Source organism: Carica papaya, chromosome 8, assembly GCF_054855325.1.
Source record: "Carica papaya isolate Zhongbai chromosome 8, ASM5485532v1, whole genome shotgun sequence".
NCBI classification, from domain to species: domain Eukaryota; kingdom Viridiplantae; phylum Streptophyta; class Magnoliopsida; order Brassicales; family Caricaceae; genus Carica; species Carica papaya.
In genome coordinates this window covers 3318241-3390329 of record NC_142316.1, presented here as the reverse complement: position 1 = coordinate 3390329, position 72089 = coordinate 3318241, and the positions used below count along the sequence as shown (strand labels likewise).

The 72089-nt window shown below is 36.3% G+C and overlaps 3 protein-coding genes across 3 annotated transcripts; 1 reads left to right on the top strand and 2 right to left on the bottom strand.

The window, feature by feature from the left end:
• Positions 1 to 41039: 41039 nt before the first annotated feature.
• LOC110822653 (O-fucosyltransferase 20-like) lies at positions 41040 to 45043 on the top strand. Its single transcript, XM_022052822.2, has 6 exons — positions 41040 to 42033; positions 42386 to 42554; positions 43254 to 43343; positions 43462 to 43745; positions 43840 to 44098; positions 44327 to 45043. Exons 1-6 carry the CDS (start codon positions 41321 to 41323, stop codon positions 44558 to 44560), a joined length of 1749 nt encoding a protein of 582 aa, XP_021908514.1. The 5' UTR covers positions 41040 to 41320; the 3' UTR covers positions 44561 to 45043.
• A 371-nt stretch (positions 45044 to 45414) lies between these two features.
• On the bottom strand, positions 45415 to 50713 carry LOC110822645 (lipoxygenase 2, chloroplastic-like). The gene is made up of 9 exons (XM_022052808.2): positions 50307 to 50713; positions 48885 to 49156; positions 48544 to 48781; positions 47574 to 47894; positions 47364 to 47449; positions 47182 to 47292; positions 46782 to 47083; positions 46413 to 46679; positions 45415 to 46321 (listed from the first exon to the last, which is right to left on the bottom strand). The coding sequence occupies exons 1-9, from the start codon at positions 50665 to 50667 to the stop codon at positions 45562 to 45564; spliced, it is 2718 nt and encodes a 905-aa protein (XP_021908500.1). The 5' UTR covers positions 50668 to 50713; the 3' UTR covers positions 45415 to 45561.
• Positions 50714 to 51853: 1140 nt separating this feature from the next.
• LOC110822659 (linoleate 13S-lipoxygenase 2-1, chloroplastic-like) lies at positions 51854 to 56115 on the bottom strand. The gene is made up of 9 exons (XM_022052833.2): positions 55677 to 56115; positions 54928 to 55196; positions 54607 to 54841; positions 54157 to 54480; positions 53965 to 54050; positions 53740 to 53850; positions 53309 to 53610; positions 52852 to 53118; positions 51854 to 52701 (listed from the first exon to the last, which is right to left on the bottom strand). The coding sequence occupies exons 1-9, from the start codon at positions 56074 to 56076 to the stop codon at positions 51942 to 51944; spliced, it is 2754 nt and encodes a 917-aa protein (XP_021908525.1). The 5' UTR covers positions 56077 to 56115; the 3' UTR covers positions 51854 to 51941.
• Positions 56116 to 72089: the final 15974 nt, after the last annotated feature.

Below are 72089 nucleotides of genomic sequence, written 5' to 3'. Positions count from 1 at the left end.
CCCCCAACTAATTCAAAATCCTCCATTCATAAAATTAATCATCAACCACTACTAACAAAAATCGACAGCTATGAGGAGTTTGCTACACCAACTTTCACCAAAGAAATTTTTTTTTATTTTTAATCATTCACATTATATATGTATATATATATATGTGTGTGTGTGTGTGTGTGTGTCTTGCACATCCATATATTATACCTAATAATTAATCATGATATATATATATATATGTATAAGAAACTAAACCACCATTAATTATTATATAATAATTCCTAATTTGTTAAGGTGATACATACATATATATGTACGTATATACCAATTCCATCTAGAATTGTTATTAATTTCTCATTTTAATTATTAAAGGTGGTATGTACTAATTCCATCTAGAATTATTTATAACTTAATAATTAATGTATATATATATATATATATTATAATATAATCATTAATCCTGCAATAACCTTTCTTATTAGTTTCCAGCAAAAGATATCAAATTAATATATATATATATGTATATATATACATAGTTGTAATGTTTTGTTCGTTAATTAACGCAACAATATTCTGTAATCTATTTATCAAAACTGACGTGCATAGTAGTCACATACTGGTTGATTATATAATAATCATTGGATTCTAAGAGGCAGGGATTTTGAATATATATATATATATATATATACACACATATTGTTTTTAGTTTTAACTATCTTCATCATTGATTTCAACACTTACACATCCCCGTGATGCACAACTCTCAACTGCCTTAATTTTGTAATATCATCAATAAAAATATATTCTTATATATATATATATATATATATGCTCCTTGTATTTATGTTCATATATATATATATATAAAAGAGAAATGAAGGTATATAATATATATATATATATATTTGTATATAAGCTAAATATATATAGTACATGATTAATTAATTATATTGATAATTCAAGCATAGATTAACTTAATTGACTTCCATGTAGATTTATAAACCGCAGGAGCACCACATCAAAAAGTACGGTCAATTCAGAAAAAAGAGCATGAGACGTCCTAGATTATTTGTAATATATATATATATATATAATTATAGTTGCATATATAAAAGCTTCAAGCTCATGACACATAGATGACAGAAGATTTATGCAAGATATTTTAAAATTTTCATATTTAATTTCTCTTCTATAGTCGATCCATATTATAATTATGAAATTGAGAATAATGGTTTGATTTTCATTGAATAAAGATGAGATATTTATACACACACACACACGCGTACAAGATAAAAAATTAACGGTCAATCATATATTCTAATTCTGTCAATCACCAAACTTTTGAAATTTGATGTTAATCATATAATTTGTATAATTTATTATCAATCATCTAATTTGTAGGATTTGTTGTCAATCAAATACACAATTAACTAATTCCTCTAATATACCCCCCTCAAGATGGAGTTCTTGTAGAAAGTCCAATCTTGGTCGTTAAGAGTTGAAAGCAATTGCACGGTAGAGACTTGGTCAAGAGATCTACTAATTAATTTTTTGAGGACACATGGGTGGCATGTAAAGCTCCACTTTGGATTTAATCCCGAATAAAATGATAATCAATCGCAACATGCTTCATCAGTGAATAGAGGATGGGATTGGAACATATATGAGTTGCATCAATATTGTCATAATAGATAACCAGAGCAACAGTAATATAAATGTAAAGCTTAGTTAGAAGAGAACAAATATAATATAACTCAGTAGTTGTAGCAGCAAAAAATGATATTTAGCTTTAGTGGAGGATTAGTAATCGTGCATTATTTCTTGGAGGACCAAGGTACAGAATTTTGACCGAGATAAACAATATAAGTACAGGTAGAGGTGTAGTCATCCTTATTACTAGTACAGTTAGCATATGAAAAGGCATGAAGAGATAAAGATATGCGATGGTGTAACGTAATACTATGATCAACTATACTTGAAAAATAACAAAACAAGTACTTGACAACATTTCAATAATTAGTGATAGATTGATGTATGAACTGAAACAACTTATTTGTAATAATCCGGTCTGAGAGAAACAAACCCAACCTGTAACACCCCAAAATAAGATTTTTATGTAATTTAAAATTAATAAATATAATTTTTTAATTTTTCTAATTTAATTTAGAGTAAAAATGAAGTAAAAATTGAAGGAATATGAAATTGAAAACAATTTTGGGGAAAATGGTGGAAATTTAGGTTCTTAGGTATTTTTGAAAGAAAAATTAGAAACCAGGAGGTCAAACTACAATTTAAGAAAGTTTGACCACGTCAGATGCCCGGTTAGTAGGCCGATGAATCAGGACGCGCTGTGTGGCAGCGGACGCTGACGCGATGGCACACGAGCGATCCGCGTGCCCATGATCGAACAGCCAAGATCCGTTCCCGCGCAGACGGACAGCCCAGATGCGTTCCCTCCCCAAACGCGATCGGATTGTCAGATTTGAACGCGATCGGACGGTCCAGATTTGATTGCAATGGGCGGTCCAGATTGGATTGCGATGAACGGTCCAGATGCACTCCTTATTTAATCGCAATCTAACGGTCCAGATCAAACGCGATGGACGGTTCAGATCAAAAGCGAACGGATATAAATAACCTACATCCACACCAAACCCTAACCCTAGCCGCCAGACTCCCTTGCCTGAGAAGAAGACCCGGCCGTTGGAGAAGAAGACCCGGCCGCCAGAAAGGAGACCGTTGCCACCTGTCGTCGCACCAGAACCCTTTTTGACCGCCAAATAAGGTAAAAATTTATCCATTTTTACGGAATTCAATTTTAAACACACTCATGGTCAAATCAGAGCAAAAGGACTGACCAATTGACTTAAAAATGCAGACGAAGCCCGGCTGTGCCGCCTCAGGGAATTTCACAAAATGGCTCCGATGATGCCCTTTTCGATTCTCGTTCTTTATAATTTTTCCATCGTTGTGATCACCATGTCCTTCTCTATAGGTTGGCCGGAGCAAAATACCCAACCGCAGAGGTAAATCGGAGGAGCCGCCGCATCGGAGCGCCCCACCGACGGTGAGTTTCGATTTTTTAAACTTTTTCGGCCAACTGAGTCTCCTTAACGTATTTTCTCATAGGGATTGATGTAAAATCGGTCAAAAATGGTCAAAAACAGCCGATTCGAGAGGGACTACCGCCGCCAGCGGCGGCACCGTCGCTAGAGCACGGTTGAGTCGTCGTTCTGAAATTTCCAAAACTGGCCAAGTGGGCCCTGTGACTGATTTTGGATTTGTTTGGGACATTTGTAGGTGCTATTAGTGCATTTTAATTCTCGAAAAATATTCAGGGAATCTAGGAAGTGCCCGTAGACGCAGTCAAACAGTGTAGCTTTCAGGCATCGAATTGAGTAAGGATCCCTCACTCTATTCCCTATTATAGAAATGAAGTCTAAATAAATAATAATATGATATTTTGTGTGAATTTAGAAAATATGCATGATTAATTACAGATTACTAATAGAACCATAACTGAAAATTCTCTACTATTGTTTTGTTGATTGTTCTACAGTTTAAATACATGATAGTACCTTATTAATTGATTTTATAGCTTTGAATGCATGTATAGTTTATTCTATATATTTACTGCTATATCGTAATAAAATAAAGATTAAACGGTAAAAATTGTGTGATGAAATAAATAGATAAAATGGCAGCCTTACTGGAGATCTTGGGAGATTGTGGACGGACCGGGTACATAGAGAACCCTACCGTGAACGTTGTCTCATACCGGACGGGGTATGAAGACTTGATAATTTGCGCTCATATCGGACAGAATATGGAGACAGTCCGTTTTACCCTCATACTGGACGGGGTATTGAGGTTTGGTAAATTGGTGCTTATACCGAACGGGGTATGAGGACAATCCGTAATTGAGAATGTTAAATCAAAGGGTTCACGTGTAGCGAGAACGTCTCTATGAACCCCCATGGATACCAGCAGGTTGGTAAAAAGAGCGATAGTTATTGTGGGTTTGTTGATGATGGACATAGATTTATAATATGTGCTATGATTGCTTATTATACATGGAATCATAATCTGTATAATATTATTATCTGTATAGATTATTTTTATGAATCTCATTACGGTAAGTGAACGGTAAATGGTTTTATTTTTAATAAATGTATTGGTTTAAATTAAATACTCCATTAGTTGTTTTAATTTTATACCAACATTTACTTCTGTGTCGGTGATATAGTGTAATATTCTTATTGGGCTAGTGTAGCTCATCCCTTATTTACCATTTCAAATTAAGAAGACTAGGTTTCAAAGCCCGATCCACAAGAAGATTGCGAATATATGTTAGTTTTCCTTTATTTTCCATTCATTTCCTTATTTTTTGTATTTCTTTCAAAAGAGTGACTTTCGTAACACTGTTTGATACTTTAAGTTTGTGTAAGGAATGTAAACTTTGAACTCTTATTACGTTTCTGCACTTAACTTATAATTTATTTTTTTTGATATTTTACGGGGTCTCTACACAACCCATCTACTTTTTAGAAGTAGGAAACGTTAAAATAATGTCATTTCGATATGAAGGAAGGAAAAATAGAAGCAAGTGAAAAGACATTGTTTTGAGAGTATCAAAACGACGTCGTTTTGGTGACAGAAAAAAAAATAGGGCTTCAAGAGATGTGTACACCTCTGGCCGCTGAAAAAGACGTGGAGGAGGTTGGAACCTACACGTCGAAGAAGAAAAAAGAAGAGGCATGCAGGGCTCTTCGTCCTTCCGTCTATTAAAGAAAAAAAATGATAAATCAGAAAAAAGAGAGAAGGGGATCACGAAAGAGAGAAAACAACTCAGGAGAGAGAGAGAGAGAGAGAGAAAAAAAAAAGAGAGATAAGGCTAGTCTGGTGCATGCGATAATGAGATCTGTGTGGCCGATGATCACGTGAATCTAAAAGGACGAAAGGACCTGACACGCGACCAAGAAAGAAGGAGACCCACGACATCTTGTAACCGAAGAAGAAGGAGATCCACAATGGTTGGTCACGCGATCCCGATTGCTCCTAGTTCCTTTCAGCATGATTTCACCATCTACGTACTGGATCTGCGTGCACGGCTCGTTCTGTGATGGGTTTCGGCCGAAGCATGGCAGTGCGTGGGTGGTTTTGGTGGTGCGTGTTGGTTCTGTCGGCCACATGTGTGGCGACTATGACACTTCAACGGCGACACATAGTGAACCAAGGACACGCATATGGTGGCATATGACAGTTTTGGTGATTGGGATTGCGCTATGGTAAACCTCGATCCTTTTTTTTGTATTTTAATTATTTTTACAAGTGTCTGTCATTAACCCACGTGTTTTCTGTTTGAAAATGAGAGGATTATTTGAACAATACTGATTTAAAAGAGAGTGTAAACCCAAACCAATAAGGATTCTGATACTTTCTAATTCGACTGTAGGTAAGGTGTAACACCCACTAATTTTATAATTTTTATTTTTGTTATTATTAATTTTTTTATTTATTTTATTTAGTTTATTTTATAATTTAATAAAAAAAATAATAATAATAATGATAAAATTGGGTAAAAATATTATTTAGATTTAATTGAAATTGATTTTGGGAAAAAAGGGTGAAAATTAGGATTTTGGGGGTATTTTTGAAAAGAAAATCAGAAACCAGGGATCAAAACGCAATTTAGAAAAATTGTGCCCCGTCAGCGCCACGTCAGCAGCCATGTCAGCGACCCAGTCAACAGCCTTGGCCAACCAGGACCTGCCGCGTGGCAAGGCCACGCCGACCCGGGAACGGGCCACGTGGGCAATCTGCGTGCGCGCGATCGGACGGCCCAGATGCGTCCCCGTGCGCACAGACGGCCCAGATCAAGCGTGCGCACAGACGGCCCAGATGCACGTGCACGTACGGCCTAGATTCAATCAAGTACGGACGACCCAGATTTAATCGCGATGGACAGCCCAGATTTAATCCAAATTAAATCGCGATCGAACGGCCCAGATTAAATCAAGATGGACGGCTGTGATTAAAAGGCAAATGGTATAAATAAACCCCCCACACCTGACCACAAAAACCCTAGCCGCCAGCCCTCGCCGGAGAAGACAAACCAGACTCCGGAGGAGCCGGCCGCCACCACCTGCCGCCGCACCGGGGAGTTTTTCGACCGCCGATCGAGGTAAATTTCATACTCCCGGCTCGTTTTTTAATGCTGAGTTCCCCTGTGGCCAAATCGGAGCCAAAATCCCGGCCAAACAGCCGAAATCCAGCGGCGCCGCCGTGCCCCTCCTTGGTTTTTGCCTCCGATGAGGCCATTCCCGGCCTCCGTTTGATACAATTTTAATATCACCGTGATCACCATTCTTTTCTCTACAGGTTGATCGGAGTCAAATCACCAAAACACGAACCTCGCCGGAGAGCCACCGCACCCGAGAGCACCGCCACCGGTAAGCTTCGTAATTTTTTGACCCTCCGAGGGCCCTAGGGTTGTTTTATCGCAGGGACCGATGCAAGTGTGGCCGAATTCAGCCGGAAACGGCCGAAAATGGCCAACCCGAGGTGAATCGCCACCGCTTGCGGCGGCGCCGTTGCCGGAGCATGGCGGAGTCACCGTGCTGGAATTGCGATATTGGTCGAAAGGGGCCCTGGGTCTAATTTGGAATTTTTTGGGACACGTGTAGGTACCAGTAGTGCGTTTCAGTTCTCTGGGAAAAATTCAGGGAAAATTAGGGACAGTCTGTAGGCGCACTGTAGAGCTGTATTCGGACCCCGAAACAAGTAAGGACCCCTCACCCTATTTCCTATCACGGTATTAAAGTTCAATAAATGATAATACGGTATTTCATGAATTAATAGATGTGTGAAATTGTTTAAGGTTGCTAATGGAGCCCGAGTCTGGTGTGTTTGTCGGTCAGCTGTTGTTTGTCCTATTTTACAGTTTTAAATGCGGTATGAGGTCTGATGTTTTCATTTCATAGTTTCGTGTGCATATTTCACTGTTTTATTGATTATGGATTGAATGACTGAGAACCCAATGTTGTGTGTTGTCTTGTTTGGCATAAATTACTGGTTTGCCTGTTTGTGTGTGATTTGATGATACTGACCGAGGAAAAAGAGAATAAAAGGTTACGCAAATTGATAATTAGATAATGTAGTCAGCCTGACTAGATATCCTAGGAGAAGGTGGACGGACCGGGTCCGTAGAGAACCCTACCGGGATTGTGAGATAGTGTGATGTCTTTACTGGGCTGGTGTAGCTCATTCCTTATTTAATCATTTCATATCAGGAAGACATTGTTCCCGAGCCCGTTCCGCAGGAAGATGGCGAAGGGGACGCCTGAAGACTCCGTAGTTATATTTATAGCTTTTATTTTCGAGTTTCTCTTTTAGTTAGTTTGTTCTTTTATACTTTGAGCACGTTTTTGGTTTTAGTGTAAGGGATGTTAATCAAAATTTTTATTACGCTTCCGCATTTGACCTTTTTAATACACATATTTCATTCTAAAATTCCGGGGTCGTTACATAAGGGATTGGGTTAGTCTCATTCAGAAGTCCCCATATTTTTATAAAACTTGTTTTCTGTTAAAATGAATTGTTTACAGACTTTATAAACTGTTTAAGTTTTTTACCACGAGTTCTGAGAACTCATCATATTCGCATGTGTGTAATTGCATATGATTGAAAACCTATATGATGTTGTATACGACCTATAGTTATGTATTCATATTGTTATTTATATGTATATGCAGATCTTATGCATGCTAGTTATCGAGTTATAGGTGTGTAACGCGTATATATACATATGTATGATTATAGGTTGTGCAACATGTTTGTGTGAGTGAACAACTTCTATGTATATGCTCATAGAATACATATATATCTTGTATAAATATACAAATATATTCATGTTATATGTATTACGTGTTTATATATACTTAATTGAGTCGATAATTGTGCATATAAAGTATATATGTTGTACTTATTGTGTAGATTTGTTGATGCATAATATATATATGATATATAAGTAGGTGCATATCTGAGTAGGTCATCTAGTGGGAACTTAATTAGTAAAAGAATAACATAAGAATCTTTAAAAGAAAAAAAAAATCTGTTTAATTAGTATCACCGATGGATGGGTGTGTGTGTAGACTTTTAGCGTGTGACTGTGATGAATCCTACCCGTGGATACAACCTTAGCCAAAAGTGGCGAAACGATAATAACTGTGAACTGTATACTATATACTACAAACTGTAAACTGTGAACTGAACTATAACGTATTCACATGATAAAGGGGATCCTTACTGCCCTCGTTGATACCGACATAAATGGCATCGCGCGATGAAACTATTTTTAACAAGACATAAATTGATAATAAAGAATAGAAAGTCATGAGTGAAGTTTATGACACTGAAATACTGAACTAATATCTACTTAACTGTTTACTACTTAAATTATGATACTAAATATTGAATGACTATTTATGAAATTGTTTATACCCTGAGTTATAAAACTGAAACAAGAAATTCTGAATGTTTATTGAATAACCTGATTTAGAAGATTTGGTGATTGAGTGTGTGCATGTCTTTCTTGTGGATACTTCCCCTATTCCTTACTAATTCCATGAAGCTCACCCTAATTTATACCCCCCAATGTAGATTAGTCCAGGTCAAGAGCAAGTCTAAAGTCAAAAAAAGACTTTGAAAAACCTTTAGTAACAGTAAGAGTACTTTTTGTAATATTAATTTAATTATATTATAGTGATATATTGTCAAGAATTTTGTAAGTCTCATGACTTGTAATTTCGTATAGGAGATAATTGAATCATAAGTTTTTACTTATTGCTGCGTAAATTTATCAGGTTATGGGTGTGGAATAGCTAATTTTTCAATAGAGAAATCGATTCGTTACATTATTAATAATATATGTAATATCAAGGCGAGTGAGGCATAAGTATTGGAGACTTTCAACAACTGCTTTGTATTTAAAAGAATAAATCAAAGTAGTACCAAAAAAAAAACTATAAGTGTTAGCTTGTTAGTAAGTGGAGTGGTGACAAATTTGGTCCTTGTCATATTTGTGCGAGCGAAAAGATCGGTGATATGCTTCCGCTGAGAGATAAGTAAACCAATAAAAGTAGTGGTAGTTTTAAAACCAAGAAAGTAAGTTAAATCACCAAAATCTTTGATAAAAATCTTTTGTCAATAAGATCAATAAATTGTTGAGTTGCAGTAGCACTACTTCCAATAATGATTATGTCATCGATATACACAAGGAGATAGAGTAAAGTACAGTTGGTGATGAGGACAAAGAGTGATGTGTTTGTTTGAGAGTTTGTAAACCCATAAGCTACAAGAAATTATCTTAACTCATTGTACTAGCCTGTAGTGTTTGTTAGAGACCATATATAGCCTTGTTAACTTATAAACATGTATAGAATTATCACGATCATGGAAAATCATGTGGTTGTGCCATGAAAATATCATTAAAGAGATGAACTTATAGAAAAATATTGTTAACATCAAGTTGACGATGAGACCACCCACGTAAGGCTGAGGATTAGTAAATAGTGATAGGTTGACAACGAGACTGAATTTGTCACGTTAATCAACACCAAGATGTTGATGGAGCTTTTTAGCAACTAGTCGAACTTTATACCTGTCGATCGAGTCATTAAGTAAATATTTAATCCTAAAAATTCATTTACAATTGACAAGATTTTGTATTTAATAAGGTGGGATAAGTTCTCATGTTTTATTCTACACAAGAGCATGATACTCCTCATATATAACTTAACTTAGGATCTTTAAAGGCTTGGGTCACTGTGTGCAACTCAAGTTGATGGTTTGAGGTGATAGAAGAGGTAGGATTAAGTTTTTGGATGGGTTTATGAATTTTATTTTTAACAAGTGATCATGGTATGGGTGTTGTTAGATGGTTTTGGAGAAAGGGGTCAGGAGAGAAAAGTAAGTAATTAAATGGTAGATTATGTGGGTTATTATTGGTGTCAGTGAAATGTTTCAGTTATCAAATAGTGGGGCTCGATGTACTGAAATTTGATTGAGAAAAAGTGGGGGTTTAGGTATGGGATATAGAGTTTTAAAGGTTGCATTGTATATGAAAAATGTGGAATAATCGACCGAAGATTGATCATAAGATGGATTCAAACCAGGGCGTGAGGCTGTGGAAGGTGTATTGTGTGGTGGTTGTATTTATTTTGAATGTTTTATAAACCTTGTCATTCATGGTTGCCTCATGATCGTATTCTCGTCATGAGAGATACATGCAAAGAATGTTTTTGTAAGCATTATTTATTGACTTTTGATAAAAGAAAATAAAATGTGAAGAATTAGAATTGCTATTTGCTATACTTACTTTTTTCTTATTAAATTCACTTTTAAAAATTAAATAAATTAAAAATATTTTATATTTTATATTTTTAAATAATTAAATTTTAACCCAAAAAAATACTTATTTAATGATTAATTAAAAAGAATAAATATTTTGAAAGCTAAAAATATAATTTATCTTTATTTGTATTATGTAATGTCAAACCATTTCATAATCTTTAAATTGGTTAAAATAAATGTTCATGATGTAATTTATTAATTATTATATAAAAGTCAATCTTTATAATATAATTCTAAAAATAATTTATTTTTTGGAATTATATATATAAATATATATATTCTTGATTTATAGTCATTAATTTAAAACATGATCAATGACTTCTTTTTTTTTAGCATCAAGCGTGATTAATGACTGAAAATTACAAAGAATATTGCTATAATTTTGACTTTATATTTAATTAGTATATTAAATACTAATTGAGTCAAGAACTCATTATTGTAGGTTGATCGATAAAACGACAGCGCATTTGCCAATTAAAGAGATCGGAAGTGCGTGCTTACCAAACGCGGATTTGTAGGGTGACCAAAGACACGCAACTCAATTTTGGCATTTGATTTTTATTTTCATTTAAAGTTAAATTAATCTTTTTATTTTTGAAAATTTTTTAATTCAATATATTTATTTAACTTATTATTAATGTCGTTAATATTGGCACATGTCAAATCTAATGACACGGTATATTTTTTTGTTGGTCGCTATACAATTTAACGTTATAGTAGACATCATATACTATTTAATATATAATTTTAAAATTTTAGAAATGATTAGATTCATATTGATTTATAAATAAAACTTTAATCCGAACTTTGGATTGGTTAGAATTGATTTAAGATTAAAGAAAACTCAAATCTTAAATATTTAAAACTCCAAACCTAAAGCCTTCTTTTTTTTTTTTTCTCATGTTTCCCTCATTATTTATGTCGCGTAATATCTCATTTAAAGACAGGATGTGCCTTTTGTAACACCCACCTAGAACTTTTATTTTATTTTTTTATTATTAATAAATATAATTTTTTGATTATTATATTATATTATATTTTAATGAAAAAATTGAGTAAATTGATAAAAATTAAATTGAAAATAATTTTGAGAAAATTGGGTGAAAATTTGGATTCTGGAGTATTTTTGAAAGAAGAATTAAAAATCGGAGGTCAAAATACAATTTAAAAAAATTGCACTACGTCAGACGCTTGGTCAGCAGCCCCGACCAACCAAGACACACTAAGCATCAGAAGCGTTGACGCGGGAGGCCACATGGGGGGAGCCACGTGGGCGATTCGCATGCGCATGATCGAACGGCTGCGGTCCATTCCCGCGCGCACGGACGGCCCAGAGTGAATTGCACATGGACGATCCAGATTGGATCGCGATGAACGGTCCAGATTCACTCCTTATTTAATCGCGATTAGACAGTCCAGATAAAAAACGATGGACGGTCCAGATCAAAAGCAGATGGGTATAAATAACCTCATCCGCACCTAAACCCTAACCCTAGCCGCCAGAACCTCTTGTCGGAGAAGACAACTCAGCCGCCGGGAAGCCAATCGCCACCACCCGCCGCCGCACCGGAACCTTTTCTGACTGCCAAAAAAGGTAAAAAAAAAATTTTACACGAAATTCAATTTTAAACCTACTCATGGCCAAATCGGAGTGAAAGAACTAGTCAATGGGCCGAAAAACACAGTTGAAGTCCGGTGGCATTGCCACGGGAAATTTCACAAACCGCCTCCGATGAGACCCTTTCCGATTCCCGTTTCATGTAATTTTTCTACCATTGTTATCACCGTTTTCCTCTCTACAGGTTGACCGAAGCGAAACACCCAACTGCAACGTGAGCCGGAAGAGCCACTGCACTAGAGAGTCCCGTCGCCTTTGAGTTTCGATTTTTCGTATTTTTTCGGCCCATCGAGGCTCTTTAGCATGTGTGCTCACAGGAATCAATGTAAAATTGACCGAATTCGATCGAATTTGGCTGAAAACGACCGACCTGAGCAGATCGCAGCCACTGGCGGCGGCGCTTTCGCCGGTGCACGGCAGAGCTACTGTGCTGGATTTCTGAAATTGGCCGAGTAGGCCCTGGGACTGATTTTTAGGTTTATTTGGGACATTTGTAGGTACCATAAACGCATTTCAGTTCCAGGAGAAAAATTCAGGGAACCTAGGGACCGCCGTAGGCGCAGTAAACTATTTAGCTTTTCGGTTTCAAATCAAGTAAGGATCCCTCACCCTATTTTCTATTATGGAATTGAAGTTTAAATAAATAATAATACGGTATTTTATACAAATTAAATAGATGTGCATAATTAATTACGGATTGCTAATGGAGCCCGAACCGGACATTGTTCTCTGTTAATTTATTTTACAGTCTAAAAGCATGATGATATCTGGTTTATCTATTTTATGGTTTAAATGCATGTATTATCGCCTTACTTGACTACTGTTTGATTTTGAAATTTGAGACATGATTGCATTACCGGATGCATATTTATTTGTTCATGTGATTATGTTTGATTTGGTAATGGAGACTAAGGGAAAACAGGAAAGAGGTGTGATCAAATAAACAGGTAGAATGACAGCCGTACTAGATATCCTGAGAGATGGTGGACGGACCAGATTCATAGGGAACCCTACCATGAACGTTGTCTCATACCGGACGGGATATGGGATTTGGTAATTTGGCACTCATACCGGACGGGGTATAGGGACGGTCCTGCAATTAAGATTGTAAAGGAAAATGGTTCACGTGTAGCGGGGACACCCCTATGAATCCTCATGGATACTAGTAGGCTGGTGAAACGAGAAACAGTTATGATTTAGTTTATTGTTAGTGAATATGAATTTATGATATGTTCTATGTTGCTGATTGTGCATGAAATTATGATCTGTATGATATTATTGTCTCTATAGGTTGTTTTCATGAATTCCACAATGGTAAGTGAACGGTAAATAATTTTATGATTAATAAACGAATTTGCTAAATTTAGTGCTCTATTAGTTGTTTTGATTTTCTACAAATCTTTGTTTCTCTGGTGGTGATATAGTGTGATATCCTTACTGGGATAGTGTAGCACATCCTTTATCTAAACATTTCAGATTAAGAGGACCTGGTTCTAGAGCCGCGTTCCTCGGACCCATTCCTTACACAATAATACTTAGGAAAACACTAAAACGATGAACTATCACTCAACCATTCCTTGTAAAATGCAGGTACAGAGAGATGAGAAAAGAAAGACCCCCACTAAACCGAGCAGCCTAGGATGGTTAGCTTAGGAAAGATGTTGACCGGATATTTGAGATGCTGGAAAGACTCATTGTTGCCCAGCAGGGCCGAGAGGAGATGAAGGACCTACCTGACCCTCATCTGCTACCACAGGTTGAGTCACCATTGCAGCGAGAGGATCCCGAGCCACCCCGGTATGACCCTACTCCTCTACAGTACCACCCGGCACCACCGCAGTATGATTCGGTGCCCTAGCCACAATACCACCTAGTACCACCACAGGGCCCCCCAGTCTATCCTCAGCCTGGCCAAGTCCCTCTTCCACGGGATCCAGTTCTTCCCACGATTGACCCAGGCTACATAGAGAGGTACAAGAGACTAAATTCATCTACTTTTATAGAGGGATCCTCTTTTGAAGATGCCGAGTACTGGTTGGCAAAGATAGAGAAGGCCTTCAAGACCCTAGGGGTGACTCCTGAGCAGAAGGTCACCCTTGCTACCTACATGCTAGTGGGAGAAGCAGATCGCTGGTGGGAACTCAAACAGACCACCCTGCCTGTTCCAGTTACTTAGGAACAGTTCCTAGCAGCCTTTCATGCAGAGTACCTCCCAGAGCATCTTCGACATCTGAAGGAGATGGAGTTTGTCCAGTTGGTCTAAGGGAACATGACTGTGTCAGAATATACTCGTAAGTTCTTAGAGTTGGGTCAATACTCCCCTGAGATGTTGTTGGATGAAGGCAGGAAGGCTAGGAGGTTCGAGTGGGGCCTCCGCCCAAAGATTAGACAGCATTTGTTTGTGCTGGAGCTCAGGACTTATTCGACCGTTCTGGCCAAGGTACAGCTGGTGGAGAGGAGCTTCCGCACCCTCTCTCAGGCAGCAAGGAACCTCAGACCCTCAACTCCACCCCGCAAACTAGCACCTACTGCGCCTGTTCAATAAAACAAGAGGCCCAGGCCGGTGATCCAGGCTCCCCATCAGGCTCCAGTGGCAGGACGTGGTAAGATCTGTCAACATTGCAGCAGGGATCATGTGGACCGACCCTGTTACTGCCTCAACAACACCTGTCGCATATGTGGTAGTACCCAACATTATATGAGAAAGTGCTCAAGGAACCAGAATCAGGACAGACCTCCTATCTAGAGCAGGTCTTACAATCTCACCTAGCAGGATACTGAAGCCAATCCAGACGTGATACAGGGTATGTACACTATATGTAACTATCTTGCTCATATTTTGATTGAATTGTGCATCGCATTCATTTGTATCACCTATTTTTGCATCAAAATTTAATGTATTACCTGATAAACTTGATTCTATGTTATTTGTATCTACTGCTGGGAGTATGACACTATTGAGAGAAGTTGTTTATAGGGCTTGTGTCGTAGAGATAGTAGATAGGAAATTGAGTGTGGACCTAATAGAATTAGACATATGAGATTTTGATGTAATTTTAGGAATGAATGGGCTAGCGGCATATCATACCACTGTAGATTATTTTAGTAAGAAGGTTGTATTCAATCCTCCTAATGATGAGCTATTTACAAATTAATAAAATCATTTAGTGTTTATTCCTTGATGGTAAATTTTCTTATTCGTCAAGTACTTTAACCCTACTGTTTTCTCTAACTAGGCAAACAAAAAAAAATTATATTATAGAGATTCCGGTAGTCTGAGACTTTCTATATGTGTTTACGGATGAACTACCCAAACTGCCAGCGGACAGGGAAGTCAAATTCATCATAGACTAAAGCCAGACACCCAGCCTATTTCAGTTGCTACTTACTGTATGAGCCGCGTTGAGATGGAGGAACTGAGGAAACAGATCACCGAATTGTAGGACAATAGCTTTATCAGACATAATGTGTCCCCTTGGGGTGCCGGAGTCACTTTTACCAGAAAAAGAGATAGAACGTTGATGTTATGTATTTATTACATAGGGATGAATAGAGTCACAATCAAGAACAAGTATCCCCTTCCCACGATTGATGACCTCTTCGATCAATTACAGGGTCTGCAGGTCTTCTCCAAAATAGACTTGCATTTAGATTACTATCAAGTGAAAATAAGGACAGAAGACATCCCCACAATAGTCTTTCAAACTAGGTACGGCCACTATGAGTTCCTGATCATGCCATTTGGGCTAACCAACACCCCAGCCATCTTCATAGATCTGATGAACAGGGTCTTCAGACAATTCTTGGATTAATTTTTTATCGTGTTCATCAATGACATCCCGATTTATTCAAAAAATAGAGAGTAACATGCTCACCATCTAGCTCAGGTTTTGCAGGTTCTCACAGGAAAAACGTTGTATACAAAGTTGAGTAAGTGTGAATTTTGGCTTGAGCAGACCACTTTCTTAGGACACATTATATCAAAGGATGGAGTATCAATGAACCCTGAAAAGGTTGAAGCGGTACTCGACTGGGAGAAATTGACATCAGTTAAGGAGATCCGTAGCTTTCTGGGAATGACAGGCTATTACCTCAAGTTTGTGGAATAGTTTTCTAGTCTAGCTGCTCCCCTGACCCGACTCACAAAAAAGAATGTCAAGTTTGAGTGGAATGAGAACTGTGAAAGAAGTTTTTTAGAATTAAAGAAGCAGCTGACTACTGCACCTGTGCTGGCCTTACCGAGTGGATCGGGGGGATATATATTTTACAGTAATGCCTCCTATCTAGGCTTGGGTTGTGTTTTAATGCAGCATAGAAAGGTCATACCCTATGGGTCCAGACAGTTGAAGAGTCACGAGAAAAACTATCACACCCATGATTTAGAGCTTGCCGCAATCATACACACCTTGAAGACTTGGTACCATTATTTATATGGAGATATCTTTCAGATCTATACCCATCACAAGAGTTTGAAACACATATTCACTCAAAAGAATCTCAACATGCGTTAGAAAATGTAGATATAACTTCTTAAGGACTATAATTGTGACATCTTGTATTATTCGGGTAATGGTAACGTGGTAGCTGATGCATTCAGCAGAAAAAGTGCAGGTACATTAGCCCATTTGATGGTTTCAGAATGTAGAAAGATTAGAGCCACACAACAGGTTCGACTTCAGGACTTGAGGAGAGTCACATATTTGGGTCATCTGACCGTTCAGCTTGAGTTAATTCAGAGAATAAGGGAAGCTCAGTCCGCCGATTCCATCCTAGTAGCCTTCAAGAAAGATGCAGAACAGGGAGTTAGCTCAAAATTCCGAGTATCTACCGATAGGTTGTTCAGATTACAGGACAAAATGTGTTTTCCAAGTGACAGTGAGTTAAAAAAAGACATAATGATAGAGGCTCATAACTCAAAGTTTATCATGCATCCCGGAAGCACTAAAATGTACCAAAGTATGCGATCCTGATTTTGGTGGAACAGAATGAAAAGAGATATAGCTGACTTTGTTTCTAAGTGTTTGCTATGTCAGCAAGTCAAGGTAGAGCATCAGCGTCTAGGCGGGCTACTTCAGCCATTACTGATCCCAGAATGGAAGTGGAAACGTATCACCATGGACTTCGTGACATGATTACCAAAGGCACACTCAGGACATGATGCCATCTGGATAATCATTGATCGGCGTACCAAGTCTTCCCACTTCTTACCCATCAGGATGACCGATCCCTTAGATAAGTTAGCAAGAATGTATATCCTAGAAATAGTCAGATTGCATAGAGTGCCAGCGACAATGGTGTCCGACAAGGACCCTAGGTTCACTCCTCAATTTTGGAGTAGCTTTTAGCAAGGCATGAGAACGAAGTTGTCCCTCAGTACTGCATTCTACCCTCAGACCAATAGACAGTCAGAAAGGACAATCCGTACACTTGAGGATATGCTCCGAGCATATGTCCTTAACTCCGGGGGCCATTGGGATGAACATCTATTCCTGATAGAGTTCGCCTACAACAACAGCTACTAAGCGAGTATTGACATGGCTCTGTATGAGGCGTTATATGGGCGTCCATGCAGATTGCCGATTTGTTGGGAAGAAGTGGGCGATAGAAAACTGTTCGGCCCAGATCTGATAGAGGAGACTACATTCAAAATATTTAAGATCAGGAAGAACATTTAGACGGCTTAGAGAAGACAGAAGAGTTATGCGGACACCTAAAGGAGAGATTTAGAATTTGAGGAAGGCGACCGGGTGTTCCTTAAGGTCACTCCTTTCAATGAAATCAGTAGGTTCGATAGGAGAATAAAATTGAACTCCTGATTTATTGGACCATTTAAAGTCTTACACAGGATTGGTACCGTCGCTTACAGACTAGCACTGCCTCCAGAACTTTCTAAGGTCCACAATGTATTTCATGTGTCCATGTTATGCAAGTACAACCCAGACCCCTCTCATGTCTTAGCCCATGAGTCTCTTCTACTCCAGGAGGATCTATCCTACGAGGAAGTACCAGTCGGCATTATGGATCGAAAGAGCAGATTACTCCGCAACCGAAAAATTTATTTTGTAAAGGTCATTTGGTAGAACCACACACCAATGGAGGCTACATGGGAGCTAGAATCAGACTTTAGAGCTTAGTATCCCTAACTGTTCGATTGAGAGTGAGAGACAAATTTAAGGGACCAAATTTCTTTTAAGGGGGGGAGAGTTGTAACACCCACCTAAAACTTTTATTTTTTTTATTATTAATAAATATAATTTTTTGATTATTTAATTTATTTTATTATATTATATTTTGTTTTATTTTAATTTAATAAAAAAATTGAGTAAATTGATAAAGGATTAAATTCAAAATAATTTTTAAAAAAAAATAGGTGAAAATTTGGGTTCTCGTATTTTTGAAAGAAAAATCAGAAATCAGGGGTCAAAACGCAATTTAAAAAAATTGCGTCACGTCAGACGTCTGGTCAGCAGCCCCGACCAATCAGGACGCGCCAAGTTGCAGAAGCGCTGACGCGGGAGGCCACACAGGGGGAGCCACGTGGGTGATCCGCGTGCGCGCGATCGAACAGCTGAGGTCTGTTCCCACGCACGGACGGTCTAGAGTGAATCGCACACGGACGGCCCAAATTTAATCGCGATGAACGGTCCAGATTTACTCCCTATTTAATCACAATTGGACAGTCTAGATCAAAAGTGATGGACGGCCCAGATCAAAAGTGGATGTGTATAAATAACCCCATCCGCACCCAAACCCTAACCCTAGCCACTAGAACCCCTCGTCGGAGAGGACAACTCAGCCACCGAGGAGCCGACCGCCGCAACCCACCGTTGCACCAGAACCCTTTTTGACTGCCAAAAAAGGTAAAAAAAATTTTGTTTTGCAAGAAATTCAATTTTAAACCCACCCATGGCCAAATCAGAGTGAAAGAACTGGCCAATTGGCTGAAAAATAGCGCCGAAGCCCGGCGTCGCCGCCGCGGGGAATTTCACAAACTGCCTCCGATGAGGCCCTTCCCGATTCCTGTTTCGTATAATTTTTCCACCGTTTTGATCACCATTTTTCTCTCTACAGGTTGACCGAAGCGAAACACCCAATCGCAATGTGAGCTGAAGGAGCCACCGCACCGGAGAGCCCCGCTGCCGATGAGTTTCGATTTTTCATATTTTTTCGACCCATAGAGACACTTTAGCGTGTGTACTCATATGAATAAATGTAAAATCATCCGAATTCGGTCGAAAACGGTCGACCCAAGGCGAATTGCCACCGCAGGCGGCGACTCCGTCGCCGGAGCACGGCGAAGCTGCAGTGCCGAATTTTCAAAATTGGCTGAGTAGGCCCTAGGACTAAGTTTTGATTTTATTTGGGATATTTGTAGGTACCATAAGCGCATTTCAGTTCCCAAAAAAAAATTCAAGGAACTCAGGGACCGCAGTAGGCGCAGTAAACCATTTAGTTTTTCGGTGTCAAATCAAGTAAAGACCTCTCACCCTATTTCCTATCATAGAATTGAAGTTTAAATAAATAATTATACTATATTTTGTATAAATTAAATAGATGTGCTTAATTAATTACGGATTGCTAATGGAGCCTGAACCGGACATTATTCTCTGTTGATTTCTGTTGATTTATTTTACAATCTAAAAGTATAATGGTATCTGGTTTATCTATTTTATTGTTTAAATACATGTATTACTGCCTTATTTGACCACTGTTTGATTTTGGGATTTGAGACATGATTGCATTATCGGATGCATGTTTATTTATTTATGTGATTATGTTTGATTTGGTAATAGAGACTAAGGAAAAATAGGAAAGAGGTGTGATCAAATAAACAGATAGAATGACGGCATTACTAGATATCCTAGGAGATGGTGGATGGACCGGATTCATAGGGAACCCTACTATAAATGTTTTCTCATACCGGATGAGATATGGAGACTTGATAATTTAGCGCTCATATCGGACGGGGTATGGGGACGACCCGCTTTACCCTCATACCAGACAGGGTATGGGGACGGTCTTGTAATTGAGATTGTTAAGGAAAAGAGTTCACGTGTAGCGGAGACACCCTTATAAATCCTCGTGGATACTAGTAGGCTGGTGAAACGAGAAACGGTTATGATTTAGTTTATTGTTAATGAATATAAATTTATGATATGTTCTATATTACTAATTGTGCATGAAGTTATGATCCGTATGATATTATTGTCTCTATAGGTTGTTTTTATGAATTCCACAATGGTAAGTGAACGGTAAATAATTTTATGATTAATAAACGAATTTGCTAAATTTAGTGCTCCATTAGTTGTTTTGATTTTCTACCAATCTTTGCTTCTGTGCTGGTGATATAGTGTGATACCCTTACTGGGTTAGTGTAGCTCATCCCTTATCTAACCATTTCAGATCAAGAGGACTTGTTTCCAGAGCCCAATCCGCAGGAAGATTGCGAGTAAATGCTAGATACTTTATATTTTCCTTTACTTTTCTCATTTCTCGTGTTTCTTTAAGAGAATTCATTCCGTGATGTTTGTTTAGTACTTTTAAGTTATTGTGAAATGGATATAAACCTTAATCTTTTATTTTGCTTTCGCACTTAAATTATTATATGTTTCTTTTTAGATTTCCGGGATTGTTACACCTTTTGTTTTTATAGTCGCAAAAAGTTTATTCTTTTCTTATATTTAACTTGTGATCCCAAAAAAAATATAAACTTCGTAAAGGTTTCTCATTTATTATGATATAAGAATACTAAAACCAAATGCCTATATACAATAGGCATCATGTACAATACTTCTGTGAAAGATTTTTTAAAAATTCATTGAAGATCTTGTGTGACTTAGAGCAAAAAACTAGGATATGAGTTTTGGGTTAGCTCTCTAAAATTTAAAGAAAAAAAAATGACAGAAAACTAAAATATGAATTTTAAAAGAACTTCTTGAAAAAACGAAACAGAGGGAGGTGGTGTAGCATCCGGACCGAGAAGAAGAAAAAAAAAAAAAAAAGCCACGTCGGCAGCCACGTCAGCAGGCCCGGTCAGCAGTCCCGGCCAACCAGAACCTGCCACGTGGCAAAACCACGTCGTTCTAAAAAGGCCACGTTGGCGATCCGCGTGGGCGCGATCGGACGACCCAGATCAAACGTGCGATCGGACGGCCCAGATTTAAACGCACGGACGGCCCAGATTCAATAAAAAACGGACGGCCCATATTAAAACAAAATGGACGGCTGAGATCAAAAGGCAAGGGGTTATAAATAGAACCCCCACACCAGACCACAAACCCTAGCCGCCTGCCGCTCGCCGGAGAAGACGAACCAGAAGCCGGCCGCCGCCACCCGCCGCCGCACCGGAGGAACTTCCAACCGTCGATCGAGGTAAATTTCATACTCCCGACTCGTTTTTCCATGCTGATTCCTCCTGTGGCCAAATTGGAGCCAAAATCCCAGCCAAACGGCCGGAATGCACGGCCGAAGCCCAGCGGCGCCGCCGCGCCCTTCTCGGTTTTTGCCTCCGATGAGGCCCTTCTCGGCCTCCGTTTGATGCAATTTTTATATCACCGTGATCACCACTCTTTTCTCTACAGGTTGACCGGAGCCGAATCACCAAAACACGAACCTCGCCGGAGAGCCGCCGCACCCGAGAGCGCCGCCGCCGGTAAGCTCCATTTTTCCGTGATTTTTTGGCCCCCCGAGGGCCCTAGGGTTGTTTTCTCGCAGGGACCGATGCGAGTGTGGCCGAATTTGGCCAGAAACAGCCGAAAATAGCCAACCCGAGGCGAATCACCGCCGCCAGCGGCGGCGCCGTCGCCGGAGCACGGCGGAGCCGCCGTGCCGGAGTTGCGATTAGGGCCGAAAGGGGCCCTGGGCCTAATTTGGGATTTTTTTGGAACACGTGCAGGTACCAGTAGTGCGTTTCAGTTCCCCGAGGAAAATTCAAGGAAAATTAGGGACAGCCTGCAAGCGCACTGTGAAGCCGTGTTCGGACCCCGAAACGAGTAAGGACCCCTCACCTTATTTCCTATCACGGTTTTAAAGTTCAATAAATGATAAAACGATATTTCATGAATCAACGAATGTGTGAAATTGCTTAAGGTCGCTAATGAAGCCCGAGTCTAGTGTGTTTGTCGGTTAATTGTTATTTGGCATGTTTTACAGTTTTAAACGTAGCATGAGGTTCGATGTTTTCATTTTATAGTTTCGTGTGCATGTTTTACTGTTTTATTGATTATGGATTAAATGACCGGGATATTGATGCTGTATGTTGTCTGCTTAGCATAAATTATCGTTTTGCTTGCTTGTATGTGGATTAATGATGCTGACTGAGGAAAAAGAGAATGAACAATTATGTAAATGGATAATGGTATAATGTGGTCAGCCTGACTAGATATCCTGGGAGATGGTGGACGGACCGGGTCCGTAGGGAACCCTACCGGGATTGTGGTCTCCCATACCGGATGGGGTATGGAGATCTTATGTGTTTTGGCGCCCATACCGGACGGGGTATGGGGACAACCCGTTTCACCCTCATACCGGATGGGGTAATGAGGTCTATGGTTTGGCGCCCATACCGAACGGGGTATGGGGACGGCCCTGGAATTTGATTTCAAGTGTTAAGGATTAACGGGTAGCGGGACCCCTATGGATCCCCATGGATACTAGTGGGCTGGTGAATTAGGAAAATATGTTGTGTAACGATTGAATTACGAAAAGTGTGATAGGTATTATGTTATACAGTTCATATATATGTTTCCATGATGATGATGATGTTATTGCTTTCGTATATTGTTTTATGAATTTCACCGAGGTAAGTAAATGGTAAAGGTTTTATTTATCGATAAAAGGATTTGTTGTAAATTATGCTCCATTGGTCGTTTTGTGTTTTCTACCCACCTTTACCTCCGTGATGGTGAGATATCGTGATGTCTTTACTGTGCTAGTGTAGCTCATTCCTTATTTAATCATTTCAGATCAAGAGGACATCGTTCCCGAGGCGATTCCGCAGGAGGACGACGAAGGGGACGCCTAAAGACTCCATAGTCACATTCGTAGTTTTTACTTTCAAGTTTCTCCTTTAGGTAGTTTAATCTTTTATATTTTATGAGCACGTTTCGGTTTCAGCGTAAGGGATGTTATTCAAATTTTGACCTCGCTTCCGCATTTGATATTTTTGAATATAAAATTCCATTTTAAATTTCCGGGGCTGTTACAGGTGGGAAGAACGTAATCTTTTTCTTCGTTCACTAAAGTGAAGGTGGGGACGTGCACTCAAATGAGAGATTGTACAACAAATACGGGTGGGAGCATGGGAGGAAGAAAAGGTGATAAAAAATTCTTGAGTTTCGAGATTTAAAGAATTAAAAGTTTCAGCTTTTTAAATCTTAGTATGATTTTAGAAATCTTTTAACTTTATTTATAAATTATTTTAGAACAATTTATATTTTAAAACATTACATTAAATGATACATGGTATCTGATGTGATATTTAATTAATATTTAAATTTATCATGTGTTAATAAATTTAATATATAAAATTTAAATTGATAATATTAATTTTTATTAACAAAAAAAATTTAAACAAATTTTTTTAAAATATAAAGATTAATTTAATAAAAAATTTAAACATAAACTAATTTACACAAAAATGAATAGTGGAAAAACGAATAAATTCATTAGCATTCGGTTAAGTAGTAATAATAGTTCTCTTCAATAGAAGTATAAAAATAAAAGTTAAATAAATGAATAGATAAATTGTGATTTAATCCCTTAATTAATATTTATGATTATTTTAATTAAAAAAATGTGTCATTATTGCTCTCTAAAATTCCAAAAGACTTTTTCAGTTCATTTCCCACACAAAAATAAAACAATAATTAAAGAATTATAATTATTTGAGTGGGATCCATCTACTTGAATAATTAAATAATTAAATAAAAAATATATATTAATTATATTATAATTTTCTAATTCAAATAAACAATAACATATCCTTTAATTTGAATATATAATCTCTTTATAAAAAACATTAATTATCCAATTAAAGAATAATTAATGAATTTAATTCTAAATTAATCTTATCATTACTTATAATATTAATTATTATATGATTTGTGGAATGCATATTGCAAAAGATAATTTTTAAGTAAATCACACTAATTAAAAAAAAGATAAATTTATTTTTCAAAAAAGAACTTTAATAACATAATCTATTGCTTGTTAAAGGTATGATGAGACTTATTCTTGTCCAAGGCTCAATCTAATAAATTATTATTATTATTTAATAAAAAACTTGTAATTATAATTATTATATAGATAGCTATAAGTTTATTATAACTAATTTTTTATTTATATAATTAATTTATGGAAGTTTAACTATAATTATAATTATTGCATAAATAGTATTTATAATTATGATAATTCAATAAATATTAAGTTTATTATAATTATTTTTAATTTGTCTAGAATTATATCAAATGATAGTTTTGAAGCAATTGAAAACCATATCCTAACAAATTGAAAGTTATTTCTGCAATAAATAAATTTATTTTGGAAAAAAATATAATTAGTTCACAATAATGAACTTGTTACAAAGATAATCTAATTAAAGTAACTTGGCTTACAAGTTTTGTTCCTTAATAATTTGAGTGTTTATTTTTTAACAGCTTAATAATTAAATTTGAATTTGAATAAATTATAACCAAAGAAAAAAACAAAAAGAGGACATTATTATATTATACATGTTTTTTTTTTTAATTTATAAATAATTAACTTTAAAGCTTTTTCTTGTGGGATTACATTACATTTTACTGTTTCTTGTTACTATTTAATTATTATTTTTATAATTAAATTTTAGTACTATTCTAATTAATCGATACTAAATTTTTTGGAGAAATAATTTGATAATAAATTAAAATAATAATTATTATAATTAAATAACAATAAAATTTAACCAAAATTATAAAATATTAATACTTTTAATATCACTTTTTAATACATATTTAAAATTACTCAAAATCAATATAGTAAGTGATCTTAATGATCCCTTAAACGAATAAAGATTGAGTCCAAAATGGAGTAAAGAAAACATTGTTAGTTTTTATGTAATGCACAACTTTAATTTAATGTAAATTAAATTAATTTATGCCATTTATTAATTTTTTTAATTTTAATTTAGTATAAAAATGAAGAAAATTTGATAGAGGATGAATTTGAAAATGATTTTGGAGAAAATGGGTGAAAGTTTGGGATTTGGAGGTATTTTTGAAAGAAAAATCAAAAACCGGGAGTCAAAATATAATTTAGAAAACTTTTGCCTCGTAGGATGCCCGGCGAACTAGGATGCACCGCGTGGCAACGGACGCTAACGCGGTGCCACGCGGGAAGCCACGCAGGCAATTCGCGTGCCCGCGATCGAACGGTCCAGATCCGTTTTCGCGCGTACGAACGACCTGGATACGCTCCCTTCCTAAATGCGATCGGACAGTCAGATTTAAATATGATTGGACCGTCCAAATTTGATCGCGATGAACGACCCAAACTATATCGCGATGAACAGTCTAGATTCATTCCCTATTTAATCGCGATCGGACGGTCCAGATCAAACACGATGTACGTTCCAGATTAAATGGGGACAAATATAAATAACCCTCTTCACATTAAACCCTAACCCTAGCCGCCAGACACCATCGCCGGAGAAGAATACCTAGCCGCTAGGAAGGAGAGCAGCCACTACCCGCCGCGGCACTGGAGCTATTTCCGATCACCAAAAGAGGTAAAAAAATTTCCATTTGCTCAGAATTCAATTTTAAACACCCTCACAACTAAATCAGAGCAAAAAGATCGGCTGATTAACTGAAAACTGCGGGCAAAGCCCTTAAGTGCCATTGCGGAGAATTTCACAAAATGCCTCGGATGAGGCCCTTCTTGATTACCGTTCGGTGTAATTTTTTCACCATTGTGATTACCATTTCCTTCTCTACAGGTTGATTAGAGCAAAACATCCAACCGCAACGTGAGCCAGAGGAGTCGCTGCATCAGAGAGCCCCGTCGCCGGTGAGTTTCTATTTTTTGTATTTTTTGGGCCAACCGAGGCCCCTTAATGTGTTTTCTTGCAGGAATTGATGCAAAATTGATCGAATTCAGTTGAAAATAGCCGACCTGAGGTGGACCGCCGCCGCAAACGGCAGCGCCGTAGCTAGAGCACAGCGGAGCCGTTAGTCTGAAATTCCGGCATTGGCCAAAATTGGGTCCTGAGACTGATTTTGAGTTTTTTGGGACATTTGTAAGTACTTATATCGTGTTTTAATTCTAAAAAAAAATTCAAGAAACCCGAGGATCGCCAGTAGGCGCAATCAACAATTTAGTCTTTCGGGTATCAAATTGAGTAAAAATCCCTCACCTTATTTTCTGTTATGGAATTAAAGTTTAATTAATAATAATACGGTATTTTTTATAAATTAAAAAATATTCATAATTAATTACATGTTACTAATGGAGCCGGAACCGATTATTTATTACTATTTACTATGTTTAATTGATTGCTTGATTTTACTGTTTGAATACATAATAATATCTTATTTGTTAATTTTATGGTCTGAATGCATGTATTGCTGCCTTATGTAACTCTTGTTAAATTAGAAAATCGAGATATGATTGCATTCCCTGATGCATGTTTGTTTGTTTATGTGATAACGGTTGAATTGAAAAATAGAGACTTAGGAAAAAACAGAAAATGGTGTGATTAAGTGAATGGATGAAACGACAACCTTACTGGATATCCTGAGAAATGGTGGACGGATCGGGTATAATAGGAAACCCTACCGTGAACGTTGTCTCATACCAGACGGGGTATCGAGACTTGGTAATTTGGTAGTCATACCGAACGGGATATGGGAACAGCCTATTTCACCTTCATACCAGACGGAGTATCGAGGTTTAGTAATTTGGCGCTCATATCAGACGGGGTATGGGGACGGCCATTTAATTAAGAATGTTAAAGAAAATGGTTTATGCGTAGCGGGGACATCCCTATGAACCCCCATGGATACTAGCAGGCTGATGAAAAGGGACAATTATTGTTTGATTTATTGAATATGGATTATAATGTGTGCATGTTACCGATTACATATGAAATCATAATATGTATAATGTTATTGTTTTTATAAATTATTTTTGTAAATCTCGCCACGGTAAGTGGACGGTAAATAGTTTTATTGTTGATAAATAAATTTGTTTAATTAAGAGCTCCATTAGTTGTTTTGATTTTCTACCAACATTCATTTCTGTGTCAGTAAATAGCGTGATATTCTTACGGGGCTAGTGTAGCTCATCTCTTATTTAATTATTTCAGATCAAGAGGACCAGGATCCAAAGCCCAATCCACAAGAGGGTTGTAAGTAGGATACTAATTTTATTTATTTTTCGTTTATTTCTTCAATTTTTTATATTTCTTCTCAAATGGTAATTCCCGTAACACTATTTGGGACTTTAAATTTATGTGTAAGGAATGTAAAACTTAACTATTTATTTCGCTTCCGCACTAGATTCATAATTTATTTCTTTTAGAATTTCCAGAATCGTTACATTTTATTTTAAAATTATAAATTAATTTAAATACCTCATATGTTTATAAATAAATAATTATTTATTATAAGATATGCATATTAATATGTAATACCACTGCATATGTAAACTATATTGGTTTTATTAATTGGAAGTAGTGTGGCAACATTCATATCCAGTGTTATTGGGGTTCAGTGTAAAAGCTCGGAACTTAAAAGGAAATAAAGTCATAAATTAAATGCAGATGCGAAATAATAGAATTATGGTTTACATTTCTTATACAATAATTTAGAATACCCAATAAGGTTACGGGAATATCTGTAATACCCGAAATTAATTTTAAAATTTTAAAATTAATGTATAAAATATAATTTATAAATTTATAAATTTTTATTTAATGTAAAAATTAGAAAAAAAATAGGTAGAGGATGAAATCGAAAATAATTTTGGGAAAATGGGTGAAATTTTAGATTATGTGAGTGTTTTCGAAAGAAAAATTAGAAACTAAGGGTCAAAATATAATTTAAAAAAATGTGCCATGTAGGACTGCCCAATCAGCAGCCTCGACGAACTGGAGCGCGCCGCATGGCAAGGCATGCTGATGCGGTGCCACGCTGGATGCCACACTAGCAATCTACGTGACCGCGATAAGATGGTCTAGATTTTTTCCCGTGCATGTGGATGGTCCGGATCCGTTCCCTCCTCAGGCTCGATCGGACGATCGCGATTAAACACAATGAAGAGTTCAGATTCGTTTCTTCTTTAAACACAATCGTACGATCCAGATCAAATCATGATGAACGATCCAGATTTATTTTCTCTTTAAACGTGATCGAACAGTCGAGATTGAATGCGATAGACGATCCAGATTAAAGAGAGACGGATATAAATACATCACTTCACACCAAACCATAACCCTAGCCGCCAGCCCCCCGCCGAAGAAGAAGAACCAGTCGCCGAAGAAGGGAGTCGACCACCGCCCACCGCTGCACCAGAGTCACCTCCGACTGCCAAAAAAGGTAAAAAAAAATTTTATTCACTCAAAATTTGATTTTGAACACCATCATGGCCAAATCAGAGCAAAAGGAGTGGCAAATGAGCTGGAAACCGCGGGTAAAGTCTAGCTGCCCTGCCACAGAAAAAATAAAAAACCATCTCCGATTAGCTCCTTCCTGATTTCCGTTTCGTGCAATTTTTCTACCATTGTAATCACCATTATGTTTCCTACAGGTTGACTGAAGAAAAATGCCTAACCGTGAAAGTGAGCTGGCGGAGCTGCCGCACCAAAAATTTTGCCGCCAGTGAGTTTTTGTTTTTAAATTTTTTCGGCCAACTGAGGTCTCTTAACGTGTTTTCTCACATGGATGAATATGAAATTGGCCAAAACTGGCCGAAAACAGCTAGTCTGAGGCAAATCTCTACCGTAGGCGGCGGTGTCGTCGCCAGAGTACGGTGGTGCTACTGCACTGGAATTCTGAAACTGACCGAAAAAGATTTTTAATACCGATTTTGAATTTTTTTAGGGTATTTCTTGGTACTTGAAGCAGGTTTTAATCTCCAAAAGAAAATTCAAGAAACTCGAGGACCACCAGTAAGCACAGTTGAAAGTTTAGTGTTCCAGATACTGATTTGGGTAAGAATCCCTTACCTTATTCCATGTTATGGAATTGAAGTTAATTATAAATAACACGGTATTTTGCATAATTTAAAAAATATCGATAATTATTTACAAGTTACTAATGGAGCCGGAACTAGTTATTTATTACTGTTTGTCATGTTTAAACTGATTGCTTGATTCTACAATTTCGAATGCATGATGATACACTGGAATTAGTAAGATGATTCGATTGTGTTTTCTTGATGCATGTATTGTTTATTTTGCATGGTTTACAGTTAAATTGTGAAACTGAAAATTAAATATAAATGAAAAATTGCTTGATTAAGTAAATGGATGAATGGTAGCCTTACTGGATATCCTGAGAGATATTGGATGGACTGGATACATAGGAAACCCTACCGTGAACGTTGCCTCATGTCGGACGGGGTATCGAGAATTGATATTTTTGGCGCTCATACTGGACGAGGTATGAGGACGACCCATTTGACCCTTATACTAGATGGGGTATTGAGGGATGGTACTTTGGTCCTCATATCAGACGAAGTATAGGGACAGTCAGTTAGTTGACAATGTTAAATAATGGTTCACGTGTAGTGGGGACATTTCTATGGACCCTATAGATACTAGTAGGCAGATAAAAAGAAAAATTTGTTGTTCTAGTTAATTGAATATGAGATTATGATATCGCTTATATTATTGCCTCTATAAGTCGGTTTTGAAAATCTCGTTACACTAAGTATGCGGTAAATAATTTTATTTATTATGAATGAATTTATTTAAATTAAGAGCTCCATTAGTTGTTTTTATGATTTCTACTAACCTTCGTTTCTGTATCGGTGAGTAGTGTGACATTCTTACTAGGCTAGTGTAGTTTACTCTTTCATTAACACGGTATTTTGCATAATTTAGAAAATATCGATAATTTTATAAGTTACTAATGGAGCTAGAACCGGTTATTTATTACTGTTTGTCATGTTTAAACTAATTGTTTGATTCTACAGTTTCGAATGTATGATGATACACTGGAATTAGTAAGATGATTTGGTTGTGTTTTCTTGATGCATGTATTGCTTGTTTTGCGTGAATTACAGTTAAATTGTGAAACTGAAAATTAAATGTAAATGAAAAATTGCTTGATTAAGTGAATGGATAAATGGTAGCCCTACTGGATATCTTGAGAGATAGTGGACGGACCAGATACATAGGAAACCTTACCGTGAATGTTGCCTCATGCCAGACGGGGTATCGAGAATTGATATTTTTGGCACTCATATCGGACGGGGTATGAGGATGACCCATTTTACCCTTATACCAGATGGGGTATTGAGGGATGGTACTTTGGTACTCATATCAGACGGAGTATAGGGACGGTTGGTTAGTTGACAATGTTAAATAATGGTTCACGCGTAGTGGGGACATTTCTATGGACTCCCATGGATACCAGTAGGCAGATAAAAAGAAAAAGTTGTTGTTCTGGTAAATTGAATATGAGATTATAATATCACTTATGTTATTGCCTCTATAAGTCGGTTTTGAAAATCTCGTTACGTTAAGTAGGCGATAAATAATTTTATTTATGATAATGAATCTACTTAAATTAAGAGCTCCATTAGTTATTTTTTATAATTTCTACTAACATTTATTTATGTATCGGTGAGTAGTGTGACATTCTTACTATGCTAATGTAGTTTACTCTTTCATTAACCATTTCAGATTAAGATGACCAAGATTCATATCCCGATTCACAAGAGGATTGCAAAAAGGATACCCAGTTGTTTACTTTCCATTTATCTATTTGATTTTTTGTTTGTTCTTTTAAAATAATTATTCCCGTAGCTCTATTGGGTATTCTGAATTATTGTGTAAAGATTGTTTACTCTAACATGATTATTTCATTTTCGCATTCAATTTATAATTTATTTCCTTTTAAGTTTCGGGACGTTTCAATATCTCTTCTAAAAGAACAAACAAAAATCAAAGAAATAAACGAAAAGTAAACAACTGAGCATTATAGGACGACCTTCACTAGCTTTTGAAGAGAGTCCGGGTAGTGACCTATTCACAACTCTCTTATTGATCGAGATCTGGATTTTAGTCCTCTTGATATGAAATAGTTAATGAAAAGGTGAGCTATACTAGTCCAGTAAGAATATCGCACTACTCACCGATACAGAAATTGAAGGTTGATAAAAATTATAAAAATAACTAATGGAGCACTTAATTTAAGTAAATTTATTTATCATAAGGAAAACCATTTATTGCATACTTACCATTACGAGATTTTAAAAATTGACATATAGAGACAATAACTCAAATAATATTATAATCTCATATTGAAGTGAACAAGAACAACGATTTTTTCTTTTTATCTGCTCACTGGTATTCCTGGGGATCCAGAGGGATGTTCCACTACGTGTGAAGCAATATCTAAGCTTGTTAACTAATCGGCCGTCCCCATACCCCATCCGGTATGAGCGCTAAAAATACCATCCCTCGAAATTCTATCCAGTATGAGGGTGAACTAGGCCGTCCCCATACCCCGTCTGGTGTGAGTGCTAAAAATATCATCCCTCGATACTCCATCCGATATGAGGTAACGTTCACGGTAGAATTTTCTATGTATCTGGTCTGTTCACTATCTCCTAAGATATTCAGTAAGTCAACTATTCATTAATTCACATAACCAAACAATTTTCTATTCGTATATTAATTTTCAATTTCACAAATCAATTATAAATCATGCAAGACAAGCAATATATACATCAAGGAAGCACAACTGAATCATCTAACCATTCTAGTATATTATCATATATTTAAAGCTATAAATTCAACAATTGATTAAACATTACAAATAAACGACTAACTGATTGTGCCACTATTAGTAGTCTATAATTATTCTCAAAATTTTTTAAATTACACAAAATACCATATTATTGATTATTAAGCTTCAATTCTATAACAGAAAATAAGGTGATAGATTCTTACATGAATCGATGTCCGAAACACTGAACTTTCTACTACACTTACTAACAATCTCCGAATTTTTTAAATTTTTCAATGGTGATTAAAACATGTTTCACGTGACTAAAAATATCTCAAAAATTTAAAATCGATGTTAAAAATCTTTTCGGGCCAATTTTGGGATTTCGGCTTGGCGGCACTGCGGCCCTGGCGATAATTTGTCTTAGCCTGGTCGTTTTCAGTCGGTTTTGGTCGTTTTCGGCTGCCTTTACACATATTCTTACGGAAAAACACATTAGGGGGTCTCAACTAGCTGGAAAAAAATCAGAAAATGGAAACCTATCGGTGGTGGGAATTGTTCGATGAGGCAGCTCCGCTGGCTCACCTTTGCAGCTGAGAGTTTTTCTTCGGTCAACCTGTAGAAAATATAACGGTGAATACAACAGTGAAAAAATCACACGGAACGGGAAACAGGAAGGGGCTCATTGGAGGTGGTTATAAATTTTGCCTATTGTGGTTCCGCTGGGCTTTGCCCGCAGTTTTCTGCTCACCCGCCATTTATTTTACTTCGATATGGCCATAGGGGTGTTGAGAATCGAATTCCTAGTGGGTAGGAGAATATTTTACCTTTTTTGGTGGTCGGAGGTGGCTCCGGTGCGGTGGTGGTTAGCAGTTGGCGGTCGACTCCCTTATCCAGTGACTGGTTCATCTTCTCTAGCGAGATGCTGGTAGCTAGGGTTCGGGTTCGGGGTGATACAAAATATTTATACCCATCTTGAGTTAATATGGATCGTTCATTGCGTTTAATCTCGCCCGTTCGATCGCGCCTAAGGAAAAAATGAATCTAAACTTTTCATCGCGTTTCATCTCGATTATTCGATCGTGCTTAAAGGGGGAACATATCTGGACCGTCCACACGTGTGGGATCGCTTCTGGGCTATCCAATCGCGGGGCACATGGATCGTCAGTGTGTCCTCCCGCGTGGCACTGAGTCAGCGTGTCTTGCCACACGACGTGCTTCAATTTGTTGAGACAGCTGACGGGGTGGTCCTACGTAGCCAAAATTTTTTTATTTGCACTCTGATCCCTCAGTTTCTGATTTTTCTTTCAAAAACACCATCCGAACACAAAATTTCACTCCTTTTTCCCAAAATTATTTTCAATCTCATCCTTAATTTATTTTTTTCCAAATATAACAAAAATTTCATTAAATTAATTTATAAAATATATTTTTATACATATCTAAATTAACAAAAATTTATCCCAGTCAATTTTTTGGACCTAGATATTACAACTCTCCCTCATTATAAAAAATTTGGTCTATCAAATTTCTCACTCTCACTTAATCAAACAGTTGGAGATACTGGACTCTGAAGTCTGATTCTGGCTCCTATGTGACCTCTATCTGTGTGTGATTCTGCCATTGGACCTTAACGAATGAGATTTTTCAGTTGCAGAGTACTCTACTCTTTCAGTGGACAATGCCCATTGGTACCTCCTCATAGGACAGATCCTCCTGGAGTAAAAAGGGCTCGCGGGCCAAGATGTGATAAGGGTTCAAGTTATACTTGCGTAGCATGGACATATGAAACACATTATGGACTCTAGATAGTTTTGGAGGTAGTACCAGTCTGTAGGTGGCACTATCAATTCTATCTAAGATCTAAAATGACCCAATAAATTGGGGATTTAGTTTTCCTCTCTTACCAAATCTACTGATTTTCTTGAAATGAGTGACTTTGAGGAACACTCGATCACCTTTCTCAAATTCTAAATTCCTCCTTCGGGTGTCCGCATAACTCTTCTGCCTACTTTAAGCCATTTGGATGTTCTTCCTGATCTTAACTATTTTGGCTGTAGTCTCCTCCACAAGATCTGAGCTGAATAATTTCCTATCACTCACCTCTTCCCAATAGATCAGTGATTTGTATGGACGACCATATAACGCCTTATACAAAGCCATGCCCATACTTGCTTGGTAATTGCTATTATAAGCAAACTCTATTAAGAGTAAATGATCATCCCAATGGTCCCGAAGTCAAAAACACAAACTCCGAGCATATATTTTAATGTGCGGATCTGATTATCTATCGGTCTGAGGGTGGAATGTAATACTAAGAGATAGTTTTGTTCCCATAGCTTGCTGAAAACTAAACCAAAAACAAAAAGTGAACCTGGAGTCCCTGTTGGATACTGCTATCACTGACACTCCATGTAACCTATCTCTCGGATATACATTCTTGTTAGCTTGTCCAAGGGGTCAGTCATCTTGATGGCTAAAAAGTGAGAAGATTTAGTGAGCTGGTCAAATATTACCCAGTTGACATCATGTCCTGAGCGTACCCTAGACAATCCTGTTATAAAATCCATTGTGATGTGTTTCCACTTCCATTCCAGAATTGGCAATGGCTGAAGTAAGCCACTTGGGCGTTGATACTCTGTCTTGACTTATTGACACACTAAACACTTGGAAACAAAGTCAGCTACCTCTTTTTTCATCATGTTCCACCAAAATCAGGGTCGTATACTTTGATATATTTTAGTGCTTTCGAGATTCATGACAAACTTTAAACTATGAGTCTCTCTCATGATGTCCTTTTTCAGCTCATTGTCACATGGAACACACACCATGTCCTAAAATATGAGTAAAGCATTGGCAAATACTCAAAATTCTAAATTTACTCCATGTTCTGCATCTTTCTTGAAAGCTGCTAGGGTGGAATCAACGAATTGAGCTTTTTTTATTCTTTGGATCAACTCAGGTTGAACAGTCAGGTGGGCTAAACATATAACTCTCTTCAGTTCCTAAAGTCATATATGTTGTGCGGCCTCTATTACCCTGCATTTTAAAACCATTAGGTGAGTTAATATACCTGTATTTTTTCTGTTGAGTGCATCGCTACCACATTGCCCTTATCTGGGTGATACAAAATGTTGCAATCGTAGTTCTTGAAGAGTTCTATCCATCATCTCTGATGCATGTTGAGATCTTTTTGAGTGAATATATATTTCAAGCTCTTATAGTCGGTATAGATATGAAAAGTCTCCCCATACAAGTAATAGTACCAAGTTTTCAAGGCGTAGATAATCGTAGTAAGTTCTACGTTGTGGGTTGGGTAGTTTTTCTTATGACTCTTCAACTATCTGGACTCATAGGTTATGACCTTCCCATCCTGCATTAAAACACAACCCAACCCTAGGCAGGAGGCATCACTATAAAATGTGTATCCACCTGTCCCACTCGGCAAGGTCAACACATGTGCAGTAGTTAACCGCTTTTTTAGTTATGAAAAGCTTCTTTCACAGTTCTCGTTCAACTCAAACTTGACGTTCTTCTTGTGAGCTGGGTCAAATGAGCAGCTAGGCTAGAAAATTCTTGCGGTAATAACTTGCCATTCCCAGAAAGCTACGAATCTCCTTGACCGAGGTCAATTTCTCCCAATCAAGTACTGTCTCAATTTTTTCGGTGTTCATTGACACTCCATCTCTTGATATGATGTATCCTAGGAAGGTAGATTACTCGAATCAGGACCCACACTTACTCAACTTTGCATACAACTTCTTTTCTTTGAGAACCTGCAAAATCTGAGTCAGATGCCTCTCTGTTTTTTGAATATACTAGGATATCATCGATAAATGAAATGACGAATTGATTCAGGAATTTTCTGAAAACCTTATTTATCAAATCCATAAAGATGACTGGTGCGTTGATTAGTCCAAATGGCATAAATAGGAACTCATAGTATTCGTACCTGGTTCGGAAAGCTATTTTGGAAATGTCCTCTGCCTTGATCTTTATCTGATGATAACTTGAATGCAGGTCTATTTTGGAGAAGACTTGGACACCGTGCAACTGATCAAAAAAGTCATCGATCCTAGGGAGAGGGTACTTGTTCTTAATTGTGACCTTATTCAGTCCCCTGTAGTCAGTACATAACCTTAACACCTTATCCCCCTTCATTGTAAATGTGACTCCAGTACCCCAAATGGACACTATGTCGGATGAATTCACTATCCTACAATTCATTGATCTACTTCCTCAGCTCTTCCGTGTCAATACGACTCATGCGGTAATGGGCAACCGAGATAGGCTGGGTGTTTGGCTGAAGATTTATGGTGAATTCAACTTCTCTGTCTACTAGCAGTCCGATTAGTTCATCAAGAAACACATCCAAAAAATCGCGTACTATCAAAATCTCTCGAATGCAAATTTCTTTCTTAGGTGTGCCCTGTATCATGTTTGGGTTGGCTTTTGCATTTTACTGAGTAAGGTTGTAAGCTCTGCCCTAGAGAGGAGGTCTGGCCTGGTTCTAATTTCTCGTACACTCTCTAGCGTAGTGCTAGACACTCCCACATATATGACAAGTATTATTGAGGCAATAGCAGAGTCGGTCCCCATGATCCTTACCACAGTGCTGGCAAGTTTTAGCTCGTCATGTTATCGAAATCTGAGGAGGAGCCTGAGTTAGTGGCCTAGATCTTTTGTTCTACTAAACAGGTGTAGTGTGTGCTGGTTTGCAGTGTGAAACCATGGGTTTGAGGTTCCTCACTGCTGGAAGAAAAATGCGAAAGTTCCTCTCCATCGGCTGTGCCTTGGCCAGAATAGTTGAGTAAGTGTTGAGCTCGAACACATACAACTGCTGTCTAATATCAGGACAAAGGCCCTACTCGAACTTCCTTGCCTTTCTGCCTTCATCCATTATGCTCTCAGGGGAGTATCGGCCCAACTCTAAGAATTATCAGGTATAATCTGACACAGTCATATCACTCTAGACTAGATGTGCAAACCTCATTTTCTTAAGATGTCGGAGGTGCTCTAGGAGTTACTCTACATTGAAGACCATCAGGAACTGTTCCCAAGTGATTGGAATGGGTAGGTGGGCCTGCTTGAACTACCACTAACAACCTGCCTCTCCCACCAGCATGTAGGTGGCAAGTATAACTCTCTGTTCGAGGACTATCCTAAGAGTCGTGAAAGCATTCTTTGTCTTAGCTAACCAGTACTCAGCCTCTTCAAAGGAGAATGCCCCTGCAAAAATAGATGAGTTTAGTCTTTTATACCTCTCAATATGATATGGGTCCATCATTGGTGGAACTGGGTCCTGTGGAAGAGGGACTGGATTATACTAGGGAGGGACTAGATGACCCTATGGTAGTACTGGATGATACAATGGGGATACTGAATTGTACTGTGGTGGTGCCGAATGGTACTGTGGAGGAGCAGGGTTGTACCAGAGTGGCTCAAGATCCTCCTGCTATAGGGGTGGCTCAAACTGTGGTAGGAGAGGGTTAGGTAGCTCCCTCCTTTCCTTTCAGGCCTGTTGGGCAACGATGAGTCTCTCCAGCATTTCAAATAGTCGATCAACATACTCTTAAAGTGAACCCTCCTGGGCTGCTCGGTTTAGTGGGAGTTTTTCTCTCCTCATTTATCTGTATTTGCCTTTCACAAGAAATGGTTGAGCGATAATTTATTTTTTTAGTGTTTCCTTAGGTTATTGTGTAAGGAATAGTTTCGAGGAACGCGACTCTGATACCAACTGTAAAGATCCATAATTTAAAAGAAAAGAAAATCATAAATTAAATACATAAGCGAAATAATAGAGTTAGAGTTTACATTCCTTACACAATAATTTAGAATACCCAATAGGGTTACGAGAATGTCCATTCTAAAAGAACAAACGAAAATAAAAAAAAAATAAACGAAAAGTATACAACTGAGCATCCTATGACGACCTTCACTAGCTTTTGAAGGGAGTCTGGGTGGTGAGTTATTCACAACCCTCTTGTTGATCGGGATCTGGATCTTGGTCCTCTTAATCCGAAATAGTTAATGAAATGGTGAGCTACACTAGCTCAGTAAGAATATCACACTACTCACCGATACAGAAACTGAAAGTTAGTAAAAATAATAAAAATAACCAATTGAGCTCTTAATTTAAGTAAATTTATTTATCATAAGAAAAATCATTTATTATATATTTACCGTTGTGAGATTTGTAAAGTCGACCTATGGAGACAATAACTTAAATAATATTATAATCTCATATTGAAGTGAGGAAGAACAACAACTTTCCGTTTTTATCTACTTACCAGTATCCCTGGGAGTCTGTAGGAATGTCTCACTACGCATGATCCAATATCTAAACTTGTCAACTAATAGGTCGTTCCCATACCCCGTTCGGTATAATCGCAAAAAATACCATCTTTTGATACTCCGTCTGGTATGAGGGTGAACCGGGTCATCCTCATACCTGATTCGGTGTAAGTGCAAAAAATACCATCTCTCGATACCCCATCCGATATGAGATGACATTCACGGTAGGGTTCCCTATGTACCCGATCTGTCCACCATCTCCCAAGATATCCAGTAAGGCAACCATTCATTAATTTACATAACTAAACAATTTTTCGTTCGCATATTAATTTTCAATTTTACAAATCAACCGTAAATCATGCAAGACAAGTAATATATACATCAAGGAAGCATAACTGAATCATTTAACCATTTCAGTATATTATCATATATTTAAAGCTGTAAATTCAATAATCGGTTAAATATGATAAATAAATAACTAATCGGTTCTGCCTCCATTAGTAACCTATAATTATTCTTAAAATTTTTTAAATTATACAAAATACTATATTATTGATTATTAAACTTCAATTTCATAACAGAAAATAAGGTGAGAGATTCTTACACGAATCGGTGTCTGAAATACCGAACTTTCTACTACGCCTACTGGTAGTCTCCGAGTTTCCTGAATTTTTTGGTAGTGATTAAAATACGCTTCACGTACCTAAAAATACTCCAAACTAAAACCGGTGTTAAAAATTCTTTCCGGCCAATTTTGGGGTTCTGGCACGATAGCACCGCCGTGCTTCGACGATGGCACTGTCGTCTGTGGCAGCGATTTGCCTCGGCCTTGACGATTTCGACCAGTTTTGGCTGGTTTCGGCCGCCTTTATATATATTCTTGTGAAAAAACACATTAGGCGGCCTTAGTTAGCCGAAAAAAATCAGAAAATGAAAACCTACCAATGGTGGAGTTTTTCGGTGCTGTGGCTCTACTGGCTCACCTTCGTGACTGAATGTTTTTCTTCAGTCAACTTGTAGAAAATAGAACAATGAACACAATGGTGAAAAAATCGCACGGAATGAGAAACAGGAAGGGGCTCATCGAAGGCGGTTGTGGATTTTGCCTGCGGTTTTCGGCTCACCCGCCGTTTGTTTTACTTCGGTATGACCACAGGGGTGCTTGGAATCAAATTCTGAGCGGGTAGGAGAATTTTTTATCTTTTTTGGCAGTCGAAGGTGGCTCCAGTGCGACAGCAGTCGACGGTCGGCTCCCTTTTTTAGCGACTGGTTCTTTTTCTCCGGCGGGAGGCTAGCAGCTAGGGTTTGGGTTTGGTGTGATGCAAAATATTTATACTCATCTTGGGTTAATATGAACCGTTCATCGCATTTAATCTCAACCGTTTGATCGCGTCTAAAGAAGAAACGAATTTGTCCCGTTCATCGCGTTTGATCTCGACTGTCTAATCGCGCCTAAGGAGAAAACGGATTCAGACCATACATGCGCACAGGATCGCTTCTGGGCCGTTCGATCGTGGGGCAAGCGGATCACCAGTATGTCCTCACGCGTGGCACCGAGTCAGTGTGCCTTACCACGCGACGCACTTCGATTCGTCGGGGCTATTGACGGAGCAGTCCTATGTGGCCAAATGTTTTTTATTTTCACTCTAACTCCGGTTTTTTATTTTTCTTTTTAAAAATATCATTCGAACTTAAAATTTCACATATTTTTCTCCAAAATTATTTTTAATCTCATCCCTAATTTATTTTTTTTCAAATATAACAAAAATTTCATTAAATTAATTCATAAAATATATTTTTATACATATCTAAATTAACAAAAATTTATCACGGCTATTATAGGTGGATGAGAAAATTTTTATAATTTTATTAAGATATTATATAAAATAATATAAATTGACTAAATAATTATTTAAAAATAAATATTTTTTTAAAAATTGACAACTAAAAACAATAAAAATATAATTTAAATGCAAATATCTCTATCAACTTACATACCTAGGAAGTTTGAAGTGGTGGGAGTGGACCCCAGTGGGCCCCACTTCCAAAATAAAGCAAGAAATATAGGAAGGAGCATCAGGTGGCAGATGTTGAGACGTCACTATCTGCCACGTGGCATATATGCCAGCGTGTATGCCAGCTGGCGTCTAGCTTGGTTGATGGAGATTACCTATTGGCTATTTTTGCTAAAAGAATATATAATAAATTTTTTAAAATAAAAATAATAAAATGTTTTTATGGGAAATTGATGGGTATTGGACAAGCAGGTCACAGCCTGTCATCATACTTGGACCTAAAAAAATGTTCTTTTATTGGAACAGCTGGCCTTTACATTACACGACACACACACACACACATATATATATATATGTATATGTATATATACCTAACCTATACATATGTATTCCAAAAACCCCAATAATTATTTTTCACACTTGAAATTTACCCTTTTTTTAATTTTACACATTTACCCTTCAATAATATTTATATAATTTTTCTTTTAAATAAAAATATATGTAAGAATCATGAACTACCCTTTTTTCCATTGAATTTGATCTCTTCAAATTAGTAATAAGATAATATAAATATAAAAGTCATCATGTTGACTTTTTTTTTTGTTATCACTACATTATTAATATTAATTAATTTTACCATATTGAATTTTAATATTAATATGGTTTAGAAGGGTTTACCTTGATTTTTTATTTTTTATTTTTGTTTTTTGAAAAGACAAGTAATAAAAATTGAATTTTGAGAGTTATAAATCCCACTTAAAAAAATGAAAGGAAAGCAAATTAGCTTCTTTGAATTCAAGCCCCACGGAACTGTCCAAAGATCAAACCTTTCTCTCTCAAGAACGCGTACAGAAGTGATCAGACTTTGTATTCCCGCCGTCTGTTCCTTCTTTTCTCCTTCCACAAATTACACGTTTTATTCTTTCTAATTCTTCTCTGGAGTTTCTTCAATCAACCAAAAACTTACATAAACCAGAAAGTTTCTTTCTTTAAGCAAAAGGAGTAGTTTTTCTTTTTCATTTCTTTTTTTTTTTTGCTCGGTTTTTCTTTCTTTAATGGCGAAATTAAAGAAGAAGATTTCTTATATTTCAGTTCCATCTCAGATAATCAACTCTCTATCTTCATCTTCACTTCAATCTCTTCTTCTCTCACCAAAGAAAGCTTCAAAGAATTCAAGATGGTTTCCTTTTGGGTCTAACTTGTCATACAGAAGCCCAAGGTTTTGGTTCTTGCTTCTCTTTCTATTTGGTCTGCTTGGTATGCTAAAGTTGGGGTTCAATGTTGATCCTTTGATCCCTTTTTCTCCTTACCCATGTGCTATAACTCAACCACAGGACTCAATCTCTAATGGCTACGGACAAACCCATCTAGGTTCTGCTATCACTACTGGAACCAATGTTGATAAATATGAGATTTTGAATGCTAATGGTGAATCTCCGGCGTTAACACCCACCCAGTATTCAAAACAAGATGTGGGTTTTCAAAAACAAGGGTTGGTCTCCAAAGGGTACGAGTCAAATGAGGAAAGTGAGTTTTGGAAACAACCAGATGGGTTAGGTTACAGACCTTGCTTGGGGTTTAGTGGGGAGTACAAGAGACAGAGTGCTGAAATTGTCAAAGACAGGAGAAAGTATCTGCTTGTGGTGGTTTCTGGCGGAATGAATCAGCAGAGGAATCAGATTGTTGATGCTGTGGTGATTGCTAGGATTCTTGGTGCTACTCTTGTCGTCCCTATCTTGCAAGTCAATGTCATCTGGGGTGATGAGAGGTAAATACTCATAACTTGTATATTAATAAGTTGACGAGCTTGAGCTCTGTGCGCTTCAAATTGGATTTCTGAATGGTATAAACTTAGTATATTAATAAGTTCTCTTCCCCAAAAGGTGGTAGATTTTGTGCCGTTTTGATTTTCCCTTGGTACAATGAATCTAGCATTTACTATTTTACCAAAAGGAGAACTTTGCGAGCTGGGTTGAATTTAGTGGCTGTGCCCATTTTATAGAATGGTCCAAACCAGCTAAATTTGTGTCCTATTGTGTCAGTGTCTTTTTCTTTATCTATATTGATAAGTGCATAGGAGATTGAATTTTTTTTCATGTTTTCTATTTTGATTGTTGCAGTGAATTTTCTGATATATTTGATTTGGAGCACTTCAAAAGGGTACTGGCTGATGATGTGCGCATAGTTTCATCACTGCCTTCCACCCATATAATGACAAGGCCAGTAGAAGAAAAGAGGACTCCTCTTCATGTCTCTCCTCAGTGGATTCGATCGCGCTATCTTAAGCGGGTATGAATTTTTTTTTTCTTTTTTCTGGTTATTCTTTGAAAATTTGCTTTCTGTTACGAATTTGCTATTAAAAGGCTTTGCTTTGTTGCTTGTCGGGAAAATTTTTAGATCCCAAGGCAGTTTATCGTTTGTTATCAATCTATTGATTGCTACTTTTTTTTTGATGTCATGTATGCCTTTTTATTTGCACTAGTTCTTGGAGCTGTTTAATTTATATGCTGCAAGTTGAGGAGCCTTCTAACTAACTCGTGCTTTAAGTGTGCTTGGCAATTTTTTACTTGGATGGTTGGTATTTCACTCCCTTCATACAAGGTTATGAGTTCGAATTAGACTGTGCATTGATATATGTTTTTGTTCGGAGATTGTTTTATAATTAGTGTATATTTGTCATCTAATTAATAAAATTTATGAATTCCCACTTAAAAAGTATGTTGTGGAAAGCTTCAAAACTCTCGTACATAAACAATAAAACTGGTTTAATTAGTGGATTTATCTTTTTCTTTCTGTGGAAATCTGGAGTTTTATGATTCATTTAACATGATGCAGGTGTTATGAACCAGCTGTCGATATGCTTGTTTTCTCTTGACTGCTTGTTTTATTAGTAAAGTTCTTATACCTTCTGGTATGATGATAGCAAAAAGTCAAGGTTCGGGTGCCAATTTGCACTATTCATCAAGATTTTATTTATTCTTTTTGCAGATCAATAGGGAAGGTGTTTTGCTTTTACGTGGCCTAGATTCCAGACTTTCTAAGGATTTGCCTTCTGATCTCCAGAAGCTTCGCTGCAAGGTATTCCCCCAGAAAAGATTCAATTTGTTCTTACATGAATGGTTAGAATTCCTCTTCTTTTTTTTTCATGGATGGCATATGAATCTGATACATATTATATGTTCTTTGTTTAACTCAGGTGGCATTTCATGCACTGAGGTTTGCTCCACCAATTCTGGAACTTGGAAACAAGCTTGCAGAGAGGATGAGGAGCAAGGGACCTTACCTTGCCCTTCATCTTCGAATGGAGAAAGATGTGTGGGTGAGAACCGGTTGTCTTCCTGGTTTGAGCCGAGAATATGATGAGATAGTGAACAATGAAAGGAAACTGCGGCCAGAGCTTTTAACTGCTAGATCAAACATGACTTACCATGAGCGTAAATTAGCTGGTCTCTGTCCCTTGAATGCCATGGAAGTCGTCAGGTAGAATATGTTCCATGCTATTTTAGCTGTATTTATCTTAATTGAGGTTTTGAAATTTCTCTGGCTTATTTTTTGGTTTCGTCCTGTGATTTAGGTTGCTGAAAGCTCTTGGAGCTCCGAAAGATGCAAGGATCTACTGGGCCGGAGGGCAGCCATTGGGTGGGAAAGAAGCCTTACTACCGCTAACTAGTGAATTCCCCCATTTCTATAATAAGCAAGATCTTGCATTGCCTGGTGAACTAGAACCATTTGCAAACAAAGCCTCTCTCATGGCTGCCATTGATTATATAGTGTCCGAGAAGAGTGATGTCTTCATGCCATCTCATGGAGGAAACATGGGCCACGCAATGCAGGTATATATGGCGACATGATGTTTGACCATGCGAAAAAAAGAATCATATATTTATTTTCTCTTAGTTGCTGACATAGTAAAAAAGGAAAACTAAAAAAATTTTAGTGGTAATTAGGTTCTTTTAGTTAGGGTAGTTACAACAGGTTAATACACAAATTATAATTGCTTTTGTAAAAAAAAGAACTCTCTTTATCTATTAGAATAACAGGTTTTCTTATTATGGATACAGGGAGACAGAGCGTATGCAGGGCACAAGAAGTATATTACTCCAAACAAAAGGCATATGCTTCCTTATTTCCTCAATTTCTCTCTGCCTGAAGTGGAGTTCAACAGGATCATAAAGGAGTTGCACAGTGAATCCATGGGGCAGCCAGAAGTAAGGACTAGTAAAGTCGGCAGAGATGTTACAAAGTACCCGATTCCTGAGTGTATGTGCAACGATTCACGTGGAAATTCCTTGTGATTGGACAGTGAAGTTCATGCTGAAGGATAATCATGCTGCAAAAATATCACCAAGATATTTTCTTGCATTGGTTTGACAAGTGCCTTGAATTTGAGCCCTTCTGACTGAGAAAACTTTGATGGTAACAATCTGTGCAGGGCAATGATGGTTCGATTGAGCATCTTTGGAGTTGCATTTGTGGCTAACGCACTTATTTCATCAGTATACTCCAATTTACTACTGCATATACGTACCTAGTTGCATGTATGTATCTATATAATATTGGGACAAGATAATTGCCCTTCTGTAATTAGAATACTTAAATACCTTAGCATTCTTTTATTCTTTATACAAACGCAGAGTCTCCTCCTTTCCTTATCCACCAACCCATAGCTTTTTGTTCTGAGAATCGATTTGTAACCTGGGTTTTATTCTTTGTGTTACATGTACGACAAGATTATACTTGTATACTTATATGATAAAGCATTTTGATTTTTGATTTTAGCACTTGAGATTGGGTTGCGGGTATATTTCTAAAGCTGTTAGGACTTGAGATCAATATCTGACCTGACATGTTTGAGTGAGCATGTTGAATTGGATTTAGGACCATATAAGTAGTTTTTGTATTGTTATCCAATATGTTTCTGATATAGCAAATGCCGGCAACAGCAGAAGCAACTATTCTCTAGTCGACTTCAAAACTTGACCTAAAGATGGTAGGTTGTTTCTTGGTTCTCCAAGAGATTAAAATGAAACCAAGAGAGCCTTCACTCTTTAATACGGAGGAAATAATGAATAGTACCCAGACCATTCATTTCACCCTGCAATTTTCTGCAATAACTTGAGCTTTGGGTGCTTATAGATCACATGATTCGTAAGGAAAGTTCATCCTTTAAAAATAATTGAATAAGATATAACTGAGCATAGCTTACAAGTAAATGAATGAGAAATATGGTCAAATCTCCTAAGATATATAAAAATCTGTTAGCACCCATTTATATATATTTTAAGTAGATTTTATATTAAATGGAGATGCTATTAGGAACTCCTTTTCCAGTAACTCCAGGTGGTGAGAATGGCTTTAAGAGCTCATATGGAACAACTCCAGCTCCACTTCTGTTCTTCAGTTTCAAATTACCATTTCTCTCATCTATAATCTTTTCAAGTTCCTTTAATTTGACATTAAATCTATCAAATGCCTCTTTAATCACAGGGTCCTCTATCCATGAAGCCTCTGGAATCTGTCCGATATACTCCTCATCAGGTGAGTGAGTGGATAAAATTTCCAGAACAGCCATTACTGTTGTTGCTTGTATCTGTGAAGGGAAGCATTTTAACAAGGTAGATTCTGGTTTCTTCAAGAATTCACTGAACTCATCCTTGTCTGGCTCCTCAGTTGGCATGTTGATTCGAGCTATTGTAGGTCGGTTGGGGAAGTAACCACCGAAGGCATATTGACCAAAGTTTACAGCAGCATGAACTGCAGAAGATACCCAGATTATAGTTGTTAAAACCTGGATAAGATCTTCTTGTGTTTTTATAACAGGCCACCATGGTTCGTCCTTCTTATCACCATGTCCTTTTGTTCTGACTTCTGTCCAGAAGCCTTGAAGTTCGGTATCAGACATGATCAGATTGTCATCTGGGTAGTAATGGTTGACATAGTCTGCAATCCATTGCTTAATAGCATCCCAGAGGATTAGACCATCATTAGCAAAAGGGTAATCTTCAATTGTTAGTTTCAGACCATGTTTAGCTGTTGGATCTTCAACTGCCATTCCCCTAAAAACACCAAACTATAGTCAGGTAACTGAACTCGAATAGTAAGAGCTCTTGATCAACGCGTATATATGCACATACACGTATTTAATACCTTCTAATAAGATCCGCAGGGAAGGCTTCCATGTCAAACTGCCATAGTTGATTATACACATCTGAGCTCAGCTCCATTGAATATTTGTTTGTTGAGAAGCTGCTCTCGATGATCCCACCCGCATTGATGAGATTTTGCCTAGCAATAGCGTTAATTGCCAATGTGTATCTAAAGTGAGGATGCAAAAGTCTATAAATCGGATGCATTGCACTTAGTTGCCTATTAGCTGCTATTACATATGGTTCCACAGAAGCATGAGTCCTTAGCCTGCAATTTTGAGTCAAATACCATAAGCCAACATCAATAATCAAACTATTTTCTATCAGCCTAAATTTTTAGTATAATTAGTACAGACTCAAGAATATTTACCAGTGGGAAATGAGTTCATGGTAAGCCGAGTCATGAGCAGCGACATGAGCCTTAGCCAGCATCCATAGCCAGCAACCTACGGCATCGTAGCAGGGTGTGAAAACTTGCTTCCATTGCGGATTGTCACCATCTCGTGGCCGAGTTAGTTCGATAGCGAGAGGCCTGAGGGTCCCATTGTCGTTGAGGAAGAGGAGTGTTCGAGAAGCATACAAGGTGGTACCTTCAATCTTCCTCACCTTGCTCACATAAGGTAATAATAAATCATGGAAATCCAGAATAAAAATCCTTTTCTGCTCCAAAGCCTGCAAATTTTGATTTTTCATTACTAACATTGTTAAATTCTAAAATTTAAACAAACATAAAAACAAGAACTTGATATATGTACTTCTATATGTGATACCTCTTCAAGAGTTATGATGCCTTTGATCTCTTTTTCGATGAGTTCTTTCGTTATCAAAGATTCTAGAGGTCCATAGATCTCGGGATCGAGCTTACTTTTTAATGGCCATTCCTGAAATAAATCATAAATGAAATTAAACTTCATTCTTGATTTAGTACAAATGATTGAAGAACTAATCTTACTCTAACTAGTTGTATGCTATATGGGTTAAGACCGGCAAGTGTTTCTCTAGCGAATTCTTGATCCCGCAACCAGGCAAACTTGTCTCCTGAAATACAAGATTATAGATGAGATGAAACATATATACCAATAATCAATATATATATATATATATATATATATCTATACTAATCAAGGAGCAAATTAAAGAGAATTTGAAAGGATTTACTTACTGTCAATCAATTCTGGAGTATCGAAACGTAAAATATCATCTTGGCTTGTAACAAAGTTGACAACCCTCGTGATGATTGATCGGAAGAGTCCAAGATTTTCGGGTTTGGACAAGTCGATTCCTTCATTGAAGAGTGAGTCAATGGAAGTGAAGGAAGAAAATCCGCTTGTTGGATCTTGAAGTCGACTACCGAGCATTGGAATTAATGTTTGAAGCACAGACTTAATGGAGCTGCCTTGAAAACTCAATTGCTTTTCATCAGAAAATGCCTCATCTCTCGGCACATACGGAGTTCCATTACTTTTTTCTTCTGATAAAGAATCTGCATTAATAAAAAGAATTAATTAAATTTTAATAAAAATTAATACATTCATCAACGAATTAACATATAAATATCAATTATAACAACTAGAGAAAAAACAGACGAGAACTCAGCCCGTGTAAAGGGTAGGACTCCAACTTAAATCATCAACTTATTACAGTCAAGTTCCTGTATAACTATTGATCATATAGTTGATAATTTTGATATTAGTGTTATCTGTGTCTATATATATATTATTTTTTTAGTTACTTTCTTATGACTCTTCTACATATTCAAGTACGTGTATATATATACACGTACATATTTATATATGTCGGAAATAAAACTTGTCTCCTCCAGGAATCATGTGGAAAGATGATTACGATCACATATAGCTACAAGTGTTATGTGATTGACAGTGAAACAAATTCAAATATATATATATATATATATTTAGTATCCTTTTATGTATAATAAAATTAATTATGTACCTGAGCATATTGGGCGCAAAATAATATACTTTTTACTTATTAGGATAATATAAATGATAGAATATCAAATTATTTTCTATTGATTTAAATTTATAAAATAATTTGATTCTAATAATAAATATTTTATAAAAATGAGTAGTAATAATTAAATTTTTTAACAAAATACGATGAATTAATACCCATTTTAGAAACTGGCATTCCCGTCCTGCAACGTCTCGGATATGGATGTTTCGTGCCTCCAAGAACAGGCCTTTTAAGTTCTTTGCTAGTATCTGGATCGCCAAGATCATTATACGTAGCATAATCGTAGATATTTTCAGAATTTTTACGCTCTCCTTCTCCATTTCCTCTTTTGTTTTCAAGATCATCTTTTCTTAATCTTTCCAATCCTTTTGGAGTCTCTTGCGGCAAGTATGACTGTATGTGTGATTAACCATTCGTGTTAGCTGTTCTAATCGGGATCATAAAGTGTACATGTATATATGTATACAAAGAAAGTAACGAGTTGAAAAATTAGGACCTTGTTGGCGAAGAAGACTCTCTTTGTAGGATTATCAAACTTGGATTGAACCCAAGTCTCAATTAGGAAAGTAAGAGTATTAGATAATTCAGTAACGAGTATCAAGTCCTTTACGTACATCTCCTCATGGAGTTCATTTTCAACCAGAACAGCTCCAATTTCTCCAAAAGCTTTTGGCAGGAGGAATTCAAACTCCAATTTTACATAACCATCTTCTTTGCTTGCTCTACCTTTGTAAGCACCCTTGATGCTTTCTTTCTCCAATCCCTTATCTTCATGTCACAAAAAAGAAATAGAATATTATATACATGTATTTCATATAATTTATTATTAGGCAAAACATATACAACAATCATAAAAGAATATTTTAACTATAACATACATGAATGCATCACCTTAAAACATATATATGTATATACATGTGTGTACTGTAACTTGTTAAGTTAATATTAGGACATTCATATTTCTTCAAACTATTCTATATAAAAAAGAAAAAGAGAAATTACTAACTAATTTAGTCTATAAATTATGAATTATATTATAATTTAGTCTCATATTTTTTTAATTACAATTTGATCGTCATGAATTTATAAATTGTAAAACACTATTCTTTAAGATTTTATTTTTATTTGAGTACATTAAAAATATTTCTATTGAGAATTAGATATTGTAAAAGAAATTTAAAAAAAAAATGTATTATAAACCTTTTTTTTTTTCTTGATGTATGTTATTTTAATCTACATGATTTAAATTAAACAAATGAATTATTTTTATTAAGATTAATCTTTAATTGTTATAACTTTTAAATTTTACAAAAATAAAATATACACAAAAGAAAGAATTTTGGTTATTTTCTATAAAAAATTTTTATGATTGTATAAAAATCACAATAAAAATAATTTTGAAAATTTTAAGAATTAAATTGTAAGAAAAAATTATTAAAGATTAATTCTAAAATATCTTACTAAAATGATAATTTCTTATGAAAAAGACCCAAATAATTGATGAACTCTTTTATCTACATATTTCATATATATATATATTAAGAAAAATAATCAACCATTCATTCAAGCAGGAAAGATTAGATCCTCCAAAAACAGGGACCATAAATGGAACTCGATATTTTGTTCAAAGGGAAATGACCCATCAGTAAATAAACTTTTTATCTACATTTATATCTATATACCTGCGTGTCTGGTGTATATATACACACATACACATATATACACTATAAGTAGAACTTGATAGCTGGGCCACCAAGATCTATTATGCTTAATGAGTTTCATAGTAAAGTTAGTTTCCACATTTAGTAATGATTAATTAGTCTTAAGAGCTACAAATTCAAGATTATAATAGTAACCTTAAAATAGTTATATATATATATATATATATATAATACTATAATTCTGTAGCGGTACTTACCATAGTCAAGATCAACGCTAACAAGCTCCAAGATCAACGATTTACCAAGGGCAATAACACTATTGTGGCTTGCTTTTGTCAAATTTAATTTATCGAAGAACCCTTCTTTTCTTTCTTTAACTCGAACAAACATTTGAATTACTTCCATTTCTTGATTAGATTCATCTCTAACCCTTCTCGACACTGCCTTGAGATCCGTAGAAACAGCATGCACGGAGAACTTCACGTTCTTTTTTGGCAAATGGCGGCATGAATACAGCGGGAGGAAGAAATGTCCGCCATTGTTGGAGGAAGGTGAGAGGTTGGGGATTGAGGGTAGGGAGGTTAAGGAGTTCAATCTTTGAAACCGAGAACTTATCATTTTCGTAGCTAGCTAACCTTGATTGTCTTATGAATTGAGACACACACACATATATATATATATATATATAAGATACATACACATTTATACGCATAGACACGTTTTCCACAATAGAAATTACTTGTTGCATTCTTTTCTTTTGCTTAAAATTATTACGTAAGTAATATGAGGAATCTATTTATTTAGGTTGTAATTGAACTTATTGTAAAATACAAAATTGAATTTTCTTCGATTTAGACATTTCATTTCTTTTTTTTTTTTTATTTTCTTTAATTCCCACGTGAGGGATAGAAAATTCTTTTATTAATTTTCTCTAAATATTCTTTAACTCCTCTCAAGTTTTAAGTATGTAAATTGCAAGCAAGGAGTGTATTAATTCTTGAGATAATTGATTTTATCTTTAATTAATTTAATTAAACTTTTGATATAATTAATCACACAATACGATTATTAATAACATATTTTAATTCCTAACATATGTTTTCATTTATATATAAGAACGATATTAAATTATCGTGTTTATGTTTGATTTTATTAATTTTATTTACATGAAATAATGATTAATGGATATAAAATTATATATATATATATATGTTTTTTTTCTTTTTCAATGTGTTGTTTATTTAGTACAAATCTTTATCAACCGCTAGCAGTCTTCCTTGAATTACTTGTGCATGGAAGACTAGTTCAAACAAAGGCTAAAACTTCTCCTTAAGAAGAAAAATTAAAACAGTGGATTCCCATCTTGATTTTACTCTTTCACACGTTGTTCATGTGGATGATGGTTGCTAATTTGATTACTGTCTGCTAAAGTAGAATTTTGATGTACGTACACTGTACACACACACACTTCAATTTTCAGATTTTATAAAAAACACTCTTTTTAAATCGGCGTAAGAAAAACCACCGCAAGATTACCACAAAATAATGCCCCCGGCAAATCCACAAAGATCCCCCCCGCCCAAGTATATTTTGCTTTTAATTTTCTTACGATTTTAAAACCTGTATAATCTGCCGTAAACATTACATTAGCTTATATGATATAATATTATTTATTCAATTCAATTTTCTTCTTTGGATTGGTGATGGAGATTCCTCCTCCTCAATGGCAAAACCTAACCGGGTTGACTTTGTATCCACCCACGGATTCATAAATAAAAATTTGAATGGGTGAAAAGCCGTAATATCTGGTTGAAGATTAATATTATATGGAAATATTGCTTGAAATTTCTTGGTAATTATCTGAATTAAAATGGATTTCTCAGTACATTTTTTTAGATGGAGATGCTGTTAGGGACTCCCGTTCCGGTAACTCCAGGGCCCGAGTATGGCTTCAAGAGCTCGTATGGTACAACTCCAGCACCAGTTCTGTTCTTCAGCTTCAAGTCGACGTTCCTCTCATCTATGATTCCTTCGAGCTCTCTTATTCTCGCGTTATACCTTTCGAATGCCACCTTAATCACTGGAACTTCTTCCCACGAAGGCTCTGGTCTCTCCGCTATATACTCTTCATCGGGTGAATGACCAGACAAAATATCCAAAACGGCCATCACTTTTGTTGCCTGAACCTGTGAAGGGAATGTCCTTAGCAAGACAGTCTCGGGTTTCTTCAAGAATTCCAGGAACTCTTCCTCCGTTGGCTCCTCAGTTGGCATCTTGTGTCTGGTGACTGTTGGCCGGTTCGGGAAGTAGCCACCAAAATGGTACTGACCAAAGTTTACAGCAGCATGGTGACCAGAAGTTACCCAGATTATAGTTGTTAAGATTTGGACAAGATCTTCTTGTGTTTTTAGGTTAGGACACCATGGTTCATCTTTCTTGTCTGCGTGACCCTTGGTTTGAACTTCTGTCCAGAAGCCTTGAAGCTCAGTGTCTGACTCGATCAGAGCTGCATCTGGGTAGTAATGGTTTACATAGTCTGTAACCCATTGCTTGATGGCGTCCCAGAGGACAAGGCCATCAGCGGCAAAAGGGTAATCTTCAATTGTTAGTCTTAGGCCATGTTTTGCTGTTGGATCCTCAACTGCCATTCCCCTAAATGTTTGTTTAGCAAAAAAAAAAGAACTCAAATACATCCCGAATTTCAATGACTTATTTGATTAAATGTCGTGAAACTAGAATTCTCTACTGATCTTGATAGAATGTTTTACCAGTAAGACAAAGTTCAGTAGCTAGGCAACATACCTTTTAATCAAGTCTCCTGGCAGGCTTTCTGTGTCGAATTGCCAGAGCTGATCATAAGCAACAGAACTGATTTCAATGGAATACTTCCCTGGTGCAAAACTGCTCTCGATGATCCCCCCAGCATTGATGAGACTTTGTCGAGCAAGAGCATTTATCTCCATTGTATATCTGAAGTGAGGAAGTAGCAGCCTGTGAATTGGGTGCATAGCACTAAGTTGCCTGTTAGCTGCTATTATGTAAGGCTCCGTGCAACAGTGAGTCCTTAGCCTGCAATTTTTTCCCATGAACAAAACAGTGAATAATTAACCCAACGCTAAATCAGTATTCCATGTATGTAAAAATCACAGAAAACAATTAAAATATCTTTTGCTTGCCCAATTAAGGTCCCAATGATCCAAAAGATTGTCAAACTCTGTAATTATTTATTAGCATGTAACTTCTATTTATGGATGCTTACCAATGGGCGACAAGTTGATGGAAACCGGCGTCATGAGCACAAACATGAGCCTTAGCCAACTTCCATAACCAGCAATCTGTGGAATGATGACTCGGTGTGAACACTTGCTTCCATTGCGGCTTCTCACCATTTTTAGGGCGAGTTAGTTCAATCGCAAGAGGCATCAATGTGCCATCATCAGTGAGGAATAGAAGCGTCCGAGAGCCATACAATGTAGTGCCTTCAATCTCCCTCACTTTGTGCACATAAGGTAAAAAGAAATCATGGTAATCCAAAATAAAGAGTCTTTTCTGCTTCAAGGCCTGTAGATATATTGACATGAGCACTTTTACCTCTAAATATTAAAAATTATTCCCAAGAGATCCCATGAAAGCCAATACCAAACATGAAAAATTACGAAGAGCAAGAAGCCTACATATCTTTTACAGTACCTCTTGGACTGTCATGATTCCTTTAATCTCTTTCTCGACGAGCTCTGTGGTGATCAATGATTCAGGAGGTCCATAAATCTGTGGGTCAAGCTTACTTTTCAGTGGCCACTCCTGGAAAGAGAAAATACACGAAAGCATTTATTATATATACGCCCATGTGATATAACATAACATATATTGCATCTGCAATTTCTTGGTTAATATATGATTGTAAACATATTATACTGCCACAAGTTGGATGCTATATGGGTTAAGTCCAGCAAGCATTTGGCGAGCAAATTCTTCATCCCGGAACCAAGCAAACTTGTCTCCTGCAAAATATTAGATTTCATGTCGATAATCCAGTATTAATCAAATCAGAAAGCCGTAAGTATGGGATAAGGAAGGAAATTAGGGAGAAGGAATGGAGTCACGTACTGTCAACCATTTCTGGGGTCTCAAAGCACAACATTTCATTTTGTTTACTAGCAACAGCCTTGACGAGTCTTGGAATTATTGATTTGACTCCGGAGAAAGCATTTTTAGGCTTAGGCAAGCTGATACCTTCGTTGAACAAAGAGTCGATAGCGGTGAAGTACGGAAATCGAAGGTGTGGATCGACGAGTTCAGACTCAATCTGGGGAATGAGAGCATGAAGCACAGATTTAAGTGTGTTGCCGGAAAATGTCAGCTGTTTAATCTCTGAAAACGCCTCGTCTCTTGGCACATACACGCTGCTGCTTCTTGTCTCTGATAATGGATCTGTAATAACACAAAGTTTAAATTCACTTTCTAACCTAATCCAATATGAAATTAAAAGGAATTACTAGCTCATAATTGATTGTATATTAACACTAATTTCCTCAATAAACACTAATTTCAGGATACCTTCCTTCGTGCGAGGACGTCCTGTTCTGCAACGCCTAGGGTAAGGATTTTGTTTACCTCCAAGAACAGGTCTAGCAAGATCTGGTTGATTCGGCTCACCAAGATCATTATACGTATCATAATCATATATTCTCTCGAATTTCTTACGTTCTCCCTGTCCATTTCCTCTCAAATTCTCAAGCTCTAACTCTCTCAATCTCCTCAACCCTTCTGGTGTCTCTTGCGTTATGTAGGACTGCATATAATAAAAAACATAAAATCAAAACCTCATAAAAAAAAACTTGCTAATATGAAGTTACAGATGCAGAAAAATGAAATTACCTTATTGGTGAAGAAGATTCTTCGATCAGGATTATCAAACTTGGAATGAATCCAAGACTGACAACTAACATGAACAGAGCCGTCCGGTAAGCCGTCGAGCACAATATCTTTCAAGAACATCTCATTGTGGTGCTCATTCTCCACGACCACTGCACCAATAGATCCAAAATCTGCAGGGATACTAAAATCGCATTCATATTTGACTTCATCTCCTTCCTGGCTCGATCTGTGCGCGAACGCCTTTACCTTCTCTTTCTCTAAACCAGTCTCTGCCGGACATGAAAACGGAGTTTCACCGTTTATTGCGTCATTATTCAATTAATATATTTATTATTTTTACATTCAATTAAAATGGAAGTCCATAAATCCATAATTATTGTATCTATACGAAACATCACACGTGCATATATATAAACACATAAATATATGTAGGCATATGTACGCATGTGCATGGTCCATGAGTACGTACATATATATATATATTGCTTTAAAACTCTCTATTTTAAGCAAATTATATTGCTTTAAATAATTTTTTGTCTAATTTATAAATATTTAATTTTAGAGATATAAATTCTCTTAACCATTATCGATTAGAGTTGAATTAATTTTGAATAAATTTTTTACTAACACGAATGTTAGTAAACAAGCCAATTTAATATCTTAACCGGTTAAATGAACAGTTCTCTAGTTTTATATCCTTATAATAAGTGTATATATATATTCACATATATACATATATATGTACATACCAGGATCTAGGTGAGAGCTAACGAGCACTAAGAGCAAGGTTTTGCCGAGCAAATCAGCAATATCATCAAGCGGTCTGGTAACATCTAAGTTGGCGAAGAAGCCACCAATGGTGACTTTTACGGTTACAACACTTTTAACTTTGATATGATCCTGTTTGTATCTAATACTCAGTTCTTGAAAAGGATTTGTCGATCCACGCACGCACAAACTCCTCGCATGGTGCTGGAGCAGTTTCTTGGACTTGCAGAGGGAATAATGGTGGGTGTAAATGGGGCGCAGGAAGTTTCTGTCATGGCTGAGGGCTGAAGGTTTGGAGACATTGGAAGTAGAAGAAGAAAAAGAAGAAGAATATAGAGGAAAAAGGTTTGTGGTATGTAGGGTTTCAATACGTGTGTTCATCTTCTTGTTTTCAGAGCTTACTTTGAATTTTGTGGTGATTCTGCAACTCCTGCAATATATATATAGAACTTTCTATGTATGCGTGAAACACGTTTTCAATATATAAATTGTGATTTTTATAAATTAGATAAATATAAATTTTAGTTTATTTTAATTTTATGAGTGTATAATAATATTTGTCGAAAATATTTTTAATGTTTAATCTCGAGCTTCACTAATGGTGTAGGTTTAAAAGTTATTGAAATCATTAAAAAAATTTATTTCTAAATTTGAATTTAACACAACTCTAATTTAATTAAAGATTAGCATAGTTATATACTCGTATTACCTATTTATAGGATAATTATGTAATAGTTTACAATACTTAAATTAGTTATATATGTGAATATATATATATATTAGTCATTGTGTACTAGCATATAACATATTAAATGATTAGCAGAAATAGTTGGTCATGTTTTTAATTGCTACATGTTAAATATTTATTTATAGTTTATACTATATGGTTGTCCTGTTTAATTTCTTAATCACAATAATCGAATTTCAAACTAAGGTGGTGGAAAATACATATTTGAACACATATTATATTATATTTTTTTAATTATTTAATCATATTGGTGATAGGAACATATAAAATTAATTAATTTTTAGTATAATTGGATCCCAAATAAATAATTATTTGTTGTGTAATTTATTTTGAGGGTTAAATATCATATGGTATATTATTATTTAATTTTTTTTTTTTTGTGTGATGGAAAAAATTTGCACGTGAAAAATTCATAAGATTGGAAAATTAATGAGAGGACCACTAACAAGAAGAATCTTAATTTTTTATACAAGCTACATTTAATAATGTGGAAGATAATATAAATTGATATCTCATTTTTAAATAAAAGATATAACATTTTCTCAAACAAAAAAAAAATAAGACTATAGAAAGGCATAAATTTTATGATATTTTCAAAATTAAATAATAAAAAAAAAACTCTAGAAGTAATTGTTTATAGAGACCATATTTTTATATCTAAATCCATTTATTGAACTCATTTAAATTTAATCTAATATAATATATAAATATATTTTTTATTAAAAGTATGAGTACGAGTCAATTCGAATTTGATCTTGTAGAATAGATTCTAAGCCAATCAATTATATCTGAATATATATTTTATATTAATAAATATACTATATTATATCACTAAATATAATTAATTTGATATTGATGTTGATTATTAATAAATATAATCAATATATTTATTGTATATTAATAAGTATATTTTCAATTTTTAATATAAATATATTTTAAAATAATAAAATTAATATATTTTTTTGTAAAAAAAAAACAAATCTACCCCAAATTCCGAGTGAGTTCAAATTTTTTTTTATTTACGAGTTCGAATTTAATAAAATCTAATTTCTTGCCATCCTTAATTTTATTTACAAAGACATGTAAATGATACCACATACTTAAAAATGCATTTGTTTAAATGTTAATAATTTATAATAATTAATTTGTACACTAATGAAAAATATTTAAATAATTCTTTATATTTTTAAATTTTGTCCCCTTAATATTAACAATTGTTTTAATAACTCCGTTAATTTGATGGTCACGTGACAAACAGCATTTTGTGATTAGTTTGCATATAAAATCTTAAATCCTTTTAAAAATCTATCATTACTTCATATTACTTTTTAATTAGTTAAATCAATAAATGAATATATATATATATATATAACCATACGAATGATGTTATGTTCCTCCTATCAAAAGCATGCTCTCTCCATCCACCTGTTGGCTATCTTATTGGTTTGGTTCGAAATGTTCAAACTCCACCGAAACACTAAGCACGCTTCTTCTCCATCTCTTCCAAGCACCAGCAAGGTTCTTTATGTAAAAACCGTAATTAATTTTAAAATTTTAAAATTAATGTATAAAATATAATTTTTTTTAATTTATGAATTTTATTTAATGTAAAAAATTAAAAAAAAAAGGTGGATAATGAAATTAAAAATAATTTTAGAAAAAATAGGTGAAAATTTAAGTTTTAAGAGTATTTTTGAAAGAAAAATCAAAAATTGATGTTCAAAACGCAATTTAAGAAAAATGTGTCATGTAGGATCGCCTAGTCAGTAGCCCCGACGAACCGGAGTGCGCTGCGTGGCAAGGTACGCTGACGCGGTGCCACACGGTAGGCCATGCTGGCAATCTGTGTGCTCACGATCGGACGGTCCGAAATTGTTCCCGCGCGCGTGGACGGTCCAGATCCGTTCTCTCCTCAGGTGCGATCGTACGGTTCAAATCAAATCGCGATAAATGGTCCAGACTCATTTTTTATTTAAACGTGATCAGACGGTCGAGATCAAATTGTTATGAATGGTCCAGATTCATTTCTTATTTAAACACGATTTGACGTTCGAGATCAAACGCAATGGACGGCCAAGATTAAAGGAAGAGAGATATAAATACCTCACTTCACATTTAAACCAGTCGCCGGGAAGGAGAGCCGACCGTCGTCCACCGCCGTGCCGAAGCCACCTCCGACTAATACCGTGCTGAAATCACCTCCGACTGCCAAACGAGGTAAACAATTTTTTCATTCGCTCAAAATTCGATTTTAAAACCTCCATGACTAAATTGGAGCAAAAGGGTCGGCGGATGAGCCGAAAACCGCAAGTAAAATCTAGCAGCGCCGCCGCAAGAAAAATAAAAAATCACCTTTAATGAGACCCTTCCTGATTTCTGTTTCGTGCGATTTTTTCACTATTGTATTCACCATTCTGTTTTTCACAGGTTGACCGAAGAAAAATGCCCAACCGCGAAGGTGAGCCGGCAAAATCGCTGCACCAGAAAACCCTGCCGCCGGTAAGCTTTTGTTTTTCGATTTTATTAGGCCAACTGAGGCCCTTAACGTGTTTTCTCGCAGGAATGAGTATAAAACTAGACGAAATCGGCCGAAACTAGCCGGAAAGGGTTTTAACACTGGATTTCTAAATTTTACTCGAATATCATTTACAACCTCAAAGTATAACCACATACACTTGAAAGAACATATATACACTCGAATATCATTCATAACCTCGAAGTATAACTAAATACACTCGAAATATCATATATACACCCAAAAGGACATCTCTAAGGTTTTATCGCGTGATGTCGTTTATGTTGTCGTCGAGGAGATGTGAAGTGGATCTCCCCATCGCGTGGATAGCACACATACAAAATCTCACAATGGCCACAACAGTTATGTTTGTTAGGTGACCCACACTCACAAACACCTATCCACGTCTGGACTAACTTTCAAACTCTATCTATGTGCAAGTTCACCATGCCCGCTGAACTTCAACCACACACACACACTTCCCTCCTCGATTCAGACTAAACGATAAGGTATTCCACGGTCCATACCTTATTCACTCACATCCTCTCCTTTTCCAATTTTTAGATACTTCCCTCTTATTCTATTTTGCTCTTAAATTTTATTTAAATTAATCGTTTCATAACCATAATTACTTCCCTTTTATTTTTATTCATTTTCTTATGTTATTTTATTTTCTTTTTCTCAACCTTCCACTTAATTGGTGGTTTCTTTTAAATTTAAATTTTATTTCTTATCATCAGTTCAAATATTCCTCAGTAATTGATTTTTTCTGGTTTCCATCTCCTCATAAATTTCAAACAGATTAGGGTTCACTTGTAATAGGTTCGGTTTCTGTTCTTCATCAAGAAATCGAGTTCGTATATGTTCTATGTTTAAAACACACATAAAACTAATAATATACATGTATAAATTCAAAATCCTAATCTAGGTTCAAAATCAGAAATACTTACAACTCATTTGCACAACGACCTTCCCAGATTTGCTTGAACGTCCTAGTTCACTGTACACACAGACGACACATATTAATTAATGTAATTTAAATATTAAACAGAGGCTAAATTCGACCAAATTATGGTTTCCAATGACAATCTGACGGGATGCCTGGCTCACCGCGTAAGGGTGAATAATCTGCTCCTCAACGGTCCCTATTCCCAAAATCGAGAGTATCGGGTTTTCGTACCCGAGGAAGACCCTCGGTTTTTGAGTGGATGAGCGACTAGACTAAGCTTGTGTGGCCAGCCCAACATCAACCGCCCGCTTCCATCGCCCTAACAGCCAAACAATCACAAAAAAAGGCTTACCTGCACTGGTGTGGTGCGATTCGGCCTCGGGTTCAACTCCGAGGGTGGTTTTCTCGCTTCTCCACGATACTCTATGCTTGCTTCGAAGTTTAGACGACAAATTTCACACCTACATACCAGTTAATCTAAATGTCCCACTACCGTGAAAGGTGTCCGTAAATTCCTAGGATAGTCAGGTATTACTGCGGATTCGTGAAAGAATTCTCTAAGATTGCAACTCCTCTTACCTAGCTTACTAAGAAGGATACTAAGTTTGAATGGACCCCAAACTGTGAGAATAGCTTCAGAGAACTCAAAGATCAACTTGTGACAGCTCCAGTATTAACTCTACCAAGTGGATTAGGGGGTTATGTTGTGTACACTGACACGTCAAGTCAAAGTTTAGGATGTGTGTTAATGAAACATCATAGAGTCATAAGCTATGGGTCAAGAAAATTCAAGAACCATGAACGAAATTACCCGACTCATGACTTGGAATTAGCTAGAATTGTACATGCCCTTAAGATATGGCATCATTATCTGTATGGAGAGACGTTTGAGATCTATACTAATTAAAAGAGTTTTAAATATCTCTTCATGTAGAGGGAACTAAACATGAACCAGCGTAGATTGATTGATCTTCTTAAGGACTATAATTGCAAGGTATCCTACCATATAGGAAAAGAAAATGTGGTGGCTGATACACTGAGTCGCAGCACCTCCAGCATGATTGCAAAACTAATAGCTTTTGAATACAAGACTCTAGAGACCTTACAGGAATTATAATGGGATGTTCATAAACAAGGAATGTATATAGTCAGCTTGAGAATCAAGCAGTATTGATTTAGAAAGTTAAAGATGCTCAAGAAGCTGACTCTGTTATAGGGACTTTAAAAAAAGAAACCGAACAAGGTTTAAGACCTGGCTCCAGAGTTCCTGATGATGGGTTGCTTCGATTCAAAGGAAGACTGTGCATTCTTGATACCCTAACTTGAAGAGACTCATCTTAGAGTAAGCACATAATTCTGGATTACTATACATTCAGGCATTACCAAAATGTATCAAAATTTATGACCTTGGTATGGTGGAATGGGATGAAGAAAGACATGAATTTGTTAATAACTGTCTCACCTATCAGAAGATCAAGGCTGAACATCAAAAGTTAGGAGGATTACTCTAACCCCTACCAATTCCAGAATAGAAGTAGGAATATATCACTATAAACTTTATGATGGGTTTGCCTAGAACTAAGTTGAACCATGATACTATTTGGGTGATAGTGGATAGATTAATGAAGTCAGCCTATTTTCTGCCAATAAAAGCTATAAATCCTTTAGACAAACTTGCCAGGCTATATATTAAGGAAGTAATTAGACTTCATGGTATTTCGATGTTAGTAGTTTCAGATTAAGATGCTCGTTTTACCTATAGATTTTGGACAAGTTTTTAGCAAGCTCTAGGCACCGCATTATCTTTCAGTACGACATTTCACCCACAAACAGATAGCCAAACAGAAAGAACCATGCAGACATTAAAAGACATGCTTAGGGCTTATGTACTAGAGATGGGAAGAGATTGAGACGACCATCTACCATTTATCGAATTTGCCTATAACAACAGTTATCAGTCCAGTATTAGTACAGCTTCATATGAAACACTTTATGGCAGATCCTGTAGATCGCCTATATGTTGGGAAGAGATTGGAGTTAGAAAACTAATTAGACCTAAATTAGTCTAAGAAACTACATCAAAGATTATTCTAATTAAGAAAAATCTTCAAATCGCCAAAGTATACAGAAAGTTATGCAGACAACTGTAAAAGGAGCTTAGAATTTGAGACAGGGGATTATGTGTTCTTGAAGGTGTCACCAATGAAGGGCCTTATGAGATTTGTAAAGAAAGGCAAATTAAGCCCTCGTTTCATTGGACCGTTTGAAATATTGGGAACTACTGCTTACCGATTGACATTGCCACTAGAATTGACTAACGTCCATGATATATTTCATGTATCCATGTTATGCAAATACCATTCTGATCCTTCGCATGTAATTCAGTATGAAGAAATTCCTATTGAGGAAGATATATCTTATTAAGAGATGCCCATAGACATAATGGATAAACAAGAGCGAGTATTGAGGAACAAAGCTATTCTGATGGTTAAGGTACTCTTGCGACATCATTCGCCAGCAAAAGCTACTTAGGAGACTGAGGACTCGATACGAGCTCGATTTCCCCACCTACTTTAGAGACATATCAAATTTGGAGGTTCAAATTTTTATAAATAAGGAAGAATTGTAACATCTACCCCTAAATAAATAAAAAAATGTGAAAAAGAAATAAAAAATAAGAATTTGGATTTAAATGAAAGAGTTTAAGAATTTTGGGGGTTTATTTAATTTGAACGAATTAAATAAAAACAAATAAGAACAAGGAGGATGAAAGTATAAATAAGTGAAAGTGGAAGTGAAAGGGGGAAAAAAGAAAACAGGGAATAGACGGTCTTGATCGAACCGTCTGAGAAGATCAAAGGATAAGATTTAATGAAGAATGAATGGCCCAGATCAAGTTAGGGAGATCCAACAGTTGGGGGAATGGGTATAAAATGAAAAATTTTAGGGTTTTTCTTCATTTGAGTGAGTAGCCAAAAGGAAGAAAGACATAAAAGAAAAGAATAGGGAGGTTGTAGAAGAAGAAGGGAAAAGAAAAAAAAAGAAAGAAGAGTAGCTGAGTGGGAGAGGGAAAGGGAGCCGAGAACAACCGCCACAAGGGAAGAAAAGGGAAGAAGAGAGAGGTGGAGGTGAGAGAGCGGTGGAAGTCGAGCCAAAAAAAAGAAGGAGAAAGACGAAACGGCCCAAGACTTCGTGCGACGACAGAGACCGATGCGAATAAGGTAAAAAGGGTTTGTTTTTCATTTTTTCTTCCCCTATTTTCCTTCAATCTCTTCCTATTTTACACTAACTAATTTTTTAGGCATGAAAATCATCATTCCAATCGCAAGCAAGCAAGGGAGCTGTGGGGTGGCCGAGAAGAAACCACAGGGAGCCAAATCGAGGCTGAATCGCCCCATGTTGGAAAGGTAAAGCTTTTTTTTGTCTTTTTGGTGGCTATTGAGCGACAATGGGAGCCGTAGTTGGTGTTGGGTTGGCTGCCGCGAGCTCGATTGGGTCACCCGCCTGTGCGAAAACCGAGGAGCTTTCCTTCTGAGTGGGAAACCGGCCCACCAGTGGAAGCTGAGGGGCCTTCCTCAGGAATGGAGACCGGATTCACCTTTTTGGGATTCTGATTCACCGTTCGGGAAGCTGAAAAGTCTTCCTCGGGTAGGAGAATCTGATCTACCTAATGGGAAGCCAAAAGGTCTTCCTCGGGTACGGATCTTGATATTTTTGAGTATTCTACCGGGTTGTCATTGAAATCCATGATTTGGATTAAATTAGTTTCTATTTAGTATTTAAATTATATTAATTAATTTGTATCATGCGTATACAGAGAATTAGGACATTCAGGCAAATCTGGGAAGATTGTTGCATAGGAGTGTAAGTATTTCTGATTCTGAACCTAGATTAGAATTTTAGAATTTTGCATGTATTTTATTAATTTCGTGTATTTTAAAATTAGAACGGATACTGACCCAAATTTTGATGAAAAACAGAACCTCGACCTATGACGAGTGAACCCTAAACTATTGGAAATTATGAGGATATGGAACCAGAAAACCAATCCAAGGACTGAGGAATACTTGAATTGTGAGGAGAAATGAATTTAAACCTAAAAAAAATTACTAATTAAGTGGAAAGTTAAAAATAAAATAAAATAACATAACGAAATAAAAATAAAAATGAAAATAAATGATTATGGTTATGAAACGACCAGTTAAATAAAATTTTAGAGAAAATAGAATGAGAGTAAAATAAATGAGAAATCAGAAATGAGAGGATACGAGTGATTAGGGTATGGACCCTAAATGCCCTTTTCGTTTAGTGTTAATCGAAGAGGGGAGTGTGTGTGTAGAGCTGAAGTTCAGTAGGCATGGTGAACCTGCATATGGATAAAGTTTGAAATCTAGTCCAGATATAGATAACTGTTTGTGAGTGTAGGTCACTTAACAAACGTACTTGTTGTGACCACTATGAGATTCTGTGTGTGTGTGCTATTCATGCGATGGTGACATCCATTTCGCCTCTCCTTGATAACGACATAAACGGTATCGCGCGATTAAACCTTAAAAATGACCTTTCAAGTATATATGTGATCTTCATGTGTACATAGTTATATTTTGAGGTTATGATTGATATTCAAGTGTATTTATGTTCTTTCAAGAGTATGTGGATATACATTTGAAGATTGTATATGATATTCGAAAGAATTCAAAAATTCGATCAGAAACATGTGAAAATTGTGAAAATAATAAATGAATTTTGTATTGAAACATTACTACTGTATTTGTCTCATATTGTGTATTTTGCATAAAATCTTATCTAGATATAGAGAATTGAAATACTTATTGAGTTAGTGAAATTCATTAAATTTTTTTTTCTTGATACTTTTCAGAAGAGAAAGAAGAGACAGAACCCCTACCAGACGAGTAGAACCTGTAAAAGGGTTTCTGTTTATGTATATTTTGTGTGTATTTGAGAAAATATTCGTTTTATTTTGTTAAACTTTAAATTTTGACATAATATTTCTTATATATAATTACAGTATATATCGCATGGAATGTTAGGTTGTATGATAAATTTTAATCTGTGTATATGTATATTTTATTGGTTCATTGTATAAAAATGACATGAATAAGAATTGTGCTTCTTATCGAGTATGAATTGTTACATTAAAGTTGTGTGAAGTCTATCAACCTTTATTTACTTTACATTCTTCCACTTACTTTTGATTCTCCGTTGTACATTTTTTGAGTTTAAGCCAATATATTGAACTTCAAAATTTTACTTGTACATAAAAATATTTTCAATGTGTGATATATTGTTATTATTTTAAAAGAATTTTTTTATTATATTTTAGAGATTTTAATGTAAGGTCTTTATTTGACTATTATCTCAATAATTCAATATACATGTATTTTATTGAATTCAAAAAAAAAAAAAATCAAAATATCAACAAGATACGGTTGTCTTGGACCAATATAATCTCATAAAACAATGTGCATCATATCATAAATGTAGCACCCGGAAAGGAGGAGGAAAAAAAAAAAAAAAAAAAAAAAAAGGTCACGTCAGCAGCCACGTCAGCAGGCCCGGTCAGCAGTCCCGGCCAACCTGGGCCTGCCACGTGGCAAGACCCCGTCACTCCGAAAGGAGCCACGTTGGCGATCCGCGTGGGTGCGATCCGACGGCCCAGATCAATCGCGCGATCGGACGGTCCAGATTCAATCGCACGGACGGCCCAGATTCAATCAAAAACGAACTGCCCAGATTAAAACGAAATGGACGGCTGAGATCAAAAGGCAAGGGGTTATAAATAGAACCCCCACACCAGACCACAAACCCTAGCCGCCTGCCGCTCGCCGGAGAAGACGAACCAGAGGCCGACTGCCGCCACCCGCCGCCGCACCGGGGAAATTTCCGACCGCCGATCGAGGTAAATTTCATACCCCCGACTCGTTTTTCCACGCTGATTCCTCCTATGGCTAAATCGAGGCCGAAATCCTGGCCAAACGGCCGGAATACGCGGCCGAAGCCCAGCGGCGCCGCCGCGCCCCCTCTCGGTTTTTGCCTCCGACGAGGCCCTTCCCGGCCTCCGTTTGATGCAATTTTTATATCACCGTGATCACCATTCTTTTCTCTACAGGTTAACCGGAGCCGAATCACCAAAACACGAACCTCGCCGGAGAGCCGCCGCACCCGAGAGCGCCGCCGCCGGTAAGCTCCATTTTTCCGTGATTTTTTGGCCCCCCCGAGGGCCCTAGGGTTGTTTTCTCACAAGGACCGATGCGAGTGTGGCCGAATTCGGCCGAAAACAGCCAACCCGAGGCGACTCTCCGCCGCCAGCGGCGGCGCCGTCGCCGGAGCACGGCGGAGCCGCCGTGCCGGAGTTGCGATTTGGGCCGAAAGAGGCCCTGGGCCTAATTTGGGTTTTTTTTGGAACACGTGCAGGTACTGTTAGTGTGTTTCAGTTCCCCGGGAAAAATTCAGGGAAAATTAGGGACGGCCTGCAGGCGCACTGTGAATCGTATTCGGATCCCGAAAACAAGTAAGGACCCCTCACCCTATTTCATATCACGGTATTAAAGTTCAAAATGATAAAATGATATTTCTTGAATTAACGAATGTGTGAAATTGCTTAAGGTGGCTAATGGAGACCGAGTCTAGTGTGATTGGTGATTTACTGTTATTTGGCCTGTTTACAGCTTTAAATGCAAAATGAGGTTTGATGTGTTCATTTTACAGATTTGTGTGCATATACTACGTTTTTATTAATTATGGGTTGAATGACTGAAAAACTGATACTGTATGTTGTCTGTTTGGCATGAATTACGATTTGTTTGTTAAAATGTGAATTGATGATGCTGATTGAGGAAAAGGAAAATGAAAGATTGTGTAGACTGATAATTGTATTATGGGGGTCAGCCTGACTAGATATCCTGGGAGATGGTGGACGGACCGGGTCCGTAGGGAACTCTATCGGGATTGTGGTCTCACATGCCGGACGGGGTATGGAGATCTTATGGTTTTGGCGCCCATACCGAACGGGGTATGAGGACGGCCCGTTTCACCCTCATACCGGACGGGGTATTGAGGTTTATGGTTTTGGCGCCCATACCGGACGGGGTATGGGGACGGCCCGTTTCACCCTCATACCGGACGGGGTATTGAGGTTCATGGTTTGGCGCCCATGCCGGACGGGGTATGGGGACGACCCTGGAAACTGATTATGAATGTTAAAGGTTAACGGGTAGCGGAACCCCTATGGACCCCCACGGATACTAGTAGGCTGGTAAATGAGAAAAAGATATGTTGTACAATGATTGAATTACAAGAGGCGTGATAAGTGTTATGTTTTACAGCTTATATTATTCCATGATTATGATAATGTTATTGTTTTCTTATATTGTTTTCATAAATCCCACCGAGGTAAGTGGATGGTAAAAGTTTTCATGTTAATAAACGAGTTTGTTGTAAATTATGCTCCATTGGTCTTTTTGTGTTTTTCTACCCACCTTTACCTCCGTGACGGTGAGATATCGTGATGTTCTTACTGGGCTAGTGTAGCTCACTCCTTATTTAACCATTTCAGATCAGGAAGACATGGTTCCCGAGCCCGTTCCGCAGGAGGACGACGAAGGGGATGCCTAGAGACTCTGTAGTCATACTCATAGTTTTATTTTCGAGTTTCTCTCTTAGTTAGTTTAATCTTTTATATTTTAAGTACGTTTTTGGTTTTTCGTGTAAGGGATGTTAACGGAAATTTTGATCTCGCTTCCGCATTTGATATATTTAAATACTCATTTCATTTTAATATTTCCGGGGCCGCTACAATAAATGTGACCAAATTTCTATTCGATTTAATTTATATTTTAAAATTGAAGAATTGAGTTGAATTTTTGCTTATAATATAATCTTCTAAATGTTAATTTGTTAAATTATAGAAGTAATTAGTTAAAAGAAACTTTGGAAGAAATTTTGTTATTTTAATTATGTATTAGTACATAAATTATATGATATGATATATTTTTCTCTCATTAATAAGATCAATTTAATAATAAATGTTTCTTTTTTATATTTTTTTTTTAAAAAATTATTATATAATTTTTATTAAGAAAAATTTTTCAACTCATATTTAATATCTAATTTCTATCACGTGTAAATATTATCGATAGTCTTTTTATTTTATTTTATTTATTTATTCATATATGACCATATTAAATAATATAATATTATTGAGGAAAAGTAGAGAGAATTTTAGATTTTTTCTTTTAATTAACTCGTATTACCTATAGATAACTATGTTTTCGTTTGCTAAACTTAAATTAGATAATATATATATACATATATATTTATTTATATGAGTCATTATGAAATAGTGATGGGATAGTATGGTGTACCATCATATGATTTTATAACATATTAATTGATTGACAGAAAGAATTAACGTTTTTAGTTGGGAGATTGTAATAATCTCATAAATATTTTATTTAATTCGGTTGAGTGATGCAGAAAAATTCATCTCAATGTGATGTATCAGACTTTCTGACAAGTATCTTGTACAATAATATATATATATATATATATTTATAGTGATATTTTTATATATTAATAAATATTATAAAATTTACATATATTTTAATAATTTTTTCTTTTATTTTTAAATATTACATAATAGATAAAAAAATTTGCGTAGGATAGGATGAATTTGTGTTGAAATTCATGTCAATTTCTATTTATTTATTATATAAAATAAGTTTTTGAAAAAAAAAAATCATAAAAATTAAATTTATATAGAATTAAGATTATACATTCGAAATTGAACTTATATTGTAACGGTCCGGAATTTAAATTAAGATATATGTATTAAAAGTTTCAAATGCGGAAGCGTAATAAAAATTTTGATTAACATCCTTTGTAAAATAACAAAAAACTTACTCAAAATAATTTAATTTTATGTATATTAAGATTTATAACAATAAGATTTCAATTTTTTTTATCTTCAATAATAAATTGTTAATTGAGGCTTATATAAAAAAAAAATTAAATTCTTCTTGATAGTGGGTCTTTAAGTTAGTTGATGGGCTCTCTCGCCTGTTAGATTTATACAAATATATTAAAATTTGTAATGATTTTTTTTAATTAATATCTTAGAGATTTGGATATGAAGTTTTTATTTGAATAATATCTCAATAATTTAAATATTATATATGCAACACCCGGATCTGAAAATTCGGTCCGGGATAATTTAATATTAATAATAAAAATATATTTAAAATAATTTAATTTTAATTTTTTATGAAATTTTGATGAAAATTACATTTTGGATTCATTTGAAAATATTTTTGAAAATCAATGTCAAAATAGAAATAAATGAAGACTAATTTGAAAAAAAAATTTAGAAAACTGGTGTAAAAAAATACTTTTCAAAAGTTTGGCCACGTGGACCGCCACGTTAGTAGCACGACCAATTTTCGTGCGCCGCGTGGCAGACACATGGACATGCGTCTATGCGGAAGGTCACGCGGGCGATTCGCGTGCCAGCAGATCTAACAAACCAAATTGCATCCCGCGCGCACGGATGACCCAGATGCATTTACTCTTCAGACGCGATCGAATGACTAGATTTTATCAGATCGTGTGGTCCAGACGAATTTTTTAAATAAGAGAGATTTAATGGCTAAGGATGACCTACGTAACCTCGAACGAACGACCCATATTTAATAAAGAGGAGTATTTAAACTCCTCTTCATAGGAAACCAAAACCCTAGCCGACAGTAGGGTGATCGGAGAAGAAAAAGGAGGGTGGCCCAAAAGTGAACTAGACGCCGGAAAAGGAGACCGGTCACCATTGCTATCGCATTGGAGCCACCACCGACGCCGAAAAAGTTACTTTCGCTCGAAATTGAATTTTAAATCTCCCCATGCCCATATCAGAGTCGAAAGGCCAACGAGTGAGGCAGAAAATACGAGCAGAGCTCGGTTGAGCTGCTGCGATCGAAACCCAAAACCTCCTCTAATGAGCCCCTTCCCGTTTTCTGTTTCCTTCGATTTTTTGACCATCATGTTCCTTGTTTCTTTATGGTGCAGATTAGCATAAGAAAAATCCTGACCGCAAAGGAGGAACGGCGGAGCCACTGCATAGGGAGACTCCTCTACTAGCAGGGTATCGGTTTTTCCCTTTTCTTGTCGATAGAGGCTCCCTAACCTATTTTTCGTAGGTTTCTAAGCAAAACCGGCCAAAATCAGCTAAAACTAGCTAAAAAAGGCCAGGCCGAGAGGAACCACCGCTGTGGGTGGTGGAGCCGGTGTCGAACCACGATGGCACCGCCATGCCAAAACCCTAAATCGGTTGTAAAAGTTTAAAAATACTCATTTTGGTATTTTTGGATACGTGATGCATATTTTTGATTTCTATAGGAAAAATTCAGAAAATTCGAGAACTACTAGGAGGCGTAGTGAAAAGTACAGTATTTCAAACAACAATCTGGGATGAGAATATATCACTCTTTTTTATGTTATGGTAAATTAAAGTTTAATAATTAATAATGGTGTATTTTATAAAAATTAAAAATTGTAACAACCCACTTTCTCTATTGAGAAAGAAGCGCTTTCTCACACACATAACCTGATAAATTTGTGCAATAATAACAAAAAACTTAAGATTCAATCATCTCCTATACGGAATTATAAGTCATGAAGCTTAAAAAATTCTTTACATTATATCGCTATAATATATATAAACTGACTTCACAAGACAAAACTCTTAAAATCACTAAAGATTCTTTAAAGTCTTTCCACGACCTTGAACTTACTCTTGATTTGAACTAATCTGCATTTGGGGGTATGAATTGGGGTGAGCTTCACAGACTCAGTAAGAAAAAGAGGCAGTGCCCATAACAAAGACATGCATACACTCAATCATTAAATCTTCTAAATCAGTTAATTTAGTAAATATTCAGAATTTCTCATTTCAGTATCATAACTCAGAGCATAATAGTTCTATAAATATAATAATTCGGTATTTAGTATCATAATTTAAGCAGTAAGTAGTTCAGTAAATAGTAATTCAGTATTTCAGTATCGTAAACTTCACTAATAACTTTTTATTCCTTCTTATCAGTTTATATCTTATTAAAAATAGTTTTACTGCGTGATGCCATTTCTGCCGATATCAACGAAGGCAGAAGAATCTCCTCTACCACATGAATACGTTACAGTTCAGTTCACAATTTATAGTTTACAGTACACAATATATAGTTCACAGTTCTTATCGCTTCCCCACATCTAGCTGTAGTCGTATCCACTGGTAGGGTTCACCACAGTCACACGTCAAAAGGTTACACACACACACACACCATTCGGTGATATCGGTTAAATGAATTTTTTTTCGTCTTTTAAGAATTCTTATATTATTCTTTTACTAGTCAGATTCACCACCCGATGACCTACTCAGACATGTACCTACTTATATATCATATATATATATATTATACATCAATAAGCCTATACAACAAGTACAATACATACACTTTATACGGACAGTTATTGACTCAAATAAGTATATATAAACACGCAACACATACAACATGTATATACTTGTATATTTACACAAAACATATATGTATTCTATAAGTAGACACATACAAGTTGTTCACTCATACATACACATATTACACAATCTACAATTATACAATTATATATATATATGAGTCAAACATACCTATAACTCAATAATTAGCATGCATAAAATATACATATACAGAGAAGTAACAGTATGAATACATAATTATATGTCGTACACAACATCATATAGGTTTTTAATCATATGCAATTGCACACACACGAATATGATGAGTTCGTAGAACTCATGGTGGAAAACCTAAACAGTTTGTAAGTTCTGTAAACAAGTTATTTTACGAAAAATAAGGTTTCATAAAAATATAAGGGTCTTTGAAGGAGACTAACCCAACTCCTTACCTACAGTTGAATCGAAAAGTATTAAAATCCTTATTAGTTTGAGTCTACTGTCTTCTCTGAATCTCGATTACTGTTTAGATAATTTCTTCGTTTCCAAACAAAAATACGTGGGTTAAATGACGAATACCCATGAAAATAATAAAAATACAAAAACAGATCAAGATTTACCATAGACACACGATCCTAGTCACCGAAATCGCCCTGTGTCACCACACACG

Excerpts from the sequence above, each read along its gene's own strand:
- LOC110822653 (XM_022052822.2), top strand. The coding sequence starts at position 41,321 with ATGGCGAAATTAAAGAAGAAGATTTCTTATATTTCAGTTCCATCTCAG. Across the intron at positions 42,555-43,253 it reads GATCGCGCTATCTTAAGCGG|ATCAATAGGGAAGGTGTTTT; the intron begins GTATGAATTTTT and ends TTCTTTTTGCAG. Across the intron at positions 43,746-43,839 it reads AATGCCATGGAAGTCGTCAG|GTTGCTGAAAGCTCTTGGAG; the intron begins GTAGAATATGTT and ends CCTGTGATTTAG.
- LOC110822659 (XM_022052833.2), bottom strand. The coding sequence starts at position 56,076 with ATGAACACACGTATTGAAACCCTACATACCACAAACCTTTTTCCTCTA. Across the intron at positions 54,842-54,927 it reads GAATCTTCTTCACCAATAAG|TCCTACATAACGCAAGAGAC; the intron begins GTAATTTCATTT and ends TATTATATGCAG. Across the intron at positions 54,051-54,156 it reads GACCCCAGAAATGGTTGACA|GAGACAAGTTTGCTTGGTTC; the intron begins GTACGTGACTCC and ends AATATTTTGCAG.
- LOC110822645 (XM_022052808.2), bottom strand. The coding sequence starts at position 50,667 with ATGATAAGTTCTCGGTTTCAAAGATTGAACTCCTTAACCTCCCTACCC. Across the intron at positions 47,895-48,543 it reads AATGCCAGTTTCTAAAATGG|ATTCTTTATCAGAAGAAAAA; the intron begins GTATTAATTCAT and ends TTATTAATGCAG. Across the intron at positions 47,084-47,181 it reads GCATCATAACTCTTGAAGAG|GCTTTGGAGCAGAAAAGGAT; the intron begins GTATCACATATA and ends CAAAATTTGCAG.